We start from the raw sequence: 57,936 nt of genomic DNA, 5'->3' as shown, positions 1-57,936 counted from the left end.
TGATTGGAGACGCCAATATAGGGTCAAAGAATTTGGGTGCCTCCTTTATTTTTTTTGTCTTGTAGTGTTTTTCTTCATTTAGAATGGTTTTATTAATAGATCATCTCATCCCCTTTTAGTGAAGATATTTAACCTTTTAATGATATATTTGGATGGAATATAGTGTACAAGACTCCACATCTCATGACCCTTAGTTAAGAGCCACTTCTCATGGCTTTCGATGAAAAGTCACTTCTCATGTCTCTTTATTATGATTTGCATCTATTCATACATACACTTTATATGAATAGACATATATTTTCATAAACCTTTCATTAATTTATGACATCTTTCACATATTATACTCCCTCTATACTCATATATAAGCAAAAAAGTCCCCTTGTTTCTTGGACTCAAATTAAGAAAATCTAACTAATTTCACCCTTATTTATTGATGTCATTCCTAAAAAAATCTTCATTTAATTGTAATTCAATTTTTATGGAGTCATTTTTATTCAAGGTATGAGGTTTGAATGGAGGACATTTTAAGAATAACCTTACTTTCTACTTGAGATTAGTAAAATTAAATGATTTCAACTAACTTTCTTAATCTATGGGAAGTAATTATTTTTGCTTATATATGAGACTAGAGAGAGTATTAATCTTTGATGTGTATATATATATATATATATATATATATATATATATATACTATAATTCCTTCCAATTATGTGAATTTCAATTGGAAACTGCAAAAGTTTATGTCATGGTGTTATGTTATTTTGTGTCTACATATTTCTAACTTAATAAATATAATATAGGTATCGATATAAGTAATTAAATTCATTTAAAAAGACTAACCTAATTTATGTATAATGTGCAACCATATCTACTCATCATTCAAAAGTAAATAGCACAATATATGAAGATCTTTTATCCCTACCAAAAGGAACAAGGAATTTTTTATGCAACTCAAAATTAATTTTCCTTCTAAATAAACTTTTACCTTAAACTGAAAAAATTAAGTAGGAGAGAATGTCCATTAAAGAATCATAGGCAAAAGAATGTACTATACATATTTATCTATGAATGTTTAACAATGTAGATTTGTCAACAAAGGCGTACTTTACTAGTTAATAACTTAATTGTACATTTGATGTCTTTACTTTATCAGTTTTCTTAGGAATGTTCATGAACTAATTTTATCAAATAACTTTATGAATAAATCAAGCAAAAAACTGAAAATCAAATAACCAAAAGTCGAACAAATTAAAATTTAATAAACCCATTTTTTTTCGATAAAATCAGATTTTGGATTTCATTTTAAAATTCAATCTAATCCAACCCAAACCAAATTTATACATAAATATATTTATCTGATTAAAAATTTATATTAATACTCAAGTTTAAATTTTTTTCCTTTTATACAGTATATATAAAACTATTGCATAACTTATACTTATCAGATAACAAAATTTTATAAACTTTACCTGTATAAAAAGTCATGTATGTCTAGTTTTGGATAAGGTATGACTTAAAATTCAAAGTTAATCATATAGAGAGAAATGTACATTTTACTAAAGGATGTTCATACAAGAAAAAAAACAAAAATCATTACACACTCGTTTTTCCATTAGTTTTCTTGGCAAATCAATGAGTTAAATTACAAGTGACCCCGGCTTTTAAAGCTTATGAATCCTATTTTGCAATGTTATCCCCCAAATTTCAGTAGCATCTCTACTACAATTCCAGTTATGAAAACAATGCACGAATTCTAAAATGCAACACTTAGCAGAAGGGTCAATTTGTAAAGTTCATATAGCAATTCAATTCTAATCCAAATATAACGTATTTTATATACATTCATATTCCCCAAGAGTCTACTTTTCAAATATAATTTTATTTTCATCAAACAGTATGTGATTCAAACAAAGTAAAAAACTGTGTGAAGTATGTCAAAGCTGAAATTTGTAAAACAGCATGTGTGCACAAACTTTCAACACCAAATAATATAGAAATGACTCTAAGAGCCCATACTCATGGAGGATAACCTCCCAAACCAAAATTGACATTAAAGAAAATAGAAACTCTCAATACCTTGAGAGATTTGAAGTCTTCTAGAGTCCAAGAAAATGCAAAACAAAATGGATTGATGAAAAGCCCTTGTGTGCTAGAGCTCCCTCCTTGAATTTGATGTCCAAGGGACAAGATTTGAGTTGTAAAGGTGAGAACTCGACGTAGGATGACCATGAAGTTAGAGAGAGAACACAAGGCAAGAGATAAAAGCTCTCTTATCTCTCCTAAAACTCTAGAAGTGGCTGTGCATGAATGGGGACCAATGGAGAGTGTTTACATTTCTTGTATTGTAACCCTACATCTTGGAGTTTTGGGCCGGGCCCCATTGGCCCATTAGGTTTTTGGGTCCAAATTTGTTTCATTAGGATTAATTAAAGTTTCATTATTCATCTTGCAAGAGACTTTAATATTCTATATTTCATTATATTCTACTCCTCCCCATTCCATTATAATTGTCATGTAAGAGAAAAAAAATTCAAAATAATTGTCATTTTAGCTTTTTAATGTAACATTAATAAACTTTTTTTACTTATATTCTTAAAATATTAATGGTAGACAAAAAAAATCAATAAATGAATTAATGATGACCTCTAGTTTCCTGATATATTAAAAAATTATTCTAGATTCCTATCGTTAGTTAAGTGATACCGTGTCTATTAGAAATTTTAAAATATAATTTCATGGGATTTGTGAAATCACCAATCTTTATTTAAAAACTAAATTACAATTTCTAATAGTTAAAACTCACCTAAATCAAATAAAGATGAGTTTTTGGAATCCTAGAACCTTGCCGTGTCTCACCTCAATGCTTTTAGAAAAAAGATCAAATATATTAATAATTGGATGGGCAATAGACAGAAGTGTGATAGCACCAAGCCTTAGTGAGTTCAAACAAATGCAAAAGTAAAATAAATCCACAAAGTTACTCACCCATGGTACACCTTCATGAATCTGCCTCCCTTCCTAATATCTTGTATGCACCATCGAAGACATAGACCCACCTCTATGCTTAACACAATGTTGACCTCTTGTTCCCCTTTTTCAAAGTTTCAAAACGCTTCCCACTATCCTCGAACTCAGAAGTACAAATTTAATCTTTTTAGGCTAAATTAAAATTAATTTTTTTTCCATGTAGAACCACTAACCATCTTTCATCACAAGGATCTTGAAAATAAAATACCTATATTAGTTAGCTTTAATTAAGACAATTAAGGTTAATTAAATTCTAGTTAACTAATTAATAATTAGAAACATTAATTATATTAGGTCTTTGTCTATTTAAATTATTTATATTACGCCTACACTAATTAATCAGTTAATTTGGTGTTCAAAACTCTAATTTCTAAGGTTTTGACTAAACTTGTTTCTTTTTACAAAATTGTCATAAATTGGTCGACTTACAACTCCTTGCTTTGACTTTAGTTGACTTTTTTTGACATTTGGGGGGCTAAGCCTAAATCAAATCACTCTTAAAACCTTTACTTGAATTTCTAATTTATGAAACCTACTACCAAATCGACTCATCATCCAAAATTAAATAGTACATAGTATAGGAAGATCTTTTATCTATACCAAATAAAAAATTAGTTTTGATGGAATTCAAAATTTCTTTACCTTCAATTTTTTATCTATGAAACCTTTACTTAAAACTAAAAAAGATAACATATATTTGGCCAACTTTTTTTACCCTTCACATACGCACACACACAAAAAAAAATGTTGTCCCTTTTATTGAATTTGTACCTATATATCTCGCTCAATCCTGTAGCTTCCTACTTGAGAAGGTAGGTTGGATTCATGTTACTTTTTTATGAAACCCAACCCTAAACAACTTGGTCACAAACAAGTTGATTTTGATTAAGTGAATTGGTTCTGAACATGTAAATTTGTTTTAAACTTTTTAAAACTGAAGTTTTAAATAAGGACAAAATACAAATTATGAAAAATCACCTTGAAGCTAGTCACTTAGCTGGCGCATCATGAAAGTGGTATGGTGATATTGCTTAACAATTAAGTACTTAATCTCAATAAGTCAACAATGACATTCGAAGAAATCGAAATACGTTATGGAGGGGATGTCCTATAGTCAATGTGTGGAGGGCAATAGAAAGAATTGGAAACCTTAATCTGATGCTAAGTGTAGAGAGTGAGAGAGAGAATGGGAACTTAGTAACTCATGAAAGACTTTGAAGTCTCAACAAGTTAGTGAATGTGTTATCACTAATATTTAAACTTTTAAATATAAAAAATATGTAAACATATAAAGAACAATAGTAATTTTAAAGACATGTCACATCAATGGGTCTATGGGTTTGGTTCATGGGTTTTAAAATTATCACCCATGACCCAACGCATACTTGAATGAGTTTGAACAAGTTGGAGTTGTCCTCTAGGCAAGTGTACCTATACAAATAATTAAAAATGTATGTAGAGTATCGTTACCACAACAACTTTTCTCAATGCCTAGAACTTTCAATTTATCCACTATTTAAATGAACAAAATTTCATTTGATTGATTTGAAATTAAAACTTGATTTTTTATCGACTAGATTAAACAATCTCTAAAAATAAAAAAGTTATATTTTTCATTAAATATGATTCAAATAGAGTTTGAGAACATTTATATTATTTAAACCATTATGACTCATGAAATACCCAAAACATCAATCTCATATAATAAAAGAGGTGTTCTATCCCAATTTCATAGTTCATGGTCAAGGAGACATCATTTTTTCTTATCCCCAATTTCTTGGAAAAAATATTCTGAATTTTACAACTTACCACATATTCATAGAAAGATAAATCATAAAATCTTGATACATATAAAGCATGCCTCTTATAAAATTAATATATTAAAACAAATCCCTAGGTCATAACACATCAACCATCCAATTTCAATTCCATATAAAATCATGACTTTCCAATCACAGTCTATTCTCACATCATTCAAATGGTTGGACTGGCCACAAAAACATTAAGAGTAAAAAAGTACACAATAAAATAGGATAGAACTTATCAGTTGATGATGTTTTTCGGTCGACAATGGTCAAGGCTATTTTTGGTCGATGCCAAGGCCATTTTTTGGCTGACATATGCTAGGTTTTTTGGGCGACATCAAGCTAGAGTTTTTGCCAAAGCCATTTTATGGATATTTTTTTGTTTAAATAGGCTAGGTTTTCAGTCATTGTTATTTTTATGCTGACATCGGCTAAGTTTGTTTTCTGTTGATGGCAGCTGAGGGTTTGTTCAACTGACGTCGGCCAAGCTTTTTCTCATCAACATTAGTAGGTGGTACTTTTTAACCGACGTCAAGCAAAAAAATATCACCAGCCTATGTCGTCCAAAAAAGTCCAAGCCGGCGTTTGCCAAAAAATTGCCCCAACTGACATCCGATCAAAAATAGTCTCGATTGATGTCGATAAAAAAAATTAATTGAAAATGACTTTCGAATCGTTCAAAAGCAAGTAAAACTTGGAAATTCTGCAGCACGGATTAACTTAGGTTGAACTCAGAAATATGATTCAATATCATTCCTATGTTCATTCGCTTATAAATAGAAATGGGAAATTTTTTTTGAATAGTTTGTATGCGACTATAAAGGAATGCGAAAACACACAAAAACAGGGATGCAGAAAAAAAATAGAGCAACAATACAAGTGAAGTTTAATAGCATCAATCCAATTTACCAAGTCACAAGATTGACCTCCTAGAAGCCTTCTGACCATTAAAAGGTCCCTTTCTTCTTGGGAGTCAATTTCTTCACTAGATTCTTCCCCTTTTGCTTCTTCACTTTCACTAGAGGAAGGTGAAGTAGTAACCTCGTCTTGGCTACTATAAATGTCTTGGCCCTTCATAATCATGGTTTTCTTTAGTTTCCAAACGGTCATGTAAAAGTTTCCATGAAAAAGCCAAGACTTTATTCGGAGAGCTGCTCTTCCAAACAGACTTAAACAGTTTCATTTTAATCAACATTTATGAGATTCACACTAGTTCTAATATGATAGGCTGAGGCTACAAAAAATACTTGATAATTATATATGCTACAATAAACACTTGAGAAAGCACACTTTTCTCTGTCTAATTGAACTAGCAACAACCTTTGCCTCAACTGTTCTAATAGTGCATCTTCCAAAAGAAAAAGCCAACATTTTGTAAATATATATGTATACCATGTTATGAAAAATAAAAAATCCTTTTCCTCATGACCATATCCTATCCATAATGAGCATTTTGATGTTAAATTTTTATGTGATAAAAAATTGTACATTTAAAATAGTGGGAATGAAATTATAGAAAAAAGTGATGAATCGATGAAATTCACAAAATTTAAGGGTGTACATAATTTGGATTGGATTGATTTTGAAGAGAAAATTGTTTCAATCCTATGTTTTGCTTATTGAGCCTTTTCTTGTTTCTCAACTTGTCTTCCAACTATTTATTCAAGAGAAGAAAAAGAAAAAGAAAAGACACCTTTTGCTTCAATTTTTTCGAGTAAAGAATATGTATATGGTTAAAAGATCTTCATTGTTAATAATTGAATTACTAGTATGTGGCACACTCCTTTTCCTAGGATTCTTTAATTGCTCAAACCTCTTCCATGTGAAGGTGAAAGCTACAAATTTTAGCCAAATAGGTACAAATTCAATAAAAGAGACATCACTTTATATTTTGTGCCTAAAGGATAATAAATATAATAATTAAGAAATATCTCCTACTTTAATTTTTTTGAGTTTAAGGTAAACGTTTGGAAGGAAAAAAAAAGGAAGGAAATGTAATTTTTGATAACATAAGAAATAAATTTTTTAATTTGGTAGAAGAATAAAAAATCTTTTTATATTGTGTTCTTTGCTTTTGGAAGATGAGTCAACTTGGTAGCATGTTATACTTAAAGTATATTTGTCTTTTTTAATAAATACAATTTTCCAATAAGACCCTAAACACAATCATAGGTTCCAAATAATGGCCTAAATTTGGTTAAAAATTACTGATCCATGTTTGAAACAATGTAATACATACTCAAACAAACACTTATATATAGTGTCTCACCGAATTTCAATATAAATAATACATAGTTAGTGAATAAAGTGTTGCACACATTCCTTGAACCACCATATCACTATAAGAAAAATGCCTTTTACCTTCAAACACCTTTACCTACAAACATGAATTAGTGTAGGTAAACTTTAAAAATACTTTATTACCTACCATTATTTAATGTAGGTTAAATTCAAAGACTTATACTTACAGTTTTCAGTATAGGTAAATCTTGGAAAAATATAAAAAAAAAATTACCTATAACTATGTAGTGTAGGTAAAACCTTTTAAAAACTTATACCTACAGCTAAATTGTAGGTAAAATAAAAAAGATTTTTACTTACAAATGGATGGATAGTGTAGATAAATTAATGAAATTTTAAGATACTACTAGTATTTAATTTGAATTTCGTGTTTACTCTTACTTTAATTGCCATTGCCGGCTTCTGCACCCTCCTCTCCGCCTTCTACTACACCGAGTTTTTCATCGACATGCCTGTCGTCGGCGGCGCCTTCAGCTACCTCCGCGTCACCTTTGGTCCGTGCTTTCCAATGCCACCGTCGCTAGAGGCTTTACGACGTACCTAGGCACCACAATCGGAATCTCCTCTGCCAAATGGCGCCTCACGGTGCCATCTCTTCCCATAGGCTTCAACGAAATAGACTTCGTCACTATCGCCGTCATTTTGCTCATCACTCTGGTCATCTGCTACGGGTGCTTTCCACAGTTCTTACAATGAAGCTTCATTCTCTATCTTGAGACTCTTGTGTTATTAATTACAGTATAAACCTTAGGGTTTTCTCATTCCTATCTTCTACAAATTCTCCTACAAGGCTAGAAATTTTTCTGAGCAAATATACCAGATTTTGATTTTGATTCTTTTAGCATACAACTCTATATTAATGCTGCTACTTTGTAATGATCACATCTGCAACTTACTGTAATACGGCGCAGCTTAGGCATTTGAATGCTTTTTGAATCACTGTATTTGGTTTGGCCGTTAGCCAATTCAATGCGTGGATATATATCGCTCACCTACACAAACACACCTACACTGGAGATATATATCAGTTATGGCTTTGTGTTCAGTTTTTCTTAATCTTCATCTTCTGCTTTTTGTTTGTTTGACCATAGAAGCGTTAGGTGTGGCAAAGCCTTCAGTAGCTAGTTACCTTATCCAGGAGATACTGGCAGAGCAAGAAGCTGATAGAGATGCTGGTTGTTGAGAAGTGGTGTCCTGAGACAAATACCTTTTTGTTACCCTAAGGTGAGAAAAAAAAACACCTTGGAGGAGGTGATGGTGTTGGAGAATTTTCCAATAGTTCATGATCCCATCTTCACCCCATTTCAAAGCTAGGAAACGATAAAAGTGGAGAAGAAATTGATACATACAATAGGAAAACAAACTACAACGAATAAAAAGGATGGGGTTTATACATTAGCAAGGGTGGATATTCGTTGATAGTGGGAATGAAATGGAGCATGAAACATTCCTTGCAACTTGGTTGGCAGAGTTTGATTTCTCTCCCAATGGCTTGGTGAGAAAGTTTGTTTTCCTTGATGTAGATAATCAGCTTTGCGACCAATATTTTAAGCCAACATATAAAATGATTTAGGTCTTTTGAAGAAAACAATAGTTAGTTTGGCTGATGATAAGAGGTAACTCTTTGGTCACCCTTTTACTACTTGGTTCATATTTGGGTATGGGAGAAATTCTCAAATCTGCAACCACAGCCTAGGTTGATCAACCGTGAAAAACCTATGCTATGTATGTGACACCCTCTACCCCTCACATATATATTGACAAAGGAATAAAAATCCAAATATTAAGTAATAGTATTTTTTTTTACATTTGTAAATACAAGTCTTTCAAAGGGATAAAAGGCTCACATTCACTTTCTTCTACATCATATTCAAACTTGTCCAAATAAATAATAAAGTTATCTCGGTTTAAGTCTAAGACTTCATACAATTAATATAAAATCCTATACCCGAATGCCACATCCTATCAGACCGTTGTGTCTCGACGTCCTTCAGCACAAGGTTCCTTAAATCAATTCACCTAGTCGTCTGCTCCCCCGAACACAAAGTTCAAGATCATCACAGGATCCAAATACAAACAACACGTGGGGAGTGAGTTATCACATTCCTAACTAATAGAGAAACCAGACAACTAGATATACATATCATATAAACCAAATAAAATTTACTTACACGTAATTCACGCAATTCCACCACTTTGTCCTTCAAAGTTTACTTTTCATCCATCAATCACACTTTTCAATCATCAATCACACTACACACAAATCACATGCTCTGATCAAGACATAATAACACATCAATTTCATAATAAACAATTAGCAAGCGCATAAGACAATTATGCTAAGACTCAAGCCTATATGCAATGTGGTACCATGTCAGTGAAAAACCACCATGGGGCGCTTAGGAGTACATAACAAGACACACCACACAATGGGTTTGTCAGGTCACTCTCACTAAGTAAGATCATAGGGAGACCAGTCAGGGTCACGATGTTTTGCGAGAATGCTCCAATCATATGGGATCAGCATAGGCTTAAAGGAGCACTCAAACCCGGTGACCCCCAAGGCCTACACTCCGAGGAGTCCGTCAGGGCCTCTCTCTCCTGATTCAGGTCCAACCCCTAAAATTATTTTAGCACACAGACACTGCTAGTGAATTATACAATACCCACAACCTCACACTCGTGTCTTAAACACGTACAACTTGCGCTACAATTTAACACTGGTTCTTAAATAGGAACCTACACTTTCTCTTTAACACCGGTTCCTAAATAGGAAACCTACACTTTCTCTTTAACACTGCGCATTTACACTTTTCATCAAGATAACACTGGTCGGGTTATTGTACAATTCACAGCTTACAACACAAATAATGTCACATCAAGAATTAATCACACACTTATTCACAACCAAAACTCATTCACAATTTCACATCTCATAATGTCACAATCCACCATTACATGTTTTCACGTATCTCACAATTCAACACCTGTTATACTTTACACTTTTACTCAATCTCAATAACAATATCATAATCTCAAGGCAACATATTATTCCACAATTCATCACATATTTCATTTATAAGCACTACTCATGAATTATACAATACCACGACCTCACACTCATGTTTCAAAAATGTTTAACACAATTGCGCTACAATTTAACAATGGTTTCTAACTAGGAACCTACACTTTCTCTTTAACACTGCGCATAAACACTGGTCGGGTTATTGTATAATCCATAGCTCACGATATAATTAATGTAACATCAAGTGTTAAACACATTCACTTATTTACAATCGAATATCATGTCCACACTTTAACATCTCATAACATCACATCAACCATCTCATAACATTCCTAATGATATTCATAAGGTACAACATACACATGTTCATCAAATTTAACCATAATATTCTCAAACTTCAACACTTAATAATTTTTGGAATCATACTATAACACTCTACAATGTTATTTACATAAATTATTAATATAAATAACTACCTATATATATGTATAAGCTAGCATACATCATATTGAATCACAAATTACAAAGTAAGCTTTCAATGCACAAATTCTAAATAATTATATGAACACTTTGGTCAGTTTCAATTATGATATTAATTTTTTTAATTATATATAAAAACCTAAACAACAAGAAAAAGAGAAAATAAAAAATCAATATTTCTCTCTAAATTTCTCCTTACTTTATTTCATCAATTCATATTAATTAGAAAAAGTACTCGATTTATAAGGTTCACGCTCAACACAATAGCATATCAATTTCACAAAGATTGGTCTGTCAAACATATATAATTCACTGTAATAATTATAAGGATAAAATGAAAATTTCAAAAACACCCCAAAACCCATTCCAATTGATATCTCTAAGGATCCCTACACATGTTCTCACTAATTCTCAATTGTGAATAACTCATCTCTTATCTCTAAGCGGGCTCACGTGTCTTCAGCCAGCAATAGCAGCATCTCTAGTGGTTCCCTGAGATTCCTCCAATTTTTTCCTCTAACTGCTTCGATAGAGTTCCCAAACGTCAAAGAGACAGAGAAGGGATTGAAGCCTCCACTTGTACTGTCACCATGCGATTTATTTTTCTCCCTTCACAAATATTATCTCCCAAATTTCATGAAAATCCAACGGTTAACAAAACCGGGATCGTAGTTTTACCGAGACAGCTCTGGGTTTCTACGGGAAAGGAAAATGCTACAATGCGAGGGGTATTTCTCTTAGCTCAGACATAACATTGAAATTCCCAACGGTGAGAATGCTAGTAATTGGGTTGCGAATGTGGTGCTCAAATTTCACGACGATCCAACGGTGAATGAGTCCGAGATCGTCATTTTTCTGAGACATGTTAGATGGCCTGCGGGAAAAAAAAGAGGGTTTTGGGAGAAGAAAGAAAAAACGAAATTGTGAGGCAGAGGAGGCTGAGGAGTCAGTCTGAAAACTAACCTAGCATGTTGCTATTTATAGCTAGGGGCATTTACGACCTATTATTTACTCTATTTATTTATTTATTTATTTATTTATTTATTAGTTTATAAAAACAAACTTTATTTTATTCTCTATCAAACAAATAAAAAAAACCCTTTTTGTTTTCTCTCAAATCATTATTTTAATTAATAATTATATCTCCTTATTTATTTATTTATAAAATCTCATCATTTTTTTAAATTCCATTTATTTATAAATAACAATCCATTTTAATCTAGTTTACGAAAATTGGGATGTTACAATGTAGGTGGCACAAGCTTAATCCCTTGAAAATCGAGGGTAGGAGATTTGCCTTGGATTCTGTTAGGGACTACTTTCCTTAGCACCCTTATGTTCAATATGTTGGATAAATAAAAATAGTCTTTTTTTTTGCTATATGCATGAGAGTTTCAATGCTAGTTGTCACACAAATGTATTACACAAAAGTACCTATCACATAAAGAGTGGCTATGGAATTTAGAATGCATCAAGAAGTTTTAGATTGTGTGGCTACATTCTTTGGAAAAAAAAGGCATTGCATGGAAAAATTACTACATACCCATATCTAACGGGAATTCTTATTTTCCTGCTTGACTTTTTTGAGGGAGATGTCACCACACGTTATGCAGGATGGTGGAAGCAGTCAATACTGTATCATCATTGTGATTTTGCAAAGAATATTACTCGGTGAAAGAGCAGTCTATGGAATGATGCTGGTGTCTCCACTTGAATTTTCTCCTTTGAAAACTATTTTATTTGGAAATCCTTCCCATGACAACGTTGAACCACTGATGGAGGCTTTGGAGGAAGATTATAAAGATGGAAATGAGATAAATGAATCAAGGCAGATTATTGGAGGAGTATTGGATCTTGAAAAAAGAATCAATAGACTAGATACATTGACTTAGAAATTAAATATAACAAAATTTTGTCATTGTTGAACAAATTATTAGCTTATAAACCAAATCTTTACCATTTGTTAATATGTTTTACTTATTTCTGATACTAGCATAATTAAATGACATGAATGTTCAAAAAATCAAACTACAACATGATCTTGTAGGATTTAGCAATATGTTTGTTTGTATGTATTTTTATAATATCTTTCAACATCAACCTATGCTTCGACATGGTATGCGTGCACACATGCACGAGCAAAATTTATCTATTATGTTAGTTGAAATTGGAGGTGATGACTCCACAAAAGTTAAGGAATACCAAAGAAAACAACTAGCGATGATAGTTTCCTTATTTCTCTATGTGCATAAGGGAAGAAAGGAAAGGGCACGGTTACAAAGAATCTGGTGATTTTTTGCATTCAAGGCCCTTGGTGAAGAGTCACATGTCATGACTCTTGGTGAAGAGTCACATCTCATGTTTGTTGCACATCTATTCATACTTTCACTTCATATGAGTGGACACAAAATCTCATGAAAGGATACAATCTTTAAATATTGAAAATTACACAAAATGACCCACCATTTTCGAAATATATCTGAACCAAATGGTTTTAGATTAAACATACTCAAGTTAGTGCACAAATCACGTTCATCAATTAATCATACAACTTAATGAACAAAATATCTCTCACCTTTTTTAACAAAACAACCAAATCCTATGATTCTGAAAATCACATGGTTTTAGATAAAAGTGAGTATTGGTTAAACAACTAAAACAACAACAAACATACAAATAGAGAATCAAGAAGATGAAAGTATAAAAAAATTGTAGATAGTACAAAGTAAATATCTCTCACCACAAGCAACCAATAAACAAACCAAAGATTTAGATTTAAGAATTATGTATCCTGAATTGGCTCACAAAATTCCAACTCAATCCAACATTTAATGAAGTCGTAAATGAAATTTTACTATGGCTGCACGTGAAGCTACAGGAATAACAAAATCCCACTTTCTACTCTTAGAGAACTTGTTCAATGTACCTTCTTCCATTACTCACACCATTTGTTGAACATATGTACCTTTGGTATCATTTTATTACCTCAGCTGTTCAAGAGAAATCTGATTGATCTTTTAGATGTTTCAAACTTTTTAAAGTCATTCCATAAGGAAGGAACTTTGTCAATGATTCAAGATAGAATCATTAACTTTCATCTACATTCATATTGTGTTTGTTCATAGATATTAAGGATACATTCAATTTATGCACTTGTTTCATAAAAGGCCTACTATCAATCATCCGATAATTATAAAAATAATTGACAAGAAATTTCTTATTTTATCCCATCATGTAGTTTAAAAAAGTGTCACACACGTACCTTTTAAGATGTGTCCCAATCAAATATAACCATCATACTTGTTTTCTAACGGGCTTTAGCAATGATCTTATCTTCCCTATTGGTTGGGATTGGGGTGTTGAAGACATACATACCTTTTTCAAGGTGTGATGATTGGAGACGCCACTTCAAAAATAAAGAAATACCTGATAAATTGAGTGTGATGATATTGCAAGAAAGAACAAAAACCAAATTAAGAAAAGTGCAATTTTCCAAGGTATGCATATAAAACACTAACCATTAGGCTCAACTCATCCCTAACAATATATGTAGATATTGGATGGAATATAATGTACAAAGAATCTGGTGACTCCTTTATTTTATTTTTTGTTTTGTAGTGTTTTTCTTCATTTAGATTGGTTTTATTAATAGATCATCTCATCCCTTTTAGTGAAGATATTTAACCTTTTAATGATATACATCCCTTAAACCTTGGTGAAGACTCACATCTCATGACCCTTAGTCAAGAGTCACTTCTCATGGCTTTCGATGAAAAGTCACTTCTCATGTCTCTTTATGATGAGTTCCATCTATTCATATAGACACATATTTTCATTAAAGGATACAATCTTTCATTAATTTTGGACATCTTTCATAGATTATACTCCCTCTATACTCATATATAAGCAAAAAAGTCCTCTATACTCATATTTATTGATGTCATTCCTAAAACAATCTTCATTTAATTGTAATTCAATTTTTATGGAGTCATTTTTATTCAAGGTATCAGGTTTGAATGGAGGACATTTTAAGAATAACCTTACTTTCTACTTGAGATTAGTAAAATTAAATGATTTCAACTAACTTTCTTAATCTATGGGAAGTAATTATTTTTGCTTATATATGAGACCAGAGACAGTATTAATCTTTGACGTATATATATATCAGAGGTCAGCGGAGTAGGATCAAACGGACAGATAGGAAGTAAGAATGCAGTATAATAAATGAAAGAAAAATATAAACTTTGAAAGGTTTGAATAAAGGTTTTTCAATGGGGATACTTGGCGAAGCTTCCTCAATTGATTTTTGTTTAGGAACTACCTTAGTTTTTATGGTTTCTCCTAAAGCTTGTAAGTATTTGTTGGTATAATTTGCATGTTCCATTAAGCTCTTAATGTCTTTAGAGGTTACTTCCTCGTTGACATCTTTTGTCTTGAATGGAATTGCCATGACAGGTTTATTGTTACTGTCTTTGATATTTGGCAGTTGATATTGTGTTGCGGGAGGTAATTCCGATTGGATTAACTCACCATCCTTCACTTGCCAATTTGTTATGAGATTTGTTGTTGGATCACCTATGATGTCTTGTTTCCAAGGGTAATCTATATCCTTTCTGATGGCATAAGCATGAAACCAATCAAAGAAAAGGACATTAATTTTGACTCTTTCGACAAATTCGTAGAACTTGTCTTGGATTTGTTTTCTGTTTGTACCCTTGTAATGTTGGAAAAACCATCTCCTTTAAGGTTCATTCTCCGGAGAATAAACATCTTTCCTAAGGGTTTCCTTATCAATGCTAAAGTTGTCAGATAACATCCTAAGGTTCCATAGAAGAGTATGTTGGGATTGGATCGAGTTTTGGTCGTCCTCTTGTTCTTGGTTGTAAGTTGTTCTAGGTATGCTAGAAGTGTGTCTAATCCTTGGAGGTTTACAGTAGGGAACTGGTTATGTGACTCAGATCTGGTTAGTCCTACTGGAATTGAACGGGTTCTACTGAAAAAGACTTTCTGGCTGACTCATATTCAGACCTAGAGGCTTCTATCCTTGATGAAAAAGAATTTCTCCTATTGAAGGTTATCTCTACCTTTCCGGAGTTATCTTGCTTAATATGCTCTATGGTTGGAGCGGGTCGGGGAATAGACGGTGTTGCCTTATCCATAACCCATCTTTCGGGAAGAGTTACTTCATCCCATTTTATTTTTCTCGGGAGAGAAACGTTAGCCTTTGTCATATCAGTGATAAACAAAGTTGTTTCTCCTTTTTGAGGTTTTAACAGGACTCTAGATGCACAAGTATTCATGACCTTGTACTGGATCCTATAAATTAAGGCTGCTGGGATTGATCCTTCTTTCATGTCAAGGCCATGAAAGTGGATGTTTAAGAACAGAGAGTCAAGAATGTTTCTGTCCATCAGACTCACTATTTTGTTTGGATAACAATTAAAATATATTGGACCTTGTCCTAGGCTGGTTTCGACTATTCCAATTAGGGAGTCTTCAAATTGATTATGCCTAATATCTCTTAGACACATTAAAACTACTGCATCTATGCCCATATCAATTAAGGGCTTGATGGCTACTTGTACACAACCGATGTGTAGATATTTATACTTACGGCTATGTTCATAAATTGAATTTTTTGAAAGTAAATGAAATTCTTCCCCTATATCTTGTCCTAGAGGAATATTGTTTTCTACTGTTTTGATTATGTAATCAAAGTTGTGTTTGTCTTAATTGTTTAGGAACGTATAGTTGATCCTGAGGGATTTCTGGAATGTTCCAGTCATCCATGTTTTGATTGATATCTTCGAATCGGACTTCCTCATCGAAGAGATTGTGTTTTGGGGCGACCTCTTGGGTCTGGTTATCTTGATCATTTAATAGATTGGTGTTTCTTGAAGAAGATGAAGAGGAGGAATTTGAGCGAAAGGAGATACGGGAAAAAGATCGCAATAATCTAGACATGATTAAAACATTCTCTAATATCTTTGCCTTCATTTGGTTCCATAGGAATCTTTCCATAAGGCTATATGTTACAGAACTTCTTGGATCTGAATAGATGAAAAAGATTTTTTTTTACAGACAATATAGTTTGAACATTACTCCTATAGCCACCAGTATATTATGTCTCAATATTTTATTTGAACAATACACCTTAGCCTTACTGCCCTTTCTCAACCACGGGACTTACTGCTACAGTATCATTCAACTAAAATATCAGACTGCTGTGCTTCCAGAAAATACTGTTCAAACATATACTGTTTAAATTAAAATTACTGTACATGGTTCAGATCTATAAGTTCAGTTAACATATGCCCTTACGGACACTATTCCTACTTCCCCATCAGGCTCTGATACCAGAGGTCAGCGGAGTAGGATCAAACGGACAGATAGGAAGTAAGAATGCACAGCATATGTTTGAACAATATTAATTACATGTACAGTTATCTTACTTCCTATCTGTCCGTTTGATCCTACTCCGCTGACCTCTGGTATCAGAGCCTGATGGGGAAGTAGGAATAGTGTCCGTAAGGGCATATGTTAACTGAACTTATGGATCTGAAATGTTTGATAGATACTGAGTTTGAATCTACCAAAATCAATTCATAAAAATTTCTTGTCTTCAGGATGGTGGTTGGTTTGTAGTGAAATCCTGGTGGGAAAGCCTTGGTCGTCGCCTTGAAGGGATTTTTGTCCCAAAATTCAGGTTCCATCTGCAAAACAGTTAACAATTTATTTTTATAAATATAATTGTTAGTTTGTTTGTAGGTGGTGTTTGAGCTTTGGCTAAAGGTAGTTTTCCTTTAGTATTGGTGGCTGTTTTGGTCATTGACGCTTTTGGATCATTGTTTGTAAATTTGATTCAGATTCATCATCAGATTCTGAGGCAATGTCTGCCCAAGATTTTTTGATTATTTTTGGAAATTTGGTCAGACCCATGTCTTGAAGGGCCTGAAGGGTTTCAATTGGCCAGCATAGTCGGCCGATGTTTGTTTGGCGGTTGCCGGTTTGGGAGATTCCTGAGTGGATGGCTCAGGTTTGATTGAGAATCTGGGTGATGACCCTTCAATTGGTTTTCTGGTAGATGACCCAGCCTGGGTTGGTGACCCAGAAGAGGTTGATGATTTCTTGATGTTGGCTCTGGAAGAGCCAGTCTGCTCCTTTCCTGTACTCTCCTCCCTAGGGAGATTCCCGATGCCTTAGGAGGCATTACCATTTTCTGTAAGAATTCACGGGTAAGGTAGTCAGGTAGTGAGTTTGAGGTGCCCTTGATGTATTCTATGTCAAAATCAAAGACACTTAAAATTGCTTGCCATCGTGCAAAAATTTGTTTTGAGGCAAGGTTTTTAACATCTTTTGTAAAATATCTTTGGCTGATTTACAATCAACCCTTATTAAAAAATTTTATTTAATAAATCAGATTGAAATTTGGAAATGCACAAAACAATTGCTAAAACTTCTTTTTTAACAGTTGAATATTTAATTGTGCAGATTCCAATGTTTTGATGTATATGCAATGACATGATCTTGGCCATGGACTCTTTGTTTGAGGATGCCACCATAACCTATGTCTGATGCATCAGTTTCGACAATTTTGAATGCCTGTGGATGGGAAGATACAGACATTTTATGGATTGGACTTTGACTTTGATTTCTTTAACTGTTTGGGTATGGAGGTCAGACCAAGGAGGCGGATTTTTCTTCAGCCTATCATGCAATGGTTTGACAATATTGTTTAATAGGGGACAAATTCACCTACGTAATTTAGACAACCTAGAAATCTTTGTAACTGGGTTTTGTCTAAGATTTGATTAGGGAATTTGCTAGCAAACTCTATTGACCTTTCGATTGGAATGATTGTACCTTGATATATATTGTGACCAAGGAATCGAATTCGAGTTTGGAAAAGATTGATTTTTGATTTGGAGACTGCCAAACCATTTTGTTTGATGATATGGATGAAGGTTTGGAGATGTTTGAAATGTTGGTCAATGTTTTGGGAAAAGATTAAAACATCATCTATGTAGACAATGACAAATTTTGAATAGGGATGAAAATATCATTCATAATTTTTTGAAATTCTGAAGGGGTATTCTTCAGTCCGAATGGATTACATTCCATTCATATTGCCCGAAAGGTACAGTGAACGTTGTTTTGTACCTATCTGATTCTTGGATTTGGATTTGCCAAAATCCAGATTTCATATCAAATTTTGAAAATATCTTTGCAGAATTTAATCTGTTAAGCAAATCTTTTTTGTTTGGAATAGGATATCTAATCCATTGTAATGCTTGATTTAGTGGTTTGTAATTTATGACTAAGCGGGGTGTTCCACGCTCAATCTCAGATTGTTTGTTGACATAAAAAGCCGCACAAGACCATGGGCTTTTGCTTTTCGGATTAGGCCTTTATCAAGCAAATCCTTGATTTCCTTTTGACAGTATTGAAGGAGTTCTTCATTCATTTGGATTGGTCTGGCTTTTGTGGGAATTTGTTTTTCCCTAAAGTCTTCTCATAAGGGAGATCAACAATATGTTTCTTTCTGTCCCAAAATGCATGTGGCAATTCAGAACAGACAGTTGATTCAATATGATTTAATAAAGATTGAATTTTTTCTTTTACTTGGGGTTTTCCTAGTTGTATCTGAATATTATTAAAAGATACTTCTTCTTTTAAGAAGTTAATTTGATTAATCTTATTTTCTATAAATTTATATTTCTGGAAATTGGTTTAGTAGAAAAATTAAATATAATTTTTCTTCCTAAATAATTTGTGGTTATTCCTTCATTAGATATTTGGATGGGAAACAGGGCTCTAATGAAGGGGTTCCTAAGATTACTTCATTCTTAAGGTTTTTTACCAGAAGAAAGTTTGTGTTAATCCTAAGACCTTGGTTTTCAATGATTGCATTTGATAGCTTAAAATTAATTTTTAATTTTGAGCCGTTTGCTGTACTTAATTTTTCTGAGGTTTTCTCAAAGAATTTTGTAGGAATTAATCCTTCTAAAATGCAGTTTGAATCAGCCCCTGTGTCAAATAGGGCCATTGTTTCTAAAACGAAATCATTAATAATTATTTTTATGTTTATGTAAAATTTTGGATTTTAATCTTGTTGATTAATCCCATAAACATTCATCTTCTAAATTTTCTGGTTGATTTTCTTCACTGTTGTGGCACTCTCAGAATCACTATCTTCCTCAAGCTGAGAAAGAATGATCTGATGAATTTCTTGTTGTTGACGAAGTTCTTTTACCTCTCTTTTTAGATTGTTTATCTCTGTTTGGAGATCTTGGATTGTCGTTGGTTTGGTTGAAGAATTTTCTAATCTCTTGAGTATGTTACTTACATCAAATTTGTTGTTTTGATAAAATCCTTTTGTCTAGGTTTTACCTCTAATGTTTTCTTGAGTTTTTCCAGAAAAACCTTCTTTTCTTGGGGGTCAGGTATGGAATTGATTGCTTCAAACAAGAGATCTTGAAAATCTTCTTCTATTGGCTGGCTTATGATGTCAACGAGGAAGTAACCTCTAAAGACATTAAGAGCCTAATGGAACAGGCAAATTATACCAACAAATAATTACAAGCTTTAGGAGAAACCATAAAAACTAAGGTAGTTCCTAAACAAAAATCAATTGAGGAAGCTTCGCCAAGTATCCCCATTGAAAAACCTTTATTCAAACCTTTCAAAGTTAGTGAGAAGGCTAAACGAAAAATTAGGGAACTTAGAAAAACTAAATCCTTAATTGAAGGCGTAGGTGATAACCATAGTGAATTACTTAACAAGATTGGTAGTTTACTTAAAGTCATTCCAGATACTCCCCAAGCCTCGGAAAATACTTCCAAAATGGTAACAAGAAGTACCTACAAATTAATTAATGTTATAATTGAAGATAGTGACCAAAGCTCAGATAACACAACTGAGATAGGATCAGTGTCAGAAATGAATATAAATCCAATTAATTCCAAACACTGGAAAACACCCTCCAAATTATATTATCAACGTCCAACTGCCCCTGACCTTCTATTAGAAGAAAGAGGTGAAAACAATTTTAAGAGTTTTAGTGCAAATAACATCTATGAATGGAACATAGATGCACAAACGGAGTATAATATCATGAATACACTCCAACATATGACCATGGTAGCTACGGCTTACCAAACCTCCCACGAGTGTTCAGAAGAAACCATTATAGATATCTTAGTGGCAGGATTTTCTGGACAACTAAAAGGATGGTGGGATAATTATCTCACTAATGAGGAGAAATAAAAAATTTACAGCGCAGTTAAGACGGATCTCAATGGAAAAGTCATTACTAATGACGATGATAAAGAGATTCCTGACGCTGTTAATACATTAATTTTTACAATAGCCCAACATTTCATTGGAGACCCATCCTTGTGGAAAGATAGGTCTGCAGAATTATTATCAAATCTTAAGTGTAGAACCTTAGCGGATTTTAGGTGGTATAGAGATACTTTCCTAACTAGGGTTTACACAAGAGAAGATAGTCAACAACCTTTTTGGAAAGAAAAATTTCTAGCCGGTCTTCCCAGATCATTAGGAGACAAGGTTAGAGATAAAATCCGTAGTCAATCTGCCAATGGAGATATTCCATATGAAAATTTAAGCTATGGTCAATTAATTTCCTATGTCCAAAAGGTAGCCTTAAAAATCTGTCAGGACGACAAAATTCAGAGGCAATTAGCCAAAGAAAAGGCTCAAACAAAGAGGGATTTAGGTTCCTTCTGTGAACAATTTGGCTTACCAGCCTGCCCAAAACAAAAGAAGAAATAGATCTCTAAGAAAGAAACCCAGGATCATAAGCCAGCCAATAGAAGAAGATTTTCAAAAAGAAGATACTCTCAAAAACCCTCAACCAGTAGAGAAATGGAAAATGCTAAACAAAAAATAAAATCAAAAATAACGTGCTACAATTGTGGAAAACAAGGCCACATTAGCAAATATTGTAGACTAAAAAATAAGTTAAGAAACCTTAACCTAGAACCCGCAATTGAAGAGCAAATAAACAATTTTCTCATAGAAACCTCGGAGGAAGAAACAGAAACTTCATCCTCCGTACTTTCCGATGAAATCCTAAACCTTATCCAACAAGATGACCAACTATCATCAACAGATAATGATGATGGGCAAATCAATACTCTAACGAGAGAACAAGATCTCTTGTTTGAAGCAATCAATTCCATACCTGACCCCCAAGAAAAGAAGGTTTTTCTGGAAAAACTCAAGAAAACATTAGAGGTAAAACCTAGACAAAAGGATTTTATCACAAACAACAAATTTGATGTAAGTAACATACTCAAGAGATTAGAAAATTCTTCAACCAAACCAACGACAATCCAAGATCTCCAAACAGAGATAAACAATCTAAAAAGAGAGGTAAAAGAATTTCGTCAACAACAAGAAATTCATCATATCATTCTTTCTCAGCTTGAGGGAGATAGTGATTCTGAGAGTGCCAACAACAGTGAGGAAAACCAACCAGAAAATTTAGAAGATGATATGTTTATGGGATTAATCAACAAGATTAAAATCCAAAAATTCTACATAAACATAAAAATAATTATTAATGATTTCGTTTTAGAAACAATGGCCCTATTTGACACAGGGGCTGATTCAAACTGCATTTTAGAAGGATTAATTCCTACAAAATTCTTTGAGAAAACCTCAGAAAAATTAAGTACGGCAAACGGCTCAAAATTAAAAATTAATTTTAAGCTATCAAATGCAATCATTGAAAACCAAGGTCTTAAGATTAACACAAACTTTCTTCTGGTAAAAAACCTTAAGAATGAAGTAATCTTAGGAACGCCCTTCATTAAAGCCCTGTTTCCCATCCAAATATCTAATGAAGGAATAACCACAAATTATTTAGGAAGAAAAATTATATTTAATTTTTCTACTAAACCAATTTCCAGAAACATAAATCTTATAGAAAATAAGATTAATCAAATTAACTTCTTAAAAGAAGAAGTATCTTTTAATAATATTCAGATACAACTGGGAAAACCCCAAGTAAAAGAAAAAATTCAATCCTTATTAAATCATATTGAATCGACCGTTTGTTCTGAATTGCCACATGCATTTTGGGACAGAAAGAAACATATTGTCGATCTCCCTTATGAGAAAGACTTTAGGGAAAAACAAATTCCCACAAAAGCCAGACCAATCCAAATGAATGAAGAACTTCTTCAATACTGTCAAAAGGAAATCAAGGATTTGCTTGATAAAGGCCTAATCCAAAAATGCAAAAGCCCATGGTCTTGTGCGGCTTTTTATGTCAACAAACAATCTGAGATTGAGCGTGGAACACCCCGCTTAGTCATAAATTACAAACCATTAAATCAAGCATTACAATGGATTAGATATCCTATTCCAAACAAAAAAGATTTGCTTAACAGATTAAATTCTGCAAAGATATTTTCAAAATTTGATATGAAATCTGGATTTTGGCAAATCCAAATCCAAGAATCAGATAGGTACAAAACAGCGTTTATTGTACCTTTCGGGCAATATGAATGGAACGTGATACCATTCGGACTGAAGAATACCCCTTCAGAATTTCAAAAAATTATGAACGATATTTTTAATCCCTATTCAAAATTTGTCATTGTCTACATAGATGATGTTTTAATCTTTTCCCAAAACATTGACCAACATTTCAAACATCTCCAAACCTTCATACATATCATCAAACAAAATGGTTTGGCAGTCTCCAAATCAAAAATCAATCTTTTCCAAACTCGAATTCGATTCCTTGGTCACAATATATATCAAGGTACAATCATTCCAATCGAAAGGTCAATAGAGTTTGCTAGCAAATTCCCCAACCAAATCTTAGACAAAACCCAGTTACAAAGATTTCTAGGTTGTCTAAATTACGTAGGAGAATTTGTCCCCTATTTAAACAATATTGTCAAGCCATTGCATGATAGGCTGAAGAAAAATCCGCCTCCTTGGTCTGACCTCCATACACAAACAGTTAAAGAAATCAAAGTCAAAGTCCAATCCATAAAATGTCTGTATCTTCCTATTCCACAGGCATTCAAAATTGTCGAAACTGATGCTTCAGACATAGGTTATGGTGGCATCCTCAAACAAAGAGTCCATGGCCAAGATCATGTCATTGCATATACATCAAAACATTGGAATTCTGCACAATTAAAATATTCAACTGTTAAAAAAGAAGTTTTAGCAATTGTTTTGTGCATTTCCAAATTTCAATCGGATTTATTAAACCAAAAATTTTTAATCAGGGTTGATTGTAAATCAGCCAAAGATATTTTACAAAAAGATGTTAAAAACCTTGCCTCAAAACAAATTTTTGCACGATGGCAAGCAATTTTAAGTGTCTTTGATTTTGACATAGAATACATCAAGGGCACCTCAAATTCACTACCTGACTACCTTACCCGTGAATTCTTACAGAAAAGTGGTAATGCCTCCTAAGGCATCGGGAATCTCCCTACGGGGAGGAAGGAGTATAGGCAAAGGAGCCAGACTGGCTCTTCCAGAGCCAACCATCAAGAAATCATCAACCTCTTCTGGGTCACCAACCCAGGCTGGGTCATCTACCCAGAAAACCAATTTAGAAGGGTCATCAACCCAGATTGTCTCAATCAAACCTGAGCCATCCACTCAGGAATCTCCCAAATCGGCAACCGCCAAACAAACATTGGCCGACTATGCATGGCCAATTGAAACCCTTCAGGCCCTTCAAGACATGGGTCTGACCAAATTTCCAAAAATAATCAAAAAATCTTGGGCAGACATTGCCTCAGAATCTGATGATGAATCTGAATCAAATTTATAAACAATGATCAAAAATGCGTCAATGACCAAAACAGCCACCAATACTAAAGGAAAACTACCTTTAGCCAAAGCTCAAACACCACCTACCAAACAAACTAACAATTATATTTATAAAAATAAATTGTTAACTGTTTTGCAGATGGAACCTGAATTTTGGGACAAAAATCCCTTCAAGGCGACGGCCAAGGCTTTCCCACCAGGATTTCACTACAAACCAACCACCATCCTGAAGACAAGAACTTTTTATGAATTGATTTTAGTAGATTCAAACTCAGTATCTATCAAACATTTCAAAGATCCAAAAGACCAAACCTTAAACACCCACTCAACCATCCAAATACTAAAAGTTCTTCAACCAAGACACTTTGGTTCGGACTTGAACAAAGGAAAGAGATTTTCAGTTCCATTTGATCCGGTAGGTTATACCTATTGGGATTACGTTGATGCTTGGACTAAGGTATTTTGGCACCAAAATACCCGCTTCAAGCATTCATGGCTGATATATTTCAAGACCAACACAATTTACAATTTTCCCAATTGGTTTTTGCAATGGTGGGACTTCTTTGGACCAATCCCAGAGATATTCCCAGAAACGGTCCAACAAGGATTTGCCCAATTTAAGAAACAATACAATTCACAGGAATCACGAATTCCAACAGATCTTAAATACTTTTCAAGCTTTGCACTGTCATGGATATTCTCATGGCAATATCGTTACAGCAAGACTGAAAAGACAAACCAATATCCATCACTACAAAGACACGCATTTGTAAAATGGTGGACACAATTTGACTCATCCAAAGCGGATCCAGAAAAAGTAAAACTTTGGTTCCAATCCCATCCAGAATTCCTCAAAGCAGCTGATCCAGAGACTTCTGTGTTTTTGAACCAAAAGTCTCATCTGGCAGTATTTTTAGCAGGATCAACATCAAAGGAGGTCTTAGCTAAAAATCTGAAGGAAGTTCTACAAATGTTACAGCAGGAAGAAGAAGCTTCATCCTCAAAGAAGGAAGAAACAAGTTCTGCTGAAGAAGAAGAAGAAGATCCCTTTTACCAAAACGAAGATGATTGTTTTGGTATCTGTTTATATTAAATTTAATTTCGGTCACAAAACCGTCTGTTTGTAATTAATATGTAATTAATGCTGGACAATACTACCTGTCCTGTAGCCATTAAAGTCCCGGTCAAAACTACTTGTCTTGTAACAAACAGTCAAATAGTCCCGGTCAAAACTACCGGCAACTACCGGTCTTAGATTTTTGGCTATATAAGGAGTCCTCAAGCATGTTGTGAGGCACCCTTTCATTTAGCCATTTTTCAGGTTTCTGAAGAGAGGTGCTCTGAAACAAGATTTTTGTAAGCGCTCCTTTCTAAATTCAATAAATTTCTATTTTTCATCTTTCTCTCTTCTCCCTTCACCGATCCTGTGCGGCTCTGCCGCCGCTTCGGTTTCTTTGTTTATGAAAACCTGGGGTTTTGAGGAAGTAACCTCTAAAGACATTAAGAGCCTAATGGAACAGGCAAATTATACCAACAAATACTTACAAGCTTTAGGAGAAACCATAAAAACTAAGGTAGTTCCTAAACAAAAATCAATGGGGATACTAGTACAGTTTACATGAACAGTATTAATATACTATAATTCCTTTCAATTCTGTGAATTTCAATTGGAAACTGCAAAAGTTTATGTCATGGTGTTATGTTATTTTGTGTCTACATATTTCTAACTTAATAAATATAATATAGGTATCGATATAAGTAATTAAATTCATTAAAAAAGACTAACCTAATTTATGTATAATGTGCAACCAACAGGGAGTGAGTTATCAGATTCCTAACTAATAGAGAGAAACAAAATAACATGTAGGTATAAATATCATATAAATAAAATAAAACTTACTTAAACATAACTCACGTCATTTCGTCATTTTGTCGTCCAACATCACATCACATCACAACACAACACATTTCATTCATTTTCACAACATTCACGTACTCAAGGATTAAAACACAATATCATCAAGTCAATCAATATCAATCAATACACAAACGTTATGCAACATATACACTAAGACTCAATCCTATATTCAATGTGGTACCATGTCAGTGAAAAACCACGTCGAGCGCCTAAGAATACATGACAAAACAAACCACCCACTAGCAAGTCAGGTCACTCTCACTAGGTAAGATCATAGGGAGACCAATCAGGGTCACGGTATTTTGCAAAAATGCTCCAACCATATGGGATCAACATAGGCTTAAAGGAACACTCAAACCGGGTGACCCCCAAGGCCCACACTCCGAAGAGTCTGTTAGAGCCTCTCCCTCCTAATTCAGGTCCAACCCAGAAAACATTTTAGCACACAGACTCTATTTATGAATTGTACAAAACACACGACTCCTCAATTGTTCTCAAATAGTTTATCTCGTCGCCCTTAAAGGGTCTTAGCATTAACTAGTCGCCCTTAAAGGGTCTTAGCATTAACTCGTCACCCTTAAAGAGACTTAACATTAACTCGTCGCCCTTAAAGGGACTTAGCATTAACTCATCGCCCTTAAAGGGAATTAACATTAACTTGTTGCCCTTAAAGGGTCTTATAGTGATGTGATTGTACAATTCATAGTTCACAACTCAATGCACACAGCATCTCAATCGCATACATACACAATTTAAAGGGACTTAGCATTAACTCGTCACCCTTAAAGGGACTTAACATTAACTCGTCGCCCTTAAAGGGTCTTATAGTCATGTGATTGTACAATTCATAGTTCACAACTCAATGCACACAACATCTCAATCGCATACATACACAATTTATCACATACACTCAATCTCAATCACAATGGTATAATCTCAATTAACACATTATCACACCTCATGAATCATATACACTTTTCCTATGAACTATGCAATACACACAACTACTTAATTGTTTTCAAAATCATTTTAACTCATCGGGTTTCCATAGTTGATCCCATCACAATACTCGTCGCCCTTAAAGGGTCGTGATTGCATAGCTCACAACTCAATACACACATCTCAATACACATCTATTTCGCCATTAATCACATGTTCAAATTATCACATACTCACAATTTGAATCACCATTTCATAATCTCAATATAATAATTTATACAAAAATTTTATCACAACATGGGGAGTAAAACCCCTCAAATAATTTCATACAATTATACCAAAATCAATTAATAAAAATCATAGATATAAAAAAATAAAAACACCAAGATCACTCTATTTTATCAACCAATTTGCATCAGGACATCAATATTTTATTTATAATAATAAAGGAAAAATTATAATTTAATAAACATCTCAAAATAAACTCAATTTAATTTTCTAAGGATCCCTACACATGTTAATTCTAACCCCAATTGCGATAAACGCATCACTTACTTCTAAGCGGGCTCACGTGTCTTCAGACAGTGATAGCGGCATCTCTAGCAAGTTCTTGAGATTCCTCAATTTTTTTCTCTGATCGCTCTGATAGGGTTCCCAAATGAAGAAGGGATTGAAGCCTCCATTTTATACTGTCTTCGTGAGATTCTGTTTTCTCTCTACGTGGATATTATTTCTCAAATCTCAACGGTGAAGTTGTGAGGAACTGAATGACATACCACATATTAAAATTTCTAGATAATCTAACGGTTAACGAGTCCGGGATCGTAGTTTTACCAAGACAGTTTTGGATTTCTACGAGAAAAAAAGAGTCTACGATACGAAGTGTATTTCTCTCAGCTCCGGCATGATTTCAAAATTTCCAACGGTGAGAATGCTCGAAAATGAGTAGCGAACCTGGTTATTTTTATTATTTTATAAAAACAAATTTTATTTTATTTATCCTTATTTATTTAATTATAAAATCCTCATCATTTTTTCTAAAACTCTATTTATTTTCAAATAACAATTCTTTTTAAATTTGTTTACAAAAAAATGGGATGTTACAAAATATCTCATATCAACTAAGGAAATTGCTATGTTTCTGCATTTTTTTTTTCATACTTCTGCAATGCGATCACAATAATTCTGAATTATAATTACACAAGTGATAATAAATATGTTTTAATTGCAGCAAGTCAGCAACTGCAAGAACTTAATAGAAAAACTTATCAACATGAGCCAATATTACAACTATATATGGTTGTTTTAGCAATGATCACACAAATATTAGGACAAACATTTTGATTCTTAATCGAGCATTAAGAAACTCTTTCAAAATTCATGGACAAGTACATTAATAAAGCTGCCATCATGGATTTGAAAAAGAAAAGCAAGCGGGCAAAGTAAAGTGTTCAAAGGAACCAAGTTAAAAGGAGATAAATAACCAATCAATAAAAAGGAATGATAAAAATCAAAAGGGGGGAGGGAAAAAAGAATTAGGGGGATAGAATCTCAATGATTTTATTGCACCTACATCATGTTTGGTTTAAATCCATGGTCCATTAAATGACTTGCACTCATATAATTCTGCTTAACATAAGCCCAAAAGAATCCATTTCATACAAATCAAGGAAAATAATATCAAGACACGAACTCTGGTATGTGGAGAGAACCACAAATATTGCTCTCCAAAATGTAGAGTTCAAGCAAGTTTCCAAACAAAGAGAAGAATAGAAGTAAATCAAAAGCATTCTAAATCAAATCAAATATCAAACAAATAAAATAATGTGGAAAAACAAACAAGCAAAGAAGTAGAAAAAATTATCCAGTGCAATGCAATGGATGGTTGAGAGAGAGACCTTGGTGTCCTCGTCTATGGCAAAATCGAGATCGAAGTACAGGAGTGGAAACTCCAAATCCCAAATCAGTGAATTTGTGAGAGACAGAGAGAGGTAGGTAGAGTGAGAACTGAGGAGCTGCAACGACACAAATTAGGTTTTAGGAACCTTTTCTTCCTCTATAATTTCGGGCGGGTTGGGGTTGGGGCGGATATCAGTAATCCCATGCCCCCGCCCCCATTTTGGGTTTTCGGGGAAAATCCGAATCCGACCCCGAACCCTGTCAACGCGGTTTTTATCTGTCAAAGTCGGGGCGGGTTCTATTTGGTTCCCACGGGGTCGGTTTTTATTTGTCATAATCTTTTTAAACCACTAAGTTAACCCATTCAAACTCGCAGCATCTCCCCTTCCCTTCACCCATTAACCTCATTTTTAAACCATTAGGTTAACCTTATATCTTCGTCATAATCTTTTTGTTGTATACAAGTTTAGATATACCTTGTATCTTGTATCTATGGGTTTGGGTATTCCTTTTACCTCGTATTTGTTATATGTCCTTTTCACTGATAAAAAGAATATATGATCTTGTGATAATAATTTTGAAGGACTAATAAGAATATGGTGATGAGGGAGAAGGTACAAACACATTAAATTCAAAAGCAAAAACCTCAAAAAAAGGCGAGAGTAAGTTAACTCCTAATGTTGGTGGATAGGAGCTTGCAGTGAGGGACACACAAAATTTACATGGATGTGGAGAGCAATACCTATCAAGACAAGGTTTATGGTGATCCTCATAAAAATGGAAATCTTCAGTTGAAATATCAAGACAAGGTCCTTCGTGATAGAAGAATAGAACTGACACTTGAAGAATGTGAGGTGGTATCGTGTATGGGGATCAAACAAGGTTTTGAACAACTGAGTGGTCACTACTGCAAAAACAATTTATTACGACGCGCTAATAAAGATGGTCCACAAAAACCATTTTTGAAAATAGTGAAATGATACAATTCATTAATAACGAAAATGGGTTTTAAAAAACGCCTTAAAATGATAAATTTAAGGACGGTTATTTAAAAAATCATCTTTGAATGGTTGGCTTTTCAAATCCCCCTTTTCCTCTCTCTTATCAAGCAGTGTGTGCGACCTTTCCTCTCTCTCTTATTCTTGCTTTCTCTGTTCATAGTGAAACCCTAAATGAGTAAGCAGCGTGACTCCTCCCTCTTCGACCAAGCGCCACAACAAGATCTCCATGATGTGTCGGCATCGTGGGAATGGCTATCGCGCATACCATCCTCACTCGGGACCTCACCGACGAGCTCGTCCTTGTCGACACCAACACCAACAAGCTCCGCGGCGAGATGCTCGATCTCCAACATGTCATTCTGTTTTGGAATTCTTTTATAGGGTTCCCATGGTGGCGTGGCCGCTTTACGCGGAGCAGAAAATGAACGTGGTTCTGCTGTCGGAGGAGCTTGGGGTGGCGGTGTGCATGGCGGAGGAGGAGGGAGAAGTTGTGCAAAGAGAACATGGATGAGGGTTTTGATATTTAAAGCCTCAGCTAGTGGCAATCTAGAGGCAAAGCGTCTACACAAGCAAATGTGTTGTCACTGTGTTGATTCTCTCTTTCTCCTTATTCTTCTCTTTCTCAAAAACACTATCTTTGTCTCTGTTCTTGCAAGTGTTGCTCCATCGCCCCCGTGTCCACCACCACCTATGAGGTAACATCAACGTCTTCCTTCTATTTCTCCCAACACAAACAAAACCAAAATATCTAAATAATTAAATTGAAATTTTAAGAAAATGGGTAATTAGTTGACTAGGACCTAATTATGGATAAATATTTCTATGGAGTGGTTAATAGTGTCGTGAAGGCACTTTTTTTTCTTGTGTTGAAATACTCCTCTTTTTATCGTTTGAGTTTTAATATCTGATACTGGCTCTATTCTTTGGCTTCTTAGTTGATTTGTTTGACGCGGACAAGTATATAGATGATGATCAACTTGTTGTGAACTTTAAGAAACAGGACCCTGATTTGAGATGGCTTGACATCATGGAGTCCTGGGAATCACTTACTGCAAGATCTCCACAACTTTTGCAAGGGACATCCATCTATATTGTTGGTGATTCAACCGAAATCAATCAAAAAGGGGCTCAAAAGCTAGCAACTGATCTCGGGTATCTTGAGTCCATTTGTGGTTTTAATTATCAATATGAACTTCTGCCCAATAACATATGAATCTTGTGATTGCTTTGCCATGTTAATTCTGTTTGTTGTCTTCTCTCAGGTACTAATGAAATTCACATTTATGTGAAGTAAGCTAATCAAATTAACCTGTGACAAGCAAAACGGAATGGATATTTCAGCTATCTAAAGTGAAATTTTTTATGTTTCACTTTAATCCAATGCAGTGCTTTGACAAAAATATTCTTGACTTGAGTGATATGACTTTGAATTTGAAAAATGAGAACTTTAAATAAAATGTATTTTGAAAATAATTTTATTAAATAAGATGAAAATCATGAAAAAAATTTATATTTAGGACCAGCACCATATTTTGAGTTTAGATTTACTTATATTGGAGTTTAATTAGAAGAACTGCATAAATTTCTCTCTTCTCATTTCTCTTATTTATAAAAAAAAAATATACAAAATTAACATACAAATATGACGTCTATTTTGTGATGCAGAATGCTGTGGCTTTGTTATATTTGGCTGGTGGGTCTTCTTTTGTTGCTTGTTTCCTTGGTGAGTGTAAGTTTTGCTATGATTAATTTGATTCTTGACTTTGACTGAGTTATTCACAATACATGTTTAGAATGGCAACAAATAAAGGAAGCTGCAGAAAAAGCTAGAGAAGCAGCAAATTCTGAGACAAATAATACTTAATTATTTGTCCCCGTGATATATTTATTTGAAACAGGTTCTTAAATGTTGTCCATAGTTTAAATTGTTGAAACATGCTGGATCTTTAAACTACAAGAGAATACTTCCATTTATATTGGATACCACGAAAGATGATTCTTGTAAGTACTGGTTCTTATTCTTGTCATCTTGTGGAAGATACTTGTTTAGTTTAGTTTTTCTTTCAATTTTATTTCTTGGTCACAGTAGTTGTAGTTTTAAACTAAACTTCTAATACTTCAAGGTGCTTGAGTAAATGATCATCACCCAAAACTTGCGAAATCCATGGATCAAACACATCCTCTGCCAATTTCAACTTCAAATTTACGTCTAAATCCTGTAAATGATTCAAATGGTTGTGTTCCCGTGGAACATTTTGCAGGCAATTCTTATGAAGAAACTATCTCATCTAAGAAATATGTTAGAAAGTTCTGCTGATAGTGTCAACAATAATCCCGTTTTTGGTGGAAGCCAGGTGCGTACTACCTTGATTCGTAGTTCGTCTCTCTAATGTGATAGGTAGAATTTGACATGTGTTGCAATACCTATGTTCTGATTTTATTCCCTTTGATCACTGGATCGCTATTATTTAATGAGGTTAAGAAAATGTCAATTATCCATCCTAAACAATTTTATATTAGTACTAATGATATGTATTGAACCTGTGATCATATCCTTGATTAGAAGCAGAACTCAAGCAGGCAGATCAGTTACATATAATTGTTTTGTTTTCTAATTAGTCAGTCATGCATAGTTACCTCAACACCCTTCTTCTCAAGACTTCTGTGCTATCATACAAATTAAGGTAAACAAATCGATATGTTTGCATTGCATCACTGCATGGGAGAATTTATAATTGCATTTTGTCCATATATATGTTACCAAATTGTATCACACAAGGAGGAGCCGGCATGGTACAGTTTCCATGTGGCTTATTATGATGGTCATTATGTGCACACTGCAGAGACATATAGCTTTTCCCTCATAGTGGTTATACAGTGTGACTGAATTTTGCAGATGTCGTTGGGGCCATCCTCTCCCTTTTCAAAAGTTCCTTAATTCAATTTCTGTAATGTTCCCATCTATCAAATAGTAAATACCATTGAGTGCAAGCTTAAAAAGGAATATGATCTCTAAGTTAGTGATTTTTTTCCAATTCAAGTGTAAAGTAAATTGTTCCCTGTCACTCAATTTAAGAGGTTTATTAAGTACCTCTCTCTGCCACAACACCATTTCTTTTCTCAATACCACAATTTATGATAAAACGGTTAATTTGTCATGGGATAGCAAATAGTAAATCATGGAAGTAATAGCACTTTTATTGGATTCAGAATCAGATCACATTAGTTTGGTACATTAGTGCATAGAAAAGAAAAATCTATCTTACTAATTTGGAGAAACTCGTGGCAAGCAACATTAAAGTTCTTAAAGCTAAACTGTGATTATGTAGTAAGTTCAAGAGAGAGAGAGAAAAAAGTAAAAATGAAAAAAAACACTCATATCTCGAGATTAGAAATAATATCTATATGGAATAAAATAAAGAGCGGGATTAGGGGACAGATTTCTAATCATACTGTCTTCATCACATAAAACTCTTGTATCATTTTGATTTGCTGGTTGTGTGAATAAATAATCTATGTTTCCTTCCTGCATCAGCCTGCTGACTTTCTGAGTTTGTAGCAGTGATAAATTTGCACATATAGATGGCAAAACTAAAAAGACATGAAAGTTGAACAGTATCTTCCTTGAGTATCCCGTTTGGTTGAGTGGTCCTGTATTAGCTTTATTTAGATGAAAGTATCCTAAATCCTCAGGAGATTGAAATCCATGGCCAAATGTCAGCACACTACCAAAATAATTCGTATGAAACTCAGAAAAGCCTCACATGGTTGCAGTTACAAGTCATAAGTCCATTGTCGAATCATCAACGCTGTCCATTCATCATTGCCCATCATCCATCATTCGACATGTTTCAGGCCTCTTAGCTAATAAGCTTAGCTTATCCATCTTTGTCCCATTTTCATTGTGAGGCGAAGCCAGCAGTTATGCAACACTTCATATGCCCCACTGTGTGCTAGTCCTAAGCTTACTACACCAAGACCCAAATTTGTGATGTGTAATTCATCAAGCCAAATCCCGTGTTACCCCATTTTTTGTTGCATCAATTTGGTTAACAGCTCTAACAAAGATGTACACTCAATAGCAATGCCCTATGCTCTAACATTAAAAATTGTTTAACTATTTTTCTTTTCACAAACAAGATATTTGAGTAGTATGTTTTTGCCCTTGTAACTTTTTGATACAAAAAAATCAACTCCAGCATGGAAAAGAGGGGGATTTTCTAACATGGCATTTGCCTAAAAATCTATACACAATGTTGGCTACGAAAAATCACACAGTTTCCAAACTCTGAAAAAGAACCAGCAAACAAAACAAAAGTATGTATTGACCAAAACAATTATATGTAATTGTTTAGTGTGATGATGTCATTTTTAGTCAATGTTGACATGTTTAGAATCTATTCAATCGCCACCTAAAATAGAAAAAGAAAATAAAATCAAACAAAAAGCTTTACCAGTTGGGCGATAAAATCATCAGAGACTTGTTGCTGTAACTCTGCAGTATTAAACTTCAATTGCATGTGTGCTAACATTTGCTCTTTTAAGCCTTCCAAGAGTCTATATTTGTTTGCGTATTGTAATATTCTGTTGAAGGCATTCCTCTGCGAAAGCTGGTGGGGAAACAAATTAGTTTCGGGTATAGCCATTCTTAAGCTTTTATAGGACCAAAAGTGCTTCGATGGGGGTATATTTGGCCAATCCAGGCACCTTTCTAATAAATTCTTGTCCAAATTTGGCTTTGGTTAAGAGACCAAGTTGTTTGGTGTTCATAAGTGGCATTTGGTAATCTTAATTAACAGTGAAAATGTAAAACTGGAAAATGAGAGGAGGTAAATACTAATTATATGTAGATGCATTTGTTACTTATTTTTGTCTACATGCATATTTAAGCATCTGATTAGGAGTTCGATTCTCGAGTTTGTGTATGAAAAAACATATGTTGAGAAATCAGGCCCTTGGTTGGATCCCCATACCTCAAGAAAATAGTCTGTAATTGTTGGCCAGGAGATACACTAGGCAGTAGGCACCCAACCAGTGTATGAATATCATTTTTCAATTCATTCTCTTGATGGATTGTAGTAAAATAGGCAATGAGCAACAAAGCCAAACCTGTCAAATGAAACACCATACCTTACATAAGCCCAGACTATCAGTTGATAAGTACTACTTTATCCTTGATTGATAGTAGTGCATATCAAAGTAAACAAACTGTATTTTGCTTTGCCATGACAACCAGGAAAGTTTATGCAACAACGACCCACCAATTGATGAGGAAACTAGTCTACAGCAAGACCAGGAATAACTTTTGACGACAAAAAAATAGATTTTGACACTGACCTTCAATGTTAAAGAGTCCCTTAAAAGGTGTTCACCCAAAGGAAATTTTTTCACTGCTTCTTCCTGTGTTCATATATAAGCATTGAACCGTAGTGGCAGTGGCACACATTAGTGTATCTTATCTTATCAACACCGTCAAGTTCTGTAGCAAAGTGGGCATTATTATGATTATTATTATGCTATGGTTTGATTGGTTTCAGTCACCCTCCAACCTTTACTCACTTTTCATGTCATGTACCCCACAACCAGCATCAAGTACAGAAGATGCTAAATGAAGACACAATTGAATGAGACACATTCCAAAAAGTGCAAAATTACATTATCATCATTTTTTCTTTGTAATAGTATTATCTCCTTATACATGATCAGAAACTAATTTCTTTTTGAAGCGTAGAGATTATTGAATTAAGATTCTTTTTTCTCCTTATACATGCATATTTAATTTGTAATTTATATATTTATGTTAATTTTTTATTGTAATTGAATGCAATTCTGTTATGACAGAATTTGTTTGCTGCCTAGTCGAATTAACAAGTTTGTGGAATTGGTTGTAATTGTGCGTTGCTAATGCCTCGCGGCTGCTGATACATTATCCCAGCTTTAGCATTTAAGATATCCTCTAAAAGGTAATTGGCCTTCCTAGTATTTCTTCTTGGCCTGATATAGTTATTGTTACCTTCTTTTATAGGGCCTGTGGTGTTGTCCTGCTTCTCTAATTTGCTGTTGCTATGAATGTAACCTAAATAATAATTTGCTGACTGAGTATGTTGGTAGCTAGAATATTCTCCATTACATGACTTAAAGACTTATGTTGGAATCAGGTTCCTCAATTTCCTTGGCTTTTGGTTGGTGTTGTTTTTCTTTTTATTGTTTAAAAAAAAAACTATTCATGAAACTACTTTTCATTCTTCAGTTTTTATACCTTAGTTCTTATACACACACTACATTTGATTTCAATTTCTTTTTTAAAAAAAGTACAACCAACTCCACTAATTTTGAGAAAACATTTATAATTTTGTTGACAAGCCTAGTTAAACAAGTGATCAATAATTCCGAGTTTAAAAATTATTTTCATAAAGTTGAGTTGACCACTAATTCAAATGCTAACATATGTTAGGATGATGTCAATTGTTGAAACGTCGATCGGCACCATTTTTAATTTCGTTGGTTCCCATTTTATCTTGGTTTTGAAAACAACTACAATACAACTTCAATTACTGACAATGACTTTGAATATGTTACAAATTTCCTTTGTTGTAGGCCAAGTTAGCGCAAAAAGTTACGAAGTTAATTATTGTTTCACAAGCATCAGAGTTTTGGAGATGTGTTTTGGTTTGCCACTGCTGTGATCCCACCCGTACTTGTTCTTGTTGATCGTAGTTGTGTGGTATGTATTCGTTTGACTCAGAAATGATAATTTCATGGTTATTTATATATAAATTTTGTGTTACATAACCAATTATGTGCATTTTGAGTGAACCTAGTTTCCCGTTTGAGATTTTATACAATAATTAATATGGATAGTTTGGATTAATCGCTGTATGGAATCTTTAATTGTCTGTTTGGATAGTTTGAGAGGACAATCTTTTATAGTAGATTAATACTTATATGTTGTTTGTCTTTTCTTAAATTTATTGAAATTTTGGTATACTACATTTCACTTTGTTCTCCGAGTGCATACTTGAATGCGTTGCATGAATACATGCATCCACTTTCATCTCGTGTACTTGGAGACATAGGTGAAATGCTACCGAAATTTCAACAAATTTAGAAAAGACAAATAACATATACGTATTAATCTACTAATAAAAGACGTCTTCTTGAATGGGATAGGGCCACACCTCTAATGAAAAAAGTGAGGTTTACATGCATGTTACATAACATGATAATGTATTACAGCAAAGGGAAATCATGGATCGAAGTTGGATGCAAGCATCACGCATCAGTGATGAGTATGAGAATGGAGTTGAATAATTCCTCCAATTTACTGAATTGAATGCACCATCTTTGCGGAGTAAATATTTTTGTCCATGTGTGAAATGTGCGAATGGGAGACACCACGTAATAGCTGAGATAAGAACACATCTTATATGTCACGGGATCACTCCAACTTACACAAGATGGATATGGCATGGGGAATTGCCAGAGAATCCATCAATCTCTCAGACTAACCCAGTTGATGTGGACATGGGAAATCGTATAGAAGACATGATTCGCGATCTGGGACTAGACGGATTTCAACAAGCACATGCTCCTTTGTATGAAAAAATGGAAAATTGTAGAAGCAAATGACTTTGATGTTTTGATGATGATCATGATGATTTGATGCAAATGATGCAAATGATTCAAGAATACAAGCCACAACATCAAGATGATCACTAGTATTTTAGGAAGGGAATTCCTAATTGATTTAGCAAAGGTTTGGCCAAGTAATTTGAGTTAAAAAGTGTTTTTCAAGAGATTTACTCTCTGGTAATCGATTACCAGAGGATGTAATCGATTACCAGTGGCCAAAAATGGTTTACAACAGCTACTAAATATTTGAATTCAAATTTTAGACTGTGTAATCGATTACACCATATTGGTAATCGATTACCAGCAGTTAATAAACGTTTTAATTCAAATATTAAAGCCTGTAATCGATTACACAATTATTGTAATCGATTACCAGAGGAGATTTTCAGAAAATAACTTTCAAGAGTCACATCTATTCAAATGGTTTATGAATGGCCATCAAAGGTCTATTTATATGTGACTTGGAAACACGAATAGGTAGAGAGTTTTTGACTGCCCAAAATGTTTTATCCTCTCAAAAGATTAAAAGAGTTTTTCTAAATTGAAATGTCTTATCCTCTCAAAGAATTCCTTGGTCAAACACTTGCATATTCAAATAAGGAATTGTGATTGATCTTCATTGTACAATCTGTCTCTTTCAAGAGAGATTTCTTCTTCTTTTCTTTTTACTTCTGAAAAAGAGTTAAGAGACTGAGGGTCTTGTTGTAAAGGATTCCTGAACACAAGGGAAGGCTTGTCCCTGTGTGATTCAGACTTTGTAAAAGAATTTTACAAAGAGAGTGGAAAATCTCAAGTGGGTTGCTTGAGGACTGGATGTAGGCACAGGAAGTGACCGAACCAGTATAAATCAAGTTTGCATTTCTCTCTTCCCTTAAACTTCTTTTATTTATTGCTATTTATCTTTTGCCTTTAAAGAAGTTTATTCTGAATTATCTTTTGAGTAATTCATGTTAAGGGTGCATTGTTAATCTAAAAAGAGAGAGCAAAATTTTAAATTGGGGAATTGTTCTTGTTATCTTAATTCAACCCCCCTTCTTAAGATAACTGAGGCCACTTGTCTAACAAGTGGTATCAGAGCGGGATTCTTGTATAAAGTTTAAAAACTTCAAGAATAGAAATGGCCTCATCCAACTTTCCATTTCTTGAGGGAAATTCTATTAATAGGCCTCTTATGTTCAATGGCGAGGGTTATTACTATTGGAAAACCCGAATGCATATCCTTATTGAGGCCATAGATTTAAATATATGGGATGCCATTGAAGTTGGTCCTTTTATTCCTACAAAGGTAGTCGGAAATGCAATTATAGAAAAACCAAGAGAAGAATGGATGATGATGAAAGAAGAAAGGTTCAATACAATTTAAAGGCCAAAAATATAATCACTTCTGCATTAGGCATGGATGAATTTTTTAGAGTCTCAAATTGTAAAAATGCAAAAGAAATGTGGGATACATTGCAAGTAACCTATGAAGGCACAACTGATGTCAAGAGATCTAGAATAAACACTCTCACACATGAATATGAACTGTTCAAAATGTTTCAATATGAGACCATAGAAGATATGCAAAAGAGATTTACTCATATAGTTAATCATCTTGCATCATTGGGAAAAATATTTCCTAATGAAGATCTTATTAACAAAGTGTTGAGATGTTTAAGCAGGCAATGGCAACCAAAAGTAACAGCAATTGCAGAATCAAGAGATCCCACTAATATGTCTCTTGCCACTCTCTTTGGAAAACTTCAAGAACATGAAATGGAACTCATGAGACTCCATCAACATGAAGAGAATGATATAAAGAGAAAAAGAATAGCATTCAGAGCCTCATCATCTTTTATTCAAGAAGAAAGTGACAAAGAGGACTTGACTGAAACAGAAGAAGATGATGATGATTTCAGACTCTTTGTGAAAAGGTTCAATAAATTTCTGAGAAACAAAAGAAATAAAAGAAAATCAAACATCAATACAAAGAAGAAAGAAGAAGACTCCTCCTTAGCCCCATCATGCTATGAAAGTAATCAACCTTGGCACATGAGATCCGATTATCTTGTCTTTGAAAGAAGAATTGAAAAATCCGACAAGAGGAATCTCAAAGAAAAGAAAGAAAAGAAAGCATAGATCACTTGGGAAGAAAATAAATAAAAAAAAAAAAGAATTCTTCAAGTGATTCAGAAAAATAAAATCATAAATCTGGGTATCATGATGAAAGACTATGAAAACGGAGAAGAGCAAAAGCGATACATTGATAACAATTTCTCCAAACACATGGCATACATCAAAGTTTATTCAACAAACAAAGGCCACTTGATCAATAAGCCCAACAAGTAATATCAAATGATACCAACAGGTCACTTGTCTTTGATTGATTACTTTGATGATTTTTGTTAACTTTTGAATGAGTTTTTGATGTTTGTTTACTCCTTAAATATTTGATTTTCTTTAATATTTTCTTTATTTTATAGTTATGAAGAAAAACCTGAAAATTATCCTGTCATAGGAACAAAATGGGTTTTTAGAAATAAATTAGATGAACATGGCATAGTAAGAAACAAAACAGTGTTGCTTTATCCACTGCTGAAGCAGAATATATCTCTGCCGGCAGTTGTTGTGCACAAATTTTATGGATGAAGCAACAATTATCTGACTATGGTATCCTTCTTGATCGCATACCTATTAGGAGTGATAATACTAGTGCCATAAATCTATCCAAAAACCCAGTTCAACACTCTAGAACTAAACATATAGAGATTAGACATCACTTTCTTAGAGATCATGTCCTAAAGGGAGATTGTGTATTAGAGTTTGTTGATACTAAAAATCAACTTGCTGATATTTTCACAAAACCTCTCCCCAAGGAAGTGTTCTTCTCTATTAGAAGAGAATTAGGCCTCTTAGATGTAAGAGATTTAGAAAAATAGGGATTGATTGATTTACTCTTATTTATTGTCTGTAGATTATTTTGTTTGATCTTGTTTGAATTCTTGTTATTATGATAGAATTTATGATTTCTTGTGTATGTAATAATTGAATGATTGAATTAAGTGCATTAGTAGTGATAATTAATCATATTGGATGTGTTTTAGCATAAACATAGATATTCTCTTAAGAAACTAGCCTAGGATAGGCTCTGGTAATCGATTACCATCCAGTGTAATCGATTACACATGAACAGGCAGCCTGTAATCGATTACAACATCCTGTAATCGATTACCAGTAGGCTTATTGGTCCTGTAATCGATTACCAATCCCTGTAATCGATTACAATACGTCCTCTTCTATAAATACTCACGAAATCAGAGTTGCTGCGCAGCCAAAGCCTCCTCCACGTTTCCTCCATACCTAAAACTTCAAATCTTTGAATCTCACTCAATTCTTCACCAAATCACGTCCCGTAAAGCCCAATGATTTGAAATTGGTTGGGTTGAAATCTCATGATTGTCATGTACTAATGCAACATCTATTACCTGTAGCAATTCGGGGAATCTTGTCTGTCAAAGTTCGGGTTGCCATAAAATGCCTGTGTTTTGTTTTTAATGCTATTTGTAGCAAAGTCATTGACCCAACAAGATTGGAGGAGTAGGAAGAGGAGGCTGCCATTGTCATTTGTCAAATGGAGATGTATTTTCCTCCATCATTTTTTGACATAATGGTGCATTTAATTGTTCATGTAGTGGGGGAGATCAGAATGTGTGGGCCTGTTTTCCTACAGTGGATGTATCCAATTGAACGTTACATGAAAGTGTTAAAGAGGTATACGAAGAATCTACACTGACCCGAAGCTTTGATTGTCGAAAGGTATGTTGCTGAAGAGTGAATTGAGTTTTGCTCCCAGTACATTGAATGTGCTCAACCCGTCGACCTTCCTGAAAGTCGTCATGGTCGGACACCGGGGGGTAAGGGTACACGAGGATTCAACGTTATTACAATGAATCAGCACGAAGTCTCACAAGTGCATCTACATGTATTAAATAATACAGCAGAGGTCATTCCATACATTGATGCTCACAAAAAAAAACTCACTGAAATGAACCCAAAAATGAACATGAGGAGGATTTTGCAAAAGCATAATAAAGCTTTCATTAACTGGTTTAGGGAAACTATATTTGCTGACGACGGCGCCTCTGTGACTTTAAGATTGTTAGTTGTTAGGCCAAATCTAAATGCACCTACTTGGAAAGGGTATGATATCAACAATTATTCATTCTACACAAAGTCAACAAATGACAAAAGCACAATGCAGAACAGTGGTGTGACTGTTGATGCCGACTCCGATCACTTTTCTAGTGCATCAGACAACAATCCAATTCGAGCATCGATGCCTTACTTTGGAGTTATTCAAGAAATCTGAGAGCTTGACTGTACTGAATTTAAAGCTATTGTATTTAAGTGTAAGTGGGTCAATGGCAATACTGGTGTCCATCAAGACGAATTTGGATTTACCTTAGTAGACCTAAATAAGGTGGGTTATATGGATGAACCTTTCATTATGGCACAACAAGAAAGACAGGTGTTTTACGTCCAAGATCCTTGCGATTCAAGATATTCAGTGGTTCTACAAGGCAGACCAAGTGGTTTAAATGACAGACATGATGGTTCCACACTTGACATTTGTGAAACTACACCTTTTTCCACAAAAATTCCTTCTACTGATGACTCATTACACATTGATGAGGTGCAAGCAAATTGTAATGATCATGATGAAGGACTATGGGAAAACAATGCCAGTTAACTGTACCCTAGGATACTAATGTAAAAACCTATTTCCCTTCAACTTGTGTAATTTATTTATGGTCATATTTCCATTTATATTACAATATGCTATTTGTTTGTCAGTGTTAACTATTAGTTGTTTTATTTGGACAGGATCATGGCAACACCACCAGCATCCCCTCCGCAGTCCAATCAGCAGTCAGAGGCGATGTCTAGGAATACTAGACGATCCACACAGCTCAGGATTTTGACTAGAAGAACCTTGGATCAGCCGCAACCTATTGTCACCGTTTATGCTGCAATTGGGCGAGGATCGAGCCCATATAAAGAGAGATTCCATAACTATTTAGGTGTTATAGCTAGAGAAAAAGTTCCAATTGTACATAACAATTGGAAGGATGTACCGGACACACTAAAGGAGCTAGTATGGAATGACATTTTGGTAAGTGCGGTGTTGGTGAGGTATAAAGTTAAAAAAAATTAAATGTTTATTTTGATGCATATAGTAGTAAACAATTTGTCCTGCAGGCCAAGTTTGATATCCCAGAAGCCATACATGCAAAGAAAAAGGTGATGTCAACTGTGGCCACTAGATGGAGGCAGTTTAAATCATCCTTCACAAGTAAATTTGTGTTTAGTAATTTTGAGGACCAACATAAAGAAGATCCTTCCGTCAAATATGGCTTTGATGCATAAATATGGGAGGAACTTGTGAAAACCCGCAAAACCCCTAATTGGCAGGTTAGATGTTATGTCTAAAAAAAATTTTGAGTTATATCATTGTAAAGACAAATTAATTTGAAGTCCTTCCAACACTATATGTTAAACCACAGGGAATTAGGAAGAAGATGCAGGAAATCCAAAAGAATAATGACTGTCCCCATTTGCTTTCCCGCGGGGGATACGATTTGCTAGAAAAGAAGTTGTTAGACGAGAAAATCAAGAAAAGGCAACGTGACGCACTGATGACTGAAAATCCACCACTCATTGAGGACCCCTCATCTCCCATTAAAAGACATGTCAAGTGGAAGATGGCACGCACTAACCGATATGGGAAGATGACATCTGAGGCGGCAAGAAAAATTGCTGATAAAATTGTCAGTTCCAACTTCAATTTGGATTACAACAATTTCAATTTTGGATTAAATGTCACAGGGTGTTTTACATATAATGACTACTTGTTATGTTGTTTACAATGACAGGGAAGTCTAACGATGTGAAATTTGCTCTTCATGTAGGACTCATTGGAAGAACAAGTGACACAGGGTGAGTTTGTCCCACAAGGTCATCAAGATATACTTAACACGGCCATAGGGAGACCAGATCATGGAGGTCATGTTCGTGCAGCTGGGTCTGGGGTCACAATTAGTCAATACTATGGGAAGACATCATGTGCCTCAACTACCTCATCCATATCATTCACCAAAGAACAGTTGGCTGAAATAGTAGTAACCATTAGGGAACAAGTCAGGAATGAGATTCAAGAAGAAAAGAAGCGAAGTCTACAGGCTTGGAAAAATGAGCTGAAGGATGCCATCATTACTGACATATTTGATGGAGATAAGGTCTCAGCACCGGCTAATTTTGATTTAAATGTGTTAGGTGCACGCGTGAGCACAAAGGAGAGCAATGCTGAAATTGTTGTGAACCCGTCTAGGGAAGAACATGTTGGTCGTGTAACACCACCTATGGGGTTGTACGTCCAAAGTCAAGATTGTACAAAGCTGGTGGCGTTGGTAAAAATTCATGATGGACCATCTACCATACATTGCGTAGCGTATGCAGATGATGTCGTAAGGGTTAGCATCGAAAAAGTAATTGATGGTGAAGCTGAAGTTCCATTTGCGACATCAGAAATTAAGTATGTGAGAGAGGCCCTTAACACATTCATTGCATGGCCATTGCCTTTGGTAAAACTGGTATCAAATGAGGTAGTATACTTTATGTTCTGCAAATTATTATCTTTTTAACTGTATATTCCAAACTTTTGAACATTCCTATAATGAATACTTTTGTTGCATGATATAGCATTCAGGCGTCACTCCAAACAAAGTTGTGAATGCTGCCAAATTAAACAATGATTTTCCAAAACAGGACCCCTTGCGTGAGTTGATTAAGACCCTTGTTGAGATTTACAACAAGTCTATTGAGTTTGTGTGGGATCTTACTGAATTTGGGATTCCAAATGTAAATTCACCATTGTTCTTAATGTATATTGATGTCAATGAAATAACATCAGGCGAAAAATGCTTGAACATAGCCATACTTCAATTATGGACCATGTAAGTAAAATCCATTCGTTACTATGAAATTCATATTGCTATGACATTTACGTGATGTTCAATTATTTTATGACATGTGCAAATTAGGTATATGAATGAGTGGAGTAATGGCTTGGGTCATTGATCGGTGTATGGATTCCTTGAGCCTCAATCTATACACAATGCAAAGGACAGATGTGGGCAACGTGAAGAATATATTGAAAACTGGCTTAAGGAATCGCAACGACAACTGTACATTGGAGGTTATTTGAATGAGTAAGTCAAATTCATTTTGGCAATGTTGTAACTCATTTTGTCCTACTAATACATAACTGGTGTGCAAATTGCAGTGCCCATTGGCAAATGGTTGTGTTGTGTCCTAAAGACAATGTCGTGGTCTAGCTTTGTTCAGTGCATAGAAGGCCTGATGTTCATATCAAAACTGCAATTAACAAGGTAAGTAATATATTTTTAGTCGTTTAACCTATTTTAAAGTTGGAGGCTGCGATTCTGAACATTATATTTACATGATATTAATCTTCCAATGCAATGCATTTAAGAAATTAAACACGACTGCTGATGGGAAAGTTCCTAAAACTGCACCCCAGTGGCTTGAACTGAAGGTTAGTCGAACTACATACAATGTTTGCAACTTCAAATGTTATTAATCATGTTCAGCCCTACATTCAATAGTTAATTTGTTCTTCATGTAGACTCACGTTCAACGCGGAGGCTATGAGTGTGGGTATTATGTGATGCATTGGATGTGGAACATAATTGGCGCGAAGTTGAAGAGTGATTGGAATGTGGTAAATAATGTAGTCCCAAAACATTGACGACAAATTGTCATATGTAGACTCATTTAAACTCATTTTCATTAATTGCTTGTGTTTGACAATGTGTAGTGGTTTGGTGATGGCTCGGCACTAGACCCAGAGGCGATCACAACATTACATAAAAAATGGGCAGCTTACTTTTTGAAACTTAGAACCATCCAATGTACAAAGCTGTAATTACATAACATGTGGACATGAACTTTGTTTTATTGATGTAATTGTTTTGGTTGGGTTGAACAATGTTGCTCCTTTAATGGTTATTATCTTTCAATTAAAATATGAATGTCTTAATTTCATTTTTGTATGCTCCAAAACACTTCAGTATACGCGTTGTATTTGCATTTGCTATTTTACAGGATATGAAGCGCCAAATGTAAGGTATGGTTAATTTTCATGTAGGTTTTGTATGTCTAATTTGCTAGGTTTGACAGAGTTCTCCATAATATTCTTTACATTTGTTCTTGTTTTCTAATCTTGTTTTATTCACTCATAATTTTATGGTTGTTGAAGCTTTCACATTGTTGGTATTGTTAGAAAAAAATGGATGTAGGATTAAGTCTTTGCAGGTGCTATCTTCATGTATGAGAGGTCGCAAACATACAGTAGTTACTGCAGAGACCATCAAGGTAGAACATTTAAGTGATTAAAAGTAATTGTGTGCAAATATGCTTAAATCCAATTTGCCTTTAATTGAAAGTTATCAGTTAGAAGAGTAGATTGCAAGATTTGTAGTCAGTGAAAATGAGAAGAGGGAGATTAAAAATGATGTTGGAGAAAATCATTAAGGAAGATCTCAGGCTAAACAATATTTTTGAAACTTTGGTCTTTAGCCGTGCCAAATGGTGTCATATGATTCATATAGTCGATCATCCAAGATACTTTAACAAATCAATAAACATGATAAAATAGTGAAACCACCCTCCAGAACATCATCCAAGATACTTTAAGATATTGTAAAATACAATACTAATATTGTCAGATATTTCATGGATATTCTAATTACTAACTATATGTATACCAATTTCCTGCCTAATTTGTTTTCCTTCTTTAATTGTTTCAGGGTAGGCTCTTGATGGAAATGAATTATATGCTAGCATATGGTTCTGGGAAAGCTTCTTTGAGGCTATTATGGAATTCCGGTAGCCTAGATATACTTCTCCCCTTTGAGGTAGATATTGATTTTGCATTTAATTTCATTGCAGTCTTTGTTCTCCAATTTGGATAATTGTTTGACACCTAATCGACCCTTCTTGTTGGATCTTTTGTAATTTCATTGCAGTGTTTGTTCTCCAAGTTGGATAAACTTTTGGCACCTAATCGACCATGCCATATTATGGTAAGATTTTTGCAACAACAATGCCTTTATCTCCCTTGTTGTACTTTGTTAGCCATATCCATGTGATAAACATAATCGTAATGCCTTGTGAAAAAAAAATGCATTAGAGTACTTCTGTAATTAGCACAAGAACTACAGTTAAGCCTTCTTTGAGGATCATGCTATACACTGACATGTTTCAAGACATGAATTAAGTTTGTTGGTGTTTTTTCTCTTCCTGTTGGAAGCAGTAAACATAACAGGCCGGGATGATCAACAAATGAGAGACAGAGAGAGAATGAGTCAGCGTGTGTTTTTAAGGAATGAATCTTTTTGTGGTTTCTCCCCATATATTGTTTGGGTTGATAAATTCAGAAGTTGAATATTGACTTTAATTAGATGTTTTCATGCATTGGAAATATGAAACTTGAAACTAATGACCTGGAATGGAGACTGGATGATTCATTCATGTGAAAACTATAAGTCATGATCTCATTTTTCTTCTAGGAGATTTGAATATCGGTATTACTATCCAATTAAAATATGCTGAAAATAGAAACAAGCATGGGAAAGACAAGGATATGTGGTTTATATCAGTTTCTTAAGATGATTACCTAAATGCAGTATTTAAAAGTAGGTTTGTTTGTCTTTTTGTCCCATTCTTCAGCTAGCCTTTATAGCCAAATGAAATAACTAAACCATATAGAATGATGCATAGTGGAAAATGATTTACTCAATCAGAAAACATGTATAAATTTAAGCATTGGAATTCTGCAATTTTGAGTTATGCAAGTGGCAATTGGATTATTGCTATTTGGCAGTGACTGGTGGAAATGGCAATTGGTTAGATGGCAGAGTCACCTACAGCTAACTGATCCCCTTTGCTTCAGTCTCAGTAGTGGAAGAACCGGTTGACCAGTGACCACTCCCAGCAGCAACAGCAGGTATAAATTGATTGATCCAACCAGCCAAAAGCATAATTATCTTCTTTTTTTGTTTTCTTTAACCAAACAAGACTGAGAAAAAGACATGCTATAAATCCATTCTTGTTTCAGCAAAGTGGAATGTAGATAATCTATAATTAGTGAAATATTATAGAGAGAGCATGAGCGAAAGATTGATTGTGCAAAAGCTTCCAAGATTTTCTTATACAAAGAAAGACACAATTCCTTAGAAAATAACAATTAGGGGTACAAAGTACAATTCAGGCTTTATTTTTTCTAGTACATAAGCTGAAGTAAGATAAGGCCTGGAAATTGAAACATTAAAAGAAATGTGTAGGGGAAAGGACAATGCCAAGTGTAGCGAAGGAGTACCCAAAATTGGTAAACATCAATACTCAAGGCAGTATGGTAATTGTAATGTTTGTTATTGTTTAATGTCTTTCTTAGCATTTGACTTTGTACTTTGTCAAAACAAGTCACGAAGGAAACGCTGTTGGAGGCATCCCACATTTAGTTCTTCCAAAATAATTATTCCCACATGGCAGCATTGGATTACTTCGGAGTTAGACAGAGATATTTTTCTTCTCACATACGATGGAAAAATGGCCAAAGTGGTTGAGGGCCACCGCAGGTATGGTTCTGCACGTAATTACATTAATTTGTAAACTTTTAACTACTTTTGCACCTCCTTCTTGGATAATCTGATATAATTTTGTTTGTATGAGTAACCACATAAAATTGGTTTTTTATATTTGTTTGGGAGTGTTGGCATGTGTGTTCTGTTAAAATAATAAAAACACTTCATGTTGAAACAATTTTTGTATTTGCATCTTCCGAGAAATCAGCTTGTTGTTATTGTTGATTAGACATGCTATTAATACTAACGGCAATTTCAACCTGAGTTTAAACCTTAGTTTTTGTATTTTCACGTAACACTCCATGTTCTGTGCTTGTTCATGTCTAACTAACGTGTTATTAAGCAACTGCCAACGACATCAAACGATTGGGCTAATAAGATTAAGACAGCTTATTCTTTAGGCCTTCTTAGCTAGCATAGCCCCATACATGTGTAAGAGAGAGAAGGGTGACAATAATCAAAGGGGAAACAGGAATAGTATGTATGTGCCAACTCTATTTGCTTCTAGCTACTAGCTAACATACGTTAGCGCACACAATTTGGATTTTGTTTAAAAAGAAACAATATTTAAGGATAGAAATTATTATGAAACATCTAATTTCCGTGCTCGGTGATAAGTAGCTTTTTGGGTTTCTAGCTCCTAACTACTGATCAAGTTGTAACTTTGCCTATCTTGCAAACCTGATTATTTCTTTATGGACCATTGAAAATTTCAATGCACAGGAAGATTAATAGGGTAAAATTTCATTCGGTACCTTTGGGTGGACCGTGGACTAAAGTTACCTGCTATGGTGTCATTCTAAATGTGAAATTAGTCTCAATTATCATTACTTGTTAAAATACTTAGTTAATGGTTTGTAAGAGATGTACTCTGAAAAAATGAGGTTGTCACTGACTTGTTATGATAATGATATTGTTGTGCTGGAAAGTTTACAAGGGACATGTTGGTTGGGAGAACAAGTCATCATCAGTTTATTGAGTAGTCATCACAAAATAAAATGAAGAGGAGATATACAATAGGTTTGTAATCCCCGACAAGCCAAAAGAAGAGGATTATTTCTATGCCAATTTATAAGAGTGTTTGGGATGATCCACAAAAAACATGTACTATCAAACACACTCTAAGTCACACACTAGGTATATTAGGAATTAAATTTGTCCCAATGCCCATATTTACTTGATTTCTGGTTTGTGCTTTGTGCATATTGGACTGTTCCCCAGTGTATGTAGTATGAAATTTTGTGTGGTGAAATTTGGGTTGTTCTTTCTAATTAAAGAACTAATATTAACGAGGTTCATCTTTTTATGTTAGTATTGGCTTTGTTCTAAGTTTCAATTCGTAACATTTAAAAATTTTCCAGAGTGTTTGCTAACAAAGATCTTGCATTGCAGATTTAAAACATGCCCTTGTACTTGAGCCAACAACCAACAAAAGGGCAGCTTCGACTACTGAAAGGTTGAGGAAGCTATCCGATAGATACATAATTCTTGCACGAGATCGATATGTATATAATGGCTACAAAATGGTATTCATTAATTAATGAGTTTCTAGACTAGCTAGACATGGTAATTTTTAGACTAGCTACACATGGCATGCACGTATTGTACCAATTAACTTAACCTTTCTTCAGGTTGGGTGACAAAAGTTACCTGTTAAATATAATTATGTTAATTATTAATATAATTAAGTTACCTGTTAAATATAATTATGTTTAGTGTTAATTGTTAATATAATTAAGTTACAATATTTTAACAACTGTTAAATGACTATTTATATTCATAATCATTATTTATCATTTTGTTGCTTAAGATTAATATAAATTTAAATTAAGTAAAATGATAATATATACTACACAAATTTTTATACTTTAAGCTTATTAGTAGATTTTACTTTATTTATTATTATATTATATTATGTTTAATTATTGTTATTTATTAATCTCATCAGGTTACATTTGAAATACTGGTTGATAATGATTTATCATTATGTTGCTTATTTATATAATATTAAATTAATTAAAACCATAATTTATAGCACAAAAATTATATTTACTTATCATATTAATTAGTTGAAAATAATAATTTATAAATTTTGAGCTTATATTAATTACGTTTATTTTTAATTTAATTTGTAATACAATAATCAACATTTTTAATAGTAAAGAGAAAAAATTATCTACGCCGGTGCTTACGATAGCAACAACGAGTTGGACATGAATTCAACGGCAGTTGCGGATACAACAACGTAATAATATATAACTTCAAAGACAGTGCTTACGTAAGCACCATCGTTGAAATTATATATTACTAAGTCGTTGCCATTAAAGCCCGACCTTAAAAGCAAACGTTTCAACGTTGTTGCTGACGTCAACAACGTCTTCGAAGGCGAAGCTTCAACTACGGCCATGACGTCAGCCCCGTCGCAGGAATCACGTCCTTCTAAAACGGTGTTTAGTGACCGTCGTAGATTGGTCAAAGGTCTACAACGATGTCGCATTTAAAGACGGGCGTGCATCGTCGTTGAACGCCGACAAGGATCGACGTAAAACGGCTTTTTTCTAGCAGTGGTCCCAACTGAATCATGCCTCTAAATTAAAAACAAATGTGTATTGTTATTAAAAAATATAAATGTTTAATAAAAATAGTTTATATATATATATATATATATATATATATATATATATATATATATATATATATATATATAGTTTATAAACTAGTTGATTTTAATTTCAATTCTAATTTTAGTACCATATATTTTAATCTATATATGTAATATTAAAAATTAAAAGATGTCAAAGGATTATAGAAAATTATATTTTATTTATGCAATCAATATTCTTCAAATTATAAACAAGTTATATAAGTTTTCAAAAAATTATAATTATTATTCAAAAAATTTCTTTAAAAAAATTTTTGAATTAGTAATTATTTAATTTTTGATATTTTAGCTAATAATATAATTTAATTATTTTTCAAAATTATTCTCTCTCTCTCTCTCTCTCTCTCACCCTATATATATATATATATATATATATATATATATAACAAAATTATTTTTCATATATTAATGGAACATTGGTGTTACGTGAAAGAGGTTGAGTTGGTATGATAGGTTAGTATTATTTGTATCTTGTTACCCAATTAGATTTTCTATTGATGATTACTGTTTTCCCTTTAATTAATATTTTGATTTTTTTTTCTTCCACTGCTAATTTTATATATAACCTCCAAGTATCGATAAACATAATGTTGATTGAATCTGTTGGAAATTGTGTAATTAAATTTACACTTGAACTACGAATATCTAAATTGCTAAGATGGTGTGTTCATTAGACAATGCTTTTTATCAAGGTAAAGCGTACAAGAATTGCAATTCTTCAAATTAATTAAACTGCTATGTGGATACTATCTCAAAAATACAAGCATATATACATAGGTATACTATTTCTAAGTTCTATTGCTAGTTAGATATGATTAAATTACACACAGAATGGAGAAAAAAATATTTTTGTAATGAATATCTAAGTAAAAGAGTATGTATAAAATTTGGGAGAATATATGAAATTGCTTTATCTTTGCTCTCAGAATTTTAAGGAACATCATAAAGGAATCTGGTGGATAACACATTAAGACCAAATGTATGAAGTTCAAAATATGATTTAGGTCTATTTGGGTTGTCTGAGTGTTGCAACTGGAGCTTCAACAACTACTGTTTGCAGTTGATTATTCTTTTTCATAGTCAACAATCATATGCATATATGCTAAAGAGAAACATACTTTGTGTCATGATGCAAGCCACCATGTTGCATGTGAAGTGGAAATTCATGATCTATTATATTTAGTAAATGGATTTTCTATCCTCCATGATTTGCCATATAAAGAATAAAAAGAAAGGAATTGAACAGAGAAAGATAGAATCCCCCTTTTTGTTTGTTCTTGTTACTGTCAAAAGGTTCTGTTCAGTTATACAAGGCTATACTTTAGTTCTTGTAACTCAAACTTAGAATTTCCCTCATAGATCCTTTTGGGCATCAAACCGGGTAGTGGGCCTAATGGCTTTAGCTCTAGTATTAATTTATGTACGTGTTTTGATTGTTTCATTTTGATATATTTAGACTGAATTTGTTTCATTTTGATATCGCACAATTTCATTGATTGCACTACTCTAATAATTTATTTAAATAAGTAATTATGTAAAAATTAAATAAAATTGGCTACATAAGTAATTATGTAAATTGTGCACACAAAATTTTATACCTTTATCTCTTGTATGACCTAACAGGTTATAAGAGTGAAACACTCCATGCACGAGAGGAAATTGTTTCTGAACTTCTTCAACACTTGAGAGGTAATGCAGCAAGAGTGTTGCTGGAAGGAGTAATGAAAAGTACAAGACAAATGTTTGCGGAGCAAGAAGCAGTTCAAAGTCGCTTATTCATAATCCAAGATGTCATGCAAAACTCAGTCCAGGCATGGTTGCAGGTTCTTCAAAATCCTAACTATTTTTTTAAAAAAAAAAATAAATACATTCAGAGACGGGGTTCTTTGATGGTCTTTCAAAAAACTGCCTTAGAATCCTAAGTATTTTTAAAAAAAATTACTTTCTACGAAGGTTATTGAAAAACCGTCTTAGAAAATCTACACATTCTAAGACGGTTGTTAGAAAAATAACCGTCTTAGAATGTGTATTTTTTCTAAGATGGTTTTTTAAAAACCGTCGTAAAAAATTTTTGATTTTTTATGATATTAGCTACAACGACGGTTCAAAATCATCATTAAAAGTACTTTAGAACCGATGTAAAATTACCTTTTTGTAGTAATGGGTGAGGCGAAGGATATGATTGATAATGTATTGGGCCACTTACATTAGAAAGACTAAAAGGCCTAATTACATTAGCAAACTATTATATTCAAGCCTTCAAAAGGGTATTATTTCTATTTTGCATGAATTAGAAGATTGATTTGACGGGAATTATGACAAAATGTCATAACTTTGAAGAGATTTGATGGAATACAAATTGCATATTCAAGAAGGAAAGAAACCAGTCAAACAATCACTAGCTAGAAGATTTGTTCCAAATGTCATCGAAAAGATCAAGGAAGAAATTGAGAGGCTGTTGGAGACTAAATTTATCCACACTACTAGGTATGTCGATCAAATGGATCCCTAGCATAGTTCTTATAGTTAAAAATGGAATAATGCATGTATGCATAGACTTTTGAGATCTTAATGCTACAATTCCTAAAGATGAGTATCCAATGCTTGTTGTTGATATGTTAGTAGATTTCAGAGCAGGAAAATAAATTTTAAGTTTCCTAGATGGTTACTTTGAATATAACCCCTGCTAAAAAAGATATTTCAAAAATTGTTTTTCAATGCACGGGAGAATTGGAAAGTTGTTATTCGACAATTATTCCATTTGGTTTAAAAAATGTTGGTGCAACTTACCAAAGATACGTGAATTTTGATTTTTTATGATTTAATTGGTAAATTCATGCAAGTATATATTGATGGTGTAGTTGTCAAATATAAGTAAAAAAGAATCATCTTGAGCATTTGAGATTATCATGAGAGGATGAGAAAACATAGATTAAAAGTTTCTTTTGAAATGTGGGTTTGGTGATTTTGCAGGTGAATTCTTGGATTTCTTTATCAATCATAAGGGAGCTGAAATTGATCAAAATAAGACAAAAGTCATATTGGAGACTTCCCCTCCACAAGAGTAAAAAAAAAAACTTCAATCCTTATTAGGTAAGATAAATTTCCTCAGAAGATTTATCTCTAACTTATCAAGAAAAACTAAGGTTTTTTCTTCAACTCAGACTAAAGAACAAAGTCGATTTTCAATGGGTAAAATGAACATCAAGATGTTTTTGCTAACATCAAGAAATATCATGCAAATCCACCAATTATGGTTCCTCCTGCAGAATGAAAAGATCTTAAGCTATATAATTATGCTTCAGATTTGACAATTGCAAGTGTGTTGGTGCAAAAATATGAAAATGAAATAGAATGTGCAATTTACTACCTTAGTCAAATTCTAAATGACACTGAAATTCGATATAGTCCTATTGAAATATTGTGTCTTTGTTTGCATTTTTCGTGCACTAAAATTTATGTTATCAAAATTTCTCTTGCATAAATAGAATATGAAAGTGGGCTTTTGATTTAACTAAGTTTTCATTAAATATTGTTCTACTTAAAGCAGTAAAAGGAGTAGAGATTGTGACTAATTTTCTTGCTAATCATACTCATTGAAATAGTAGAAGGTTATGTCAGTATTAAGTCAGGTTATGTCAGTATTAAGTCTTGGGTATTGCGTTTCGATGGTTCGAAATATCAAATGGATTTGGAATAGGTATTGTTATAATCTCTCCAAAAGACATACCAATAAGAGTTTTATTCAAAATTAAGCCTCAATGCTTAAATAACGAAGCAAAATATGAGGCCCTTATTGTTGGTTTAGAAGCTTTGATAAGTTTATGGGCTAAACTTGTTTTGATTAGGGGTGATTCAAAATTAGTCATCAAACAATTAACTTGAAAAGTTAAATGACTTATAAGAGTAATTTGATAAAAATACTTTTTTTGAGCCACAAGATTATAGGAAAGATTTGATAATATTAAATTTGAGCAGAATATGCTTCCTCGAGATAAAAATAAAGAAGCAAATGACTTGAGACAAATTGCTTTTGGTTATAAAATGAATGAGCAGAATTTTGAATCTCTTATAGCGGTAAAAAAATTTAGCAGATGAGTTCAAAATTTTTAATACAAATACTTTAACACCTCTTGATTGGGAAAAAAAAATCTTTGGTTGATTATCTCTAAAATCCAAGCTCGTAAGTTTATAAAAAAAATTAAATATAGAGCATTGAATTATGTGATTTTAGGAGATGAGTTATATAAGAAAGTTTTGATGGCATTTTGTTAAAATGCTTGGGGGAATCAAAAGCTAATAAGGGTCTTTTTGGTTCTCATCAAGCTGGAGAAAGAAAAAGAAATAATTGTTGTTTCGACAAGGTCATTATTGGACAAATATTCTAAAGGATTGCATAAATTATGTGAAGTCTTGCAAATATTGTCAAAAACATGGGTCAATTCAACAACTATCAACAAGTGAGTTACATGTAACTACTCAACCTTGGCCTTTTCAAGGATAAGAATTAGATTTGATTGGCACAATTCATCCTGCGTGATCATAACTCATAAGTATATTATGATTGTTGTAGACTATGTCAGACAATGGGTAGAGGTCATTCCTTTGAAAAAAATTGATCAAAATGATGTGATCAATTCTATCGAAGAAAACATTGTATTTTGAATTGGAGTTCCAGAAACAATTACCACAAATCAAGGTTTTGTGTTTACTTGAAGAAAAGTAGTTGCTTATTATTATGCCCTAGAAAATGGACAAGTTGAAGTAGTTAATAAGATTTTGACTAATTTGATTTTTTTTTAAAAAAAAAACATATTGAACAAAGACCAAGGAGTTGGTATGAGACCTTAAAACAAATCCTTTGGGCTCATCAAAATTCACCCAAGGGGGCAACCTATGTTACTCCCTATAAACTAGTCTATGGGCATGAGGTGTTTTGGCCAATCGAAATTAATTTGAATTCTAAAGGAAAAACAAAATCCCATTTCAAAATTATTTAAACATTATGTATGATGAATTAAATTCACTTGAGAGGAAAGATTGATTGCTTTAAAAAATATAATCCGTCAAAAATAAAAAGTGATGAGACATTATAACAAAAGAGTTAAAATAAGTTTTTCCAAATTGGGATTTGGTATGGAAAGTTATACTACCCATGGATAAAAAATCTATATCCTATGGGAAGTGGTTACCTAATTGGGATGGACCATATGTAGAAAAAGTTTTTTTGAATAAGGGTTATGCAATTCGTGAAGTTAATTCCAACAATTATATTGGTTCAGTAAATGAAAAATATATACAACACTATAAGCCAAATATAACAAAAATTAAAACACCCACAACTTAGAACAAAATAGAGCAAGTTGTTCAGAAAAAAAAATGTACATAACGAGTCTTAGAATAAACATAAAGAAGGTTATTGAAAATCTAAGATTTCAAATTGATGAAGATCAGGGCTGATTTCGCCTTTGGAGCTCATTGACGGTTTTAACCTAGGTCACCAATGCATTTTCTTATTCTTTCGAGATTGCTCCAAACTTCTCGTCTTTTCAAAAGGGCCTTTCGGGAGTTGTATGATGTGGGTAGTAGATGGAGAAAATAACTCTTTATTTGTGACATTTCATTCACGGGTGCTCAAAGTCCACTTATCTTTTTTGGAATAGCAGAAGGCTTATCTTGAATAAGATGAAGTAGAGCCAAAAGCATTTTTTTCCTCTTGAACCAATTCTTTTTCTGAAGTTTCTACATGAGAGGTCATGAACTTTGAAGAATCAATTCATTTGCTTTTTCATAACCTTCTTAAGCTTGGGCAAGTTTGCCTTTGTCTTCTTGGGTTGAAGCCTCAATCTCTTTGATAGCAACAATGAATGTTGACTTATGAGCCTCGTAAGCATTATTCTTAAAAAAATGTTTGAAAAGGATTCCATCTCTTCTCGCAATTCATCAGTTACAAGGTCATCAAACTTTGAAACTTCATCTAGTGTTTTTTGGAGTTCTTTTTTATTTTTGGCTTTGACAAAGACACCTTTACAATATGCTGAAAAACTAATCTTCTTAAGTGATTCTCAACCTCATCAAAACAACTCGAAGTCTTATTAAAATTGGCATTTTAGGTTTTTGAAGGCATGAAACATATGGACCAAATTAGGGTTATTTTTAGTCAACCTTAGTTATGGTTCTTTCATACCAACCTCAATCAAGGTTATGTTCGGCCGACCTCAGTTCGAGACTATTTTCACTCAACCTTGTATACAGTTAATTTCAGTCAACCTCAATTAGGGTTTTTTTTACAACCCGATCATGACTATTTTTTACCAACCTTATTCACGGTTGGTTTTGGTTGATCTTGACTTAAGTATTAAAAAAGTATGCCATAGTATTAAACTTAAGGCCCAATGATTGGGTCTACGGGATTTTTGGCCTTATGGGCTATTTGACCCTTGGCCTACACGGGCCATTTTGATGGTTCCTTGATGCCAGTTTGCCACAAATTCAGATTGAGGTCCTTTCAAACGTTATAATCCTAGATAATGCATTCCATGAAATGCATCTGATGAGCGGAAGTGGAAACATTTAAAATAAGCTCGCATTAGTATGCCAACGTTTGCTATCCAGCATACAGTGCTTTAATTAATGAGCTAGCTTGACATTCATTGATCTTGCATCTAGGGCTCCCAAATCTGACTACTCAACTAGTGATCTTGAAGCTCCATA

General features: G+C 33.7%; 1 protein-coding gene across 1 annotated transcript; it reads left to right on the top strand.

Moving 5' to 3' along the window:
- The first annotated feature begins 36,823 nt into the window (after window positions 1-36,823).
- On the top strand, window positions 36,824-47,012 carry LOC102661553 (uncharacterized). Its single transcript, XM_041017801.1, has 12 exons — window positions 36,824-36,949; window positions 42,721-43,009; window positions 43,096-43,308; window positions 43,401-43,664; window positions 43,806-44,849; window positions 44,937-45,104; window positions 45,179-45,284; window positions 45,389-45,451; window positions 45,542-45,637; window positions 45,734-46,290; window positions 46,725-46,832; window positions 46,944-47,012. Exons 4-5 carry the CDS (start codon window positions 43,416-43,418, stop codon window positions 44,535-44,537), a joined length of 981 nt encoding a protein of 326 aa, XP_040873735.1. The 5' UTR covers window positions 36,824-36,949; window positions 42,721-43,009; window positions 43,096-43,308; window positions 43,401-43,415; the 3' UTR covers window positions 44,538-44,849; window positions 44,937-45,104; window positions 45,179-45,284; window positions 45,389-45,451; window positions 45,542-45,637; window positions 45,734-46,290; window positions 46,725-46,832; window positions 46,944-47,012.
- The last annotated feature ends 10,924 nt before the right edge of the window (window positions 47,013-57,936 follow it).

Source organism: Glycine max, chromosome 8, assembly GCF_000004515.6.
Source record: "Glycine max cultivar Williams 82 chromosome 8, Glycine_max_v4.0, whole genome shotgun sequence".
Classification (NCBI taxonomy): Eukaryota; Viridiplantae; Streptophyta; class Magnoliopsida; order Fabales; family Fabaceae; genus Glycine; species Glycine max.
Note: the sequence above shows the minus strand (reverse complement) of the source record. Positions and strands in the feature narration are given on the sequence as shown.

Bases quoted from the DNA above. Each gene is read 5' to 3' on its own strand.
- LOC102661553 (XM_041017801.1), top strand. From the start codon at position 43,416: ATGCAGGAAATCCAAAAGAATAATGACTGTCCCCATTTGCTTTCCCGC. The intron at 43,665-43,805 runs GTCAGTTCCAAC...CTCTTCATGTAG, and splicing joins GAAAAATTGCTGATAAAATT to GACTCATTGGAAGAACAAGT.